The sequence below is a fragment of the Rissa tridactyla genome, chromosome 2, assembly GCF_028500815.1.
Source record: "Rissa tridactyla isolate bRisTri1 chromosome 2, bRisTri1.patW.cur.20221130, whole genome shotgun sequence".
NCBI lineage: Eukaryota > Metazoa > Chordata > Aves > Charadriiformes > Laridae > Rissa > Rissa tridactyla.
Genome location: NC_071467.1, coordinates 33,659,961 through 33,732,049, shown reverse-complemented (window position 1 = coordinate 33,732,049; position 72,089 = coordinate 33,659,961). Strand labels below are relative to the sequence as shown.

General features: G+C 38.0%; 1 protein-coding gene across 7 annotated transcripts; it reads right to left on the bottom strand.

Moving 5' to 3' along the window:
* Positions 1 to 28,244: 28,244 nt before the first annotated feature.
* PEX2 (peroxisomal biogenesis factor 2) lies at positions 28,245 to 53,016 on the bottom strand. Of its 7 annotated transcripts, XM_054191176.1 has the most exons (4): positions 52,668 to 53,016; positions 52,283 to 52,361; positions 42,707 to 42,867; positions 28,245 to 33,083 (listed from the first exon to the last, which is right to left on the bottom strand). In XM_054191176.1, the coding sequence occupies exons 3-4, from the start codon at positions 42,734 to 42,736 to the stop codon at positions 32,154 to 32,156; spliced, it is 960 nt and encodes a 319-aa protein (XP_054047151.1). In that variant the 5' UTR covers positions 42,737 to 42,867; positions 52,283 to 52,361; positions 52,668 to 53,016; the 3' UTR covers positions 28,245 to 32,153. The 7 variants fall into 7 exon arrangements, with proteins under 7 accessions (XP_054047151.1, XP_054047150.1, XP_054047156.1 ...); XM_054191175.1 differs by lacking the exon at positions 52,283 to 52,361; XM_054191181.1 differs by lacking the exon at positions 42,707 to 42,867 and having other exon boundaries at positions 28,245 to 33,087; positions 52,668 to 53,013.
* Between the last annotated feature and the right edge of the window lie 19,073 nt (positions 53,017 to 72,089).

Sequence of the window (72,089 nt, the reverse complement as noted above, 5' to 3'; positions counted from 1 at the left end):
TTCATGAATAACACCTTGTGCATATGCATTATGAGACAGTGCTTAATTGAATGATTGCATAATATGTTGTTGCACAGAATAAAATATGAAATATTCATTAGGCCAGAGAGAGCGTTAGAATGCCTGGTGGTTAAATCACCCACCGGGGAAATCCGGCTTCTACTCCTTTCTCCAAGTGAATATGTAAGTAGTTTATACAAAAAGGCTTTAAAAGCAACTAGGAATTTTACTCCGAAATATACTATACCCTCATGGCTAGTGTACTATCCCAACTGGCAGGAGTATGCTCTGAGTGGGGCATGGAGAGACACAGTTAAACGTAGATCACCTACATCCTTTCATGTAGTTAAAGTAGTCAGATGCTTTAACTGCTAGGCAGCTGGGTTTAATGGAACCAAAAACTCCCTACAGATTTTGTTTTTCAGGAAATGATTGACTTGGTATAGGTGCCTCATTCAGGAAAGGGTTTCCAGATGTGACTCTAGAATAGAAGGAAGCACTTTATTGCAGTCTAAATTCACACTCAGTTAAGTCCCTGTGAGGGACACGGTGTAGGCAATATGCATTTATCCTTAGCTTAGAGTGGAGGGCTCTCCACTCGCTTTTAGCTGCTTTAAGTCAACTGCTAAGAAACAAACTCACCTCATGCCTCGCATCAGGAAACTGAGGATGGTGGTAGGATACCAAAAATATTGCAATAGCTTGTATTTCAGAACCTAAATTCTGTTGCAGATTTAGCCTTTGCCAATCTGTGACGTGGAAAGATCTTCAGAAAACATATTTAGGTAAAGTAATACCTAAAATAATACCCTCAAATAAATTAAATTGACCTCATAATAGCTGCATCTGTTGGAATAATGAGAAAACTTATTGAAACAACAGTGGGACAGAACCTTGAAATCGATAAAATTAGGAGGAAATGGATACTTTTAAATTAAAATTAATTAAAAAAATAATTTTCATCTCGGAGAACAGTTGGCTCAATCAAAAGGCATGTATGTATTTTATGAATTTCTGGTAAATAACAATAAAAACATGCCTTTGGATTTTGTGCAGGGTATCACAAAGACACATTCTCCTGGCATATTTATTTTTGCGTTTATTCAGAAAAAAAAAAGAGAGTGAGATTGGGGAAATAACACACTCAGGGGAGACAGAATCAGTCAGAATAAATAAATATGCCCAAAACAATAACAGAAGCAAATGTGGCACCAAATATCACTGATAGACAAAGAATACATTAATTCAGTATTGCAAATTACTTTTGCTTAAGGCAGATGTACTTGGTATACCCTCTTAATTATTGCTCTTCTCATCAGTTTGCAACTCAAAGCACATTCTCTCAGTAGCAATTAGGGAATGATATCATTATACAAAGCTCTAGGAACAAAAGAAAGCTTCTGAACTAAGAAAAAGCTAGAATTTTTTGTTTTTTTTTTTAAAGTTAGCATTGCAACAACTGCCTTGTGCACCGTCCATCCCGAGAACCCATTCCACATCTTCACAGGCTAGGGAAACAGTCCGGGCCAACAGAGACTTTGGCTTTCATACATCATGTCTATTCAACCTACCTTCTCTTTGGCCACTCAGCCTCTTCTCGAGTGCGGAGAAGACAGGAGGAGGGTGCTGTAGCTGGCTGGTGAAGCAGAGGGTTCAGCTTCTTGGCTCCTCTTCATCCAGTGAGTGGTTTCCCTTGAGGACATTCTACATATATATACATATGCATCTATATCTCTATAGAAGATCTCTCTTTCAGTACCTGATTGGTGCTAGAAGAAAAAGCTGCTGTAAGAAGGCAAGGAGCAGAAAGACTTGTCATGTGTTTATCTGCTTTTGTGTGTCCAGCGGATTAGAGTTGGGCTAACATCTGTCAGTCATGTCAGCAGGACTTTGAGAGCCTGTGAAGCGATGTCTCACCTCATGTACCAGGGGCCAGGAGTCTAACACACTCTTTTTTATTTTTTTCTGCACTGTACTTCATACACCGATGAGCTAGAACCTTATCAAGTAGATTTCTGTCTAATTCCACCTTTTAGTGAAAAGCCCTGGTTGTTTTGGCAGATCAAACCGAAAGATACGCAGGTTGTAAAAATGCAGTGTAGGATGATATGGATCAATATATGTGGACTGTCCAAAGTTTAAGGTCATATGAAAGTAGCCACCATAGTGAACTTCTCTTCAGCGCAACAGTTCATAAGAGGACAAAAGTTTTCTGTCTCCTTATTCTTTTGGTCAGTAAGTTTGGGATACTGCCAACAAAAAAACCCTAGGGAATTTTCCTCTCTATTCAGTTCTACATTTAGTTAGTTCAGCTGGAGACTAGATTAAATGGCCACTAAAGCTGTTAGTATTGTGAAAATCATTAAGATGACTGCAATATTAAAAAAGATTAACTACAAATACAGTATCTTTAATATTCTGGGGAGTTACTTTGAAATTGATACTTTCCCATCAGCTTCATTTTAAGTAAGGACAAGACACAATTTCTTCTTAAAGGCAAAACAAGGAATGGGGTACCTAGTTTTGAAGAGGTTCCGATTTTTTTATATTTTTTATTTTTTAACTTTAAATGGAAGAGTAGGGCTACAGTCAGCCATAACAGCCATTTAACATAGACTGATAAATTATGGGGCAAGTGTCCCATTTACATAAATGGTACTAATCTGATTTTTAGGGAATCGTGAAAAATAGCATCAATATTTTTGAAATCAAAGAGAGAAAGAGATAGACATTGTGAGAATTTGCTGGGGGTCAGCAAGGAGCCTATTCATGTACTGTTGGCCTCTGGTATCTTGATTTCTGTTAGGAATTTTTCCGACATGCAAAACATCTAGAAATGTGTAAGTATAAATAATTTTTTTCACCTTCCCTAAATGGAAAAAGATAATCTGTCCTAAAATATTAGAAATTTCTATTTTCTATCTTTATTTGTTAGGGCTACAATGCAATCTGTTATTAATCTTTTGCATTAGTATTGGTCATCGTTATTTTAGGAATGTATCAGCTTAAGGGAAATTTTGTATTAGATGTAAATAGGTCTGAGGGTGGGATAGTTGTAGAGTTTCTCAAGAACTGGCAAAATACAATTCTAGTAGAGCCTTGTCTTAGGTATCTACAAATCAGGCTTTTGAAAAATGAAGAAAAGCTGCCTTTGTGTCTTAGAATTCCTCTGCTTCTGAGAATATTGTTTTAAAAAATAAGGATGGTGAAGTAAATTTCTGTATTTCAATAATGTAAAATTTTCTCAATCAAACTATTCAGACGTGACAAGGATACAGGTCAAGTGATGCCATGCCACTGTTGCTTTCCATGGAAGGCAGCTAATTCATAAATATATAACTTCATGTTGATGTCAAAGAATATGTACTACAGACATTAGCGTCATAAACTGGGTTCTTCTTCATTCCAAATAAAAATGATAGTATCTAAAGCAGACATGGCAATAGGAACCCAAATGGCTGTGTTGTGACTGATAATATCTGAGAAGACTCATGAGTATGGAGGGGACAGTTTCAGTAGTATCAATGTTCAGCCTGTTTTTCAGAATGATGTGTCAGACTGTAAATACATTGTCTGGCTAATAATGTGCATTTGGCTTGCATCAGGAAGCTAGTTTTTCTGGAAGTTGATCTGTTAGCTTTCACGTAGGCTTTAGCCCAGCTGAAGAGGCATAGCAGGGGGTCAGAAGATAGCGCTGATTCATTCAGGACAAGGGAGAGGCCATATAAATGGATCAAGGTAAATGATGGTAAAACCAATGGAGGGAAAAAATAATGGCAGAATTGAGATTAGGATAAGAGGTCATAAGTACAAGCCAGATCATATTACAGCAAAATGACTATGATTTTGGGACACCAGACCAGAAAGTTTAGGTGAACACAGGAGTAATTTGCCTAATTTATAAATTAGCTGAAAAGAAAAATCAGATAACTATTTATTTGGTGTGTGCGTTCAATTCAATTCTATGTTCTGTTCAATTTCTGAGTTGAAAGGGAATATGATGCTGGCTTCTCTAATGGAAGCAATTATTGACAATGTGAGAGTCTGCCTGGGGTAGAAAAGTTGTTGCCCTACTGTAGCAAATGTCCAGTGAAGGTAATTATTGACTAAGGAGTCCGCTTTATGATAAACTGTAATCAACCAGAAGTGAGAAGGGAACAGAAGACTGCAAAGGTTGGGGCAATGTTTGAGTTGAGATACAGCCTCCTTTTTCTATTTTCAGTCCTCTTCAGGGGGAAGGGGGCCCATGGATCCCAGGAGTGATGCTAAGGCCATGTTAGCAGGGTGGAGGGCTGATGGCAGTTTGCCACCACGTGGTATGGATTACAAAGGAAGTATGACCTGCACTGGACGAGTCATTGCCAGATGGTTCCCAGATGTGTTATTTATGAAGTCACGGCCTACTTAAACCACATTCCTGGTGTCTTGTCTTCTTTTCCTGCAATGTCCAAGACATTAATGAAGGAATGTATGAGAACTAAATAGCAGACCAGTTGTCAAAAACCAAATGGCAACAGAAATCTTTTCCTGTCTCTGGATATATGTAAATACATATTAGATTAACAAAACCAGCTTTTAACAGCTGATCCCTGAAGAGTCATAGAATTGGCTTCTGTAGTGCATATTAAGGACAGTACTTATCTTGGCCTCATCAGTCCTTTGTGAATCTCAACCGTAAAACTTACCGCACTATACTTGATGATTTTGTTCTTATATCTTCTTCCTTCAAAAGGACTCTCTGTCCCCTAACTTCCTCAATGCAGAGAAAAAATTCTTATAAAAAACATCTAGGTTATTCCTTAAAATACATATACCAAGCTAATCTCGATGAATGCTGTAGTGTTTGAGATGATCTGACAATGTCAAATAGAGTTTGTGGGTTGATTGGTTGGTTGGTTTGTTTGCTTAAATTAGTCAAGTTTGGCAACAAGCTGACATGACGGAGTGATCATGCAAGTTTCTTACCAGAAGGTAATTTATTTGGTTTGCATAATGTATCTGAGGCAATGCAGTAACAGCTGGTGCAGTAGAGCAGGATTTTCTATTGCTTTTGTTGGTCTGTTTTTGTCTTCTGTTAGAAATGGATAGAATATGATTTGGTTTTTTTCCCGTTGCTATAGCTATGAGAAATAATTCCTGAGTCAGTGCTAAGAAGGTAGAAAAGAACACCGCGAACAAGCCAGCACTTTGTAACATCTTAGAGACAGAGCTGTAGCAATATGACTTGACATGCAGAATAACATCAGTTGGCACAAGTTTTATTGATTACAACCTATCATGTGATGGGCCCTCAGGTTTTAATAAATAAGCTGGAATTTTACTGGTATAAGAAATAATGGAACCAAGTTTAAAACAATTCAGAAATATTTATTTTGAATACAGAAAACTCATGACAGATTACTTTGTATATGACATTTTTATGCAGAGATTCAAAATAGATAGCAACCTGTTTCCTTTCTATTGCCGGAAAGTATGGGATACATATTAACATTGAATTTCATTACGGTGGTCTAGGTTTCTTTCTCAATTTATTCCCTTGGTGAGCAACTTCCCCAGGTGGAGGCCAGTGTAAATGAAATCAGAATATGTCCATAATATGAAATAGTGTTACAAATATATTCAGGGTCAATGGGATTTTTCTGTTTATGTAGTATACTACTTCAATGGAGATACCAAGAAAAATGAAACTGCTATAACCTATTTCAGGGAAATACGATAACTCAAACAGTACAAAAGGAAGTGTGTGGCACTTTGTATAGGTGCAAACACTTCACGGATAAAGGGACTGGTCATATTCATTCAGACAAAATATTTTGAATCACTCATCTGACTGCTAACTATGTTAGAAGGAAAGAAAAAAAAGTATGGTTATCGTTAAAGAAAAGCCCTGGAATCTGTTAGTTTCTTGTTATAAAGATTAAGCTTTGTAAGTTAATACTATATGAAGTAGGGAAGGGAACTGCAACATACAGATACTCATGTTTAGGATGAACATATGTGGCATTTTATGCACATATTAGAAGACAGAGAGCTCATATATCAAGAGCCAATAGTTTCACAAAGTAGTCAGGGAGTAATTTATTGAAACAAAACCAAATAAATTGTCTTTTACCATTGTTCAAAATACAACCTTCTTGCACAGATAAGTAAGACAGGTTAAAATAATTTAAGAACAATAACGACCGGCAGGAAATATCAGGTCAGCTCTATCAATATTCCCACAAGTGGAAGTTAATTGAACAATGCATTAATGCAGACTTATTATTCCAGATATTTTTAGGCACCCAACTCTTACAAAATTTACATTTCAAAACATCATACCAAAATAGTTTATACCTGCATGATGTTATATTTCCTGATTTCCAGTTAAAACTTGATTCCAGACAAACAATGCGAATAAGTCATTGTTGCAACTGTACAGTAATTGCAACAGATTTGAACAGTCTTGGATTCATCCCAATATATTTTCATGAGGAGAGTAAATATTTCATAATTTTTTTCATATTAAACCTATGTTCTACTAGGAGTGGTTCACAGGGGAACTTATTTGTAACGCAGCATCCATTTGAGTGGCTTAAGAGCTTCATTAATACAAGGAACACAGTTCTAACCCCAACTTTTAGTTTTTAAGCCCCCGATACCTGATGATGAAATGTCTCTACCGTTCTTTGCACCTTACTTAGGGACATCAACAAGGATAGTGCAGTTTGGAGTAATATGTGGGAATACGTATGAGACAACAGCAGTTAAAGAACTGGCTACTAACTTAGTCTTTCCATTATCATTCTCCGCCATTGCAGTATGACTTAGACTGAATTTGCTATTCACTTAAGATTTTCTGTTGCTCCTTACACAGTTTAGAGCTCACTGATTTCTGAGTATTCATAACAGCCAGCATGCCTAAATAATTTCCTGTTGTTGGAAGCACAAAATAGCTAGTAAAATACCGAGACAGTAAGAGAAAGATGGTTGGAGACAATGAAAGAAGAGAACTCAGAACATTTCATCATTAACATCTTCATTAATCATCTGGATGGTGGGGCAGTGTGTACCCTCAGCAACTTTACTGATGACACAAAACAGCGAGGTGTGGCTGATACACCAGAAGGTCATGCTACTGTCCAGAGGGACACCAACAGGCGGGAGTAATGGGCTGACAGAAACATCACGAAGTTCAAGAAGGGGAAGCACAAAGTCCTGGGCAGGAACAGCCCCAGGCACTGGTATATGCTGAAGGCCACACAGATGGAAAGCAGCTTGGCAGAAAAGGACCTGAGATTCCTATCTGAGCCAGCAATGTGCCTTGGCAGCAAAGAAGCTAATGGTATCCTAGGCTGCATTAGGAGCAGTGTTGTTAGCAGGTCAAGAGAGAAGATCCTTCCCTTCTGCTCAGCACTGGTGAGGCCCCACCTGGAGTGCTGGGTCCAGCTCTGGGCTCCCCAGTACAGGAGAGACATGGGCATATTGGAGAGAGTCCAATAAAGGGCCACAAGGATGACTGAGAGACTGAAGCACCGCTCCTGTGAGGAAAGGCTGAGAGAGCTGGAACTCTTCAGCCTGGAGAAGAGAAGGCTCAGTGTGATCTTATCAACGCCTATAAATACCTGAAGGGAGGGTGCAAAAAGGGCAGAGTCGGGCTTTTTTCAGTGGTGCCCAGTGACAGGACCAGAGGCAATGGGCAAAATCTGAAACACAGGAGGTTCTGACTGAACATCAGGAAATACTTTTTCACTGGAAGGATGACTGAGCACCGGCACAGGTTGCCCACACTGTGGAGTCTCCATCCTTGGAGATTTTCAAAAGCCATCTGGACATGGTCCTGGGCAACTGGCTTTAGGTGGCCCTGCTTGAGCGGGGGGTTGGACCAGATGGCCTCCAGAGGTCCCTTCCATCCTCAATTACTTTGTGATTCTGTGACTTTGAGTGAAAGAAATTCAATTGAATGAAAGTGCATTTCTCAGACTATGAACTATACTATTGTACATGGGATCAAAGAGAATTAGACTAGATCAAAATTTGTCCAATTTTTCAAGGTTCTTCACACTCTGTCTTTATAAATAAAATTTCTCACTTCATATGGAAAACAAAATACTTCGCCATGAAAAACCTAGTATCAACCTCCCACTCTCTTCATTAACTTTCAAAACTTCATTTCGTTATCATTTTATTAGCACTTTTTCAAACCTAGCAAAAATTCTAAAATTACAAAATAACAACATTTACCATGTCAAAAGATTTTTAAAAATCCCAAACTTAAACAGAGTTCTAATTTAGATGCTTTTATCAGCCTTGGCTTTTTAAATGTTGGGCTGCATTATTGACAAGACAATTTTCAGAGCATTACTCATGCCATTTAGCTTGAGTCCTTACTGTTTCTTATTTCCTTTTGGAAGTTTTTAAAATAGAGATGATTACCCAAAGAATAAGTCAGATCCTTTATCACAGCGAAAATTGCCAGTAATAGATTAAATGTATAGATATTAGGAAAACATTATTTTAAAGGTATACATACAAGAGTGCTTGTTGCTTTACATGGTGGTTTTCAAGGGTTTTATATAAGTTCTGTTAATAATGTATGTTGTTACATATTGTGCCATTTGACTGAGGAATGGAAAGAAAGGTTGAAATCTGAGACAACATTAAAATCCTTTAGAAACTTTAAAGCATTATAATAGTTATTTCAATAAAACTACTTCAAATATTTCTTCAAGAAGGAAACAATTTGGAGTTCAAGTTCAGCGGCATAATAACTGAAAACGTATAACAGTACTCTTATTCCCATCACTAAACTATAGATTAGGGTCTTTTTCAGTTGTTGCCATTATAAATCCCTGTTCCCAGGGGTACCAAGCTATCATAAAAATTTGCTTTGGGCAATGCTTTGAGATAAGTTCTTCAAATAATGCATAGGGGATTGGCTTGCAACTCCCACTTGTGTTAATAGGAGATATCAAGGCAAATCTCTCATGGATTCATGGGAGAAAAAGCTCCAGAGTATAGAAAGTTTCGGCCTGAGGATTATTTGTTTTTGATATATATCCTGATAAAAACATGCTCTAAAATAAAACCCTTCAAGCTAGTGAGCTCAGTTATTTGCTGGGACTGTTAACACTCAGTAGATTGTGTTAAACTGAAATTCCACTGATGAAGCCTGCAACATAAATTATTTCCTAAACTTTTGTGGAAGACGGAATGATAGCTTGTCTGAAGAAATATTCATTTTCAAGACAATAATGTATTATTTTATCTAATTAATGACATAGAAAATTTTTATAATAAAAATTTGTTATTCACTAATACAAAATGCTGGTTGAGCTTCACTCGGGTGCACCCCCTGTTCTTTAGAAGGTGGGGATATTGGTTGGTGTGGTTGATCTGAATGTAAGTGGCTCTTAACCTCTACGTGCAGCTTCACATTTTCCACTTTGATGTAGGTTAGAGTGGTAGAACAGACCATCTTCCTTCTTTTTCTGGGAGAAATTCCATTCCCCTGATTCCAACAGCTCACATTTCATACCGTCTATCCATGAATCAGGTCAAGGGTTTACTAGAAATGAGTGTGCTGATAAAACAACTCGAGACACTTCATCTTCTAAAAAATCTGGCTATGGCTGTGTCTCCGGTCCCTGCATTCCCCAAGTAGTTAGGCAGTAAAATATACTTGAAACTTCCACTGAGAACCATAATTTTCAGTTCTCCTAGGTTCTCCTAGTCATTTACATTAACCATACAATTGTCTGAATACTGCAGAAGAAAAACCACTCCATAGCCACATCAACATCATCAACTTCAGTCAATTTGGAGTAGCAGCTTAATTTTACGTGTTTTGAATCATGCCTTGAGCAACTTTTTTTTCACAGACAATTGCAAGGCTGCAGGGAAAAGAAAGATTAACCTTCCAAACTAAAGACCACCTTTGTGAGCACCATGTTTTCTGCCTACACATTCTACATTCTTTTTCTTAAGTAAGGTTTTCTAAAACAACAGACATGTCAGAGGTAGAATATATTAGCTCAAACAAAGCATTTCTCTAACACAGTTACAAGACCTTAAGATCAGTACATGGGCTAAAGAAAGCGAGCTATTCTGCATATAACGGGTGTAGCTAAACCTAGTCTTCATCTTCTGTAGGCAGATACTTCAAGTTCACTTCTTTATGCTTCTTTTTATTTCTGTATATCTTTCTGGTAAACAGATGGAAGAAACTTTAAATAGTACTTCAGGTGAAATCTCACCGATGCCTTTTACAATACTAATACTGCTTTCCTTTCTCTACTGCAAACACCTTACTTGCCATAACCACAGATCATATTGTTATTGAGGAAATAGCCTCAAGTTGCACGAGGGGAGGTTTAGGTTGGATATTAGGAAAAATTTCTTCACCAAAAGGGTTGTCAAGCATTGGAACAGGCTGCCCAGGGGAGTGGTTGGGTCATCATCCTTGGAGATATTCAAAAGACTGGTAGACGTTGTGCTGAGGGATGTAGTTTAGTGGTAACTTGGCAGTGCTAGGTTAATGGTTGGACTTGATGATCTTAAAGGTCTATTCCAACCATAATGATTCTATGATTCTATATTTGTGATTTTGATCGCCTCTTCACATTGGTGGTTCACATATTTTATGTGACTGATTAATAGTACCAAGCTTTATATTCTTCCTCTATTATTTCCACTCCGTAAGCACCAAAGTCTTGCTATTATTCCTGAACCTCACACTTCCTACTGTTGCATGTCATCCCACCTCTTTTACTCCAAAGTTCAGTTCTCCACTTTGCTCTGTCTGACAGTCTGGGCCTCTTCTGTGCTAATCACAATTTAGTATCATTGTAAACTATTTTACTTTTCATACTAACAATTTCACCTAACAGTATCACTTGCACTCTTTTCCTACCCACATTACAATTCTTGTGCTAGTCTGTCTTCATTGACTTAATAAATAATTTCCTACGGGAATGACTTTGTAGTAAATCTGATGTCCGTATATATTTTAGCCACTACATTTTCTTTGTCTGGAGAAACTATCAATTTAGCCAAGAAGGGTACAGCATCACCCTGGCATGATCTGCCTTTGCTGAACCTACCTAGAATTTTATTTTACTCCTGATGTATATAGTTAATTATACTTTGACCCAGATTTGTTCTACAATCTTCATGAGGTAAGATTACTATGCCTGTAATTCTCCAGATCATGTATCTGCCTTCCTTAAATATATGCGTTTGTTTTCCTACACCAAACACAATATGACCGATGCAATGCAGTCTGATGGACTCCTTAAAAATACTTGCTAGCAGATTACTTTTGTGTGAGGAAATACTGAGTTCAAGTATTAGAACAAAACTTAAATGACATTTTTTGTGGTCATGTGGAAAATATATTTCAATAATATGTGGAAAATGTATTTCAATAATCAGTGGAAAATTATGAAATTGCATTTTGCTGACCTCTTTGGTTTGCAATGGGTAGCATTTAACAAAATTAATAAATAAATAATTCATGAATATTTATAACCCATCTGCTTTGAATATAGTCTATCAAATTTAAATGAGACAAAGGATTAAAGCTACAATTTAAAAGCTTAAAACTAGAAGGGCTTATTTTTAACCTTAGGACAGCCCAATATTTAAATAAGACCAATTGGAACTGGGAATGGATATAAACTCTTAATTTTATTAATCTCCTTATACTGTTGTGCATTGTTCTGAATCCGCAAAATATGCATAGCTTCTGAATAGCCTGACACTTTGCTTTGCATTCCGTGTTATATTTTAAGAAATACATATCATGTATCACTTGCTAATGGTTTCTGTGGGAGGAGATGAGTAATTAAGGACTTGTGAAATTGGGGCAGCGTACGTTTTTATAACTGATAACATAAACTCACAGGATGGCTGCAGTTCAACAAAGGGCTTAGCTTGCACTGTTTTATAAATAAGCACAGGAAATTAGATTAAAATTTTAAAATTAGATTGCCAAGATTTTCAATAGTGACCATAAGATCCATGTGTCTTGCTTTGGGTCTGCCGCTATGAAGGACTTTTTGGAATCCTGATGTTTGACACCTTTTGAAAATATTTCAGTTTTAGAAAGTCTTTTGTTTGTCCAATGTAAAAATCTATACTACATTTTTGAGAAGGATTTAGCTAGACTTGAAAATAAACAAACATAACAAGCAGGACTACTCTTTCAATTGCATTTTTGGTTAGACATGTTACATGTAACTAATTATGGGATGTAAATTTTCTTTAAAAATGTCACTCTTTAAATAGTCACTCAAGTCCTTCTATGTTTTTTTTTTAGTGTAAAGCATGTATTTGTAATACTGATAGGCACAAACTGAGCCTTACAGATCCTCCCTCTTCACTATTGCTTCGCAGTTTCATTTAGAAATTTAATGAATGTTTAAGTTTCATTGGTTTTCTTTCCTAAACGTTGGTAGAATATGAGACAATGCCACTTACAGTCCTGGAGAATTTATCTGGCATTTGTGAACAAACCAGTCCTGTTGATTGGGGCTTAGATGCTGAGTTTCAGGCAGAAGATGAAGGAATGGAGACATTTTTTCTCCTCCAGTGCTGAAAAAGATGTCTGGTACCTGATAGCATCACACAATCCACTCAATGCAGCTGAGACACTAAGGCAGGCTTGTAACTATAGCTTATGACTGTGTTTTGAGATTCAGGGGTACTTCCCAAATTCCTTTGAAAGCTCAAATCATGTTTTGATTTGGTGTTGGAATAGAACCTGAGCACTCCATCTTACCACTGTTTCGTTTCCAACAGAAGCAAATCAAAGTGGGAGGGTGAGGACACTGGTGTGGATGATGGGGGCAACAGCGAAATTTTCAAAATACGTTTTACCTTAACAACTACACCATGTTTACAATGATAGATCTGATTTTAAGGAAAGCCTGGAAAATTCTCTGTACACAATTTTCTCTTTTGTAGAATGAGAGAATTGGAAAGATCCTGAGTGTGTATCTCTGTTGCATTTTTGAAGCAGGATGAAAAAAATAAAAATCAAGAGAATGAAACTTCATTCCCCTTTTCTTAATTTCTGAAGTCTGTTTTCACTCAATACTATTTAATTGGTTTAGTTGTTCATGAAAGAAAAGAGTAAAAAACAGTCTTGAAGACAGAAAATGTCCTAGTACGTGTTACACATGAACTTGACCATAATTAAATGTTTGTAACATAGTAGCAGGCAATAGTAAGAACAAGAAAAATAGTTGAATGTAAGGCTCAGTTTTTCTTCTGCTGCTGTTTGAACCTTTCCTATCATCTTCACTACTTCAAAAGCAGATCCTTCCAGAACTTCTGTACAACATCTAAAAGCTTATCTAATACCTGCATTTGACCATTGTACAGGGAAAACAGCAACATGGACAAAATGTTTCATGAAAAACGAATTTTGAAATTCTTCTTATCAAGAATATTGTCAACTGCATGAAAATGGAGATTAAATATGCCAGTCTTTCTATTCTCCAGTCCTGCTCAACTTCCTTGAATTACTAGCCTGTGTAAGAGGATTTGGGACATTGGAGCAAAAAAATAAATGGATGATTATTGCAGTTGTTATTGGAAACAGTTTAGATGAGCTATCAGGTGAGTATGTTTTTTGCTGTTCTGGTGGTATAGATGGCAGGAAGAAAGAAAATTCTTGTCCAAAAACATTTGCTTAATGTATGCTACATCTACTTTGAAATTGCTGTCACTTCTATCTCAACAGGTGAAATCAGTCCCAGGGAAACTGTGAAGGAAGTTTGTCACTAAGAATAAACTGTGGTCTGAATTGGCAATCCTTGTTAGATTCCTTCCTTTTCTTTCTCTCTTCTGTCCCCAATACATAGATATACATTTACAAATGGCAGTACCAAAATTAAATATCCAGACAGGACTTGTACTGTGTAACCAATCTTCCATGGCTATGGATGGTCTATGTAAAACTATGTTGATGGCACTGTACACTGGGTAAGGCCACTCAGTTGCTCCTTCTGCCAGTCCTTCCATGTCTCACAGCCATCAATTTATACATGTTAGTTTTATGCATTAAATTCATGTAGTGTTTGGAGGGTAAAATTAAATGCTATTTAAGATAACAGTCAAACACTATCAACAGCTTTGAAGGTGGGAGGGAAATAGCAGACAAAGCCACATTTACTTCGATTATACTGTCTCACTGCTCATCTGAAATGAAGGAAATGCAGCTCCCAATGCTGTTCAGAGGGAATCTGAATGCATTTGTGGGTATTGTGATGCAAGTGGAAATAGACTTGAAGTAAATTCTCTGTGTGGAGGAGGAATCGTACAACAGCAAATCTTTGTCCTCTGCTATTGAACCTTAAAGCCAAAGTTCCTGTGTGTGTATTTGTACACCATAACTAATTTAACAGCATACAGACTGTATGTTAGGTACATATACAGAAGATTTCAGTATGAAAAGTATTCTAAATGCTTCACGTAAAACCTATTTTTTGCTACCTGATTGTCTGTACTGCAGTTCCAATCTATGAGGCAATTAAGTAAGAAAAATGATGTCTTTAAGTTGCTAAACCAGGTGTTATGTAAAATAGAAGATTTTGGTTTTCAAGAATAGTAGACGACTGTTTTCTTAGACAGTATATTAAGGTCTACATTCTCAAAGAGTTTTCTGGACTCAGGCCCAGAAAGTGAGTAAAGTGTTGTACTGTAAGTTAAAATGGAAGTATTTTTCCTGTAACTAAAAAAGATAACATGAAGTACTTTGTCTTGTCACCTCTCAGAATTGAACGTAAGGGCACAAGAATTTCTAATCTTCATTAACACACAGTCTGTAGTGAAGCTCTCACGGAAAAAAAAATCATTTGGAAATGATGCAACTGAATATAATTTAGGTCCACTAGATAAAGATGAAGAAGAAAAAAAGACTAATGCAGAACTTTTTATGTTCAATGATGCATTGAATGCCATCAGCTCTTATTGTTGAAAGACTCAGTTGCCATCAACATATATGAAAGTTGATCTTTAATATCTCCCAAGTACTGAACTCCAAGAAGAGATACAGAATTAGCAATCAACGGAGGTAAGAAGAGATATTAATTGACAAAATATTTCTGCCAACATAGTACTTTCTTAACTTTTCAGTTGAAAATAAGGGATAACTTCCTCCCAGTGGAAAGCACAGTGATGAACCCAGCACAGAAAATAAAGATTATTAAAAAGACACATCTAGATGCTATAAATGCTTACATATTTGACTGCTGCTGCCCCTGCAGCTTAATCTAGAGCTGGTGTTAGCTACTCACAGGCATGTATGAGTTGAACTTCCAGGGGGTCGAAATCACAGAAATCAAATCTCTCACTTCTCCCCATTGTTATACTAAAAAATATGGATATAGGCAGGTGCACCTCTCACTACCTCTTTCTGCGTTTTATGTATGACCCATGGTTGGGAATGCGTGTTTGGAGACCCTGGTGCATGAATGCTGAAACAGGTGTTCCAGGAGACACAGGTAGAAGGATAGCTGCTTTACAAATCTCAAATTGTTTTAGGCACAATTTGGGCATCTCTCAAAAGAGCTGTACTTTGGGGCATGCATAGCACCAGAGTAATACAGGTCTAAGAAATTCACTGTGGCAGACTAATACAGGTCTAAGATGTTCGAAACTACCGGTAGAAAGCAAGGTGTTTAAATATTTTGTGAGAGTTGAGGATCATGCCTTTGGACTTAGGTACTGAAATACTTTCTTGAATGTGTTCTTAGAGCCTGATCGTTTCTGTTTAAGAACTAATCCCATTTATTTTATTTACTATTCAGTCTTCTGTGTGCGTGTATGCAGTTTAAAAAAGTTCTCCCTCAAATGTTCCTAGGAAACTACAAATTTCTACATATCTGCTTTTTGCCCCATATAATAGCTATGAAATTCAACTGGAAACTGCTTTCACAAGATTCCTAAGAAAAGCAAACTGTGCTACGTATTTCAGTAAATAACTCACCTAAGGTGCAGGAAGAAAAAGAGTGGACTTATTTATACAGAGCATTACATTGCTTTTTCCTTTACACAACAGAAATGAATTAATTTCGCTGATTATTGGCTGATTACTCATGTTGTATTTCTGGTGAGTTTGGAGGGTTCATTAACTAATATAAGGATTCAAGACCTAATGTTAAATTAAATTAGAATATAGATGAAATAAGCAATCCCAGAATAATATCATACTATATAAAGATCACTAAATAATGATGCTATCAAAGTTCAAACAAATATATTTTGTCAAAGGTTGTAATTCCTATCAAGAAATAATGAACGGTAATCTTTTTTTATTCACTTTTCATTTTGGTAGGTGATAAAGGCACCATTCAAGAGAGGAATCTGTAGTGCCAGTCCTTTCCGATTTGCCAAGGAAGCGTTCTTCAGATCAAAAGTAAAAACGTTGTTGGAACTGTTAATGGAAGTAACTATAAACCTTGGAAGTACAAACCATTTCCAAATTAGTGCTACCTCAGTCTTTTTGTTACACACAAGGCAAAATTGCTGTTCTCAATAGTAAGTTACAAATATATTATTTTCCTAATGTCATTATTTTACTGGATAGTGGAAAGCTATCAGTTTTGCACTGTGCTTCTTTTTTTCAAAGAGGTTTTTCGAATTTGAGCCAACTATTAAAATAACATTAATATATTTTGCTTTTAAGTGAAGCATTATTTCAGGTTATGCTTTCTCTGTGTAAGTAGCTGTCATTTCAGCTAACATCACCAACAATGTAGTTTTCCTGCATTGTAATTGCTTTAGGCATGACTGTTTTCTCATTGCATGCAACTACATTTTCTTATTAGAAATAATATGTGCTATATGTAGAAATAAACCTATACATATAATACTTTATTAGAAATATTTAAGTTAGAATTAGCTAAGTGATGGCTTGGTAAAAAGAAATGTCTAGATTTATTATTTCTCAAGTAAAACCTCCATAGACATATATTATGCTTTCATGGATCCACACTGAAAATGGAATTATCAGTTTATTTCAAACTACCGTTATTTCAAGAGCATTTTGTGATTCCTGTTTTCTTAGTACAGAAGTTTTTTTCCTAGAAGACTCAGCAAGATTTGTATCTACAATGAGCTTTTGTTGTTACAAGTAGGAGGAGTACGAGCCAGACACTGGACCAATATCTCATTTCTTGCCTTCTGCGGGTGTCTATTAGCATATAGGAAGCCATTTGTTCATAGCCTTAAAATTATTTTACTTGGTTTGGAGGGACGGTCTTGTTGACTTGTTTCCTTATCAAGGCACTGACATGAATCAACAAGAACACAATCCATGCTATGCACATGAAGCCAAGGTGGTCATCATAGTGAACTGTGTATTATACGTCACCACTTACATCTAAATGTGAGAAACGTGAGTCATATCTTGCAGTTTCACATTCCTAGCTATGTAACATTCTTGGACTCCAGGTTCCCAAAACATAAGGATCATAAATCTTGCACGCAAAATATCATGCTAGTATTTCCAGGGCATAATACCTGTTTAAATTGTCATGACACAAATTAAGTCAACGTGGCTATTGCAGTAGACACTGTTGGAGGATTTGGTGTAACAAATCTTAGGACCCTTCTGTTCAGGCTTTAATAAGTTAACTGTTCATTTAGGCTGAAGTTTCTTTACCATCAATTTAATTTATTGTTAAGTTTTCTCTAATTTTAATGTGCTATATACAAAGCATCTTCTCCAGTATCTCACCTTTAAATCAATTCTTTGCTTCCAAAGCAATTGGCTCATCTTACCTTAGTTTCAACAACATGCCTACATGAGATTCTAATAGCTAAATAATTTCCTTTTTTTGTTCTTTTAGACTTATTGGACTTGCACACTGGAAACTTTTTCTTTTGCTTCTCAGTATCTGGGGGCTTCTAATCAAGTACTTCTGAAACCATTGTGTCCTTCAGTTTTAACTGCATGTTTTGGTTGGCTTTACCTTGAAGACTTTAAATTCTCATTGGCTTTTCAAAATATAAATTAAATGTTTCACCTGGAATTTTATAGAACATAGATGCTTTCAATACCTTTACTCATTATCTGTTAAGTATGTTCATTAATCAACATTTCCTATTTAAAATAAAAATGTATTATTCTGACACTTGTGATTATGGTCTCCTAGCAACTTTCTCAATCTGGCCCTTTTCATTTCAATGGGTCTAAGACCAGAAAAGAATGAAGCTAGCCTTAATTCTGTATGTGGTTTAATCCTTTTCTCCATGTGGCATAACTTTAATTTATTAAAGGAGTTGATATCTGTAATTTGATTGGACTAATGATAAAGTACAGTATTAAGCTTCCATTCTACATGTCAGTGTAACCTATATCACAGAAAGAAAAATCTTTTCCCACATATTCACTTGGAGCCTGCAGTTAGCGGGCTGATTGTTTTCCAAACAGAAAGCTCCAGCAAGGCATCTTAAAGGAAAAACTTAATTCAATAGGATTTTTCAATACCTCAGTAAGAATCAACTTCTCTTCATTTTATGTGCAGCTCTCCTCAACTCAATGAGGCTGCATGAGGTAAATTTTCTTGTCCCCAGTTGCCAAGTACCTTCTCCTTTTTCAAGTCCTCCTTAAGCTTTTCTCTGAAATTACTTCCTCTTCTTTATATTTCTGTCCATATGTCTATAGCTTTTTTCTCCCGGACTACATTTTTATGTCTTGTCGCAGCTCATTCTTACAAAACTGTGTAAAGTCTTCTCCTTAAGCGTCTGATCTTACAACCTCTGGCACCTGGGGGACAGCTGCACTGCTTTCAGAAGAACAGGAAAGTTTATAATGCTACAACAGTAGATCCTAAAAATAATAGTTAATACACCACCATATATATATTTTTTATATATATATTTATACATGTATATACTTACATATGAAGAAATCCACTCTCCCTTACTATCAAGGCGCAATTTCTCATTCTTCACACTTCGGATTCACACTTGAATTTAGGACTGAACAGATCTCTTTTTTTGTGTTAGTTGGCACATACTCCATAGCTCCATCTTTATGGATACACAAGGAAAGCAGGACTAATGACAACATCAGTGTTCATCCTTTCTATGTATACCAAAGCTACCAATTTAAGTACCTGAGCCTGTTCTTGACTTTAGATTTGTTAGTCATCCATATTGTTTACAACACAGTTAAATACAGACATACAGGACAAATTCCATAGCGCTCTGGACGGATAAGAGACTGGACGTGCTCAAAGCTTTAGCATGGGCTCATGTTTTTGTTTTTATAACCTGCAAAGGACAAATACAGGTAGCTCGAGCACACTGTCCTCTAGGAGGTATGCCAAATTCAGCTTTTCTTTGTTGACACACAGTGAACTTCCTGGTCCTATGTGGTTTGGAGACAGAAATAAGGTTGGAAAGAAAAAGCTTAGGAGATAGTCATGCTTAAACCCAGCCTAGGCTTTGTCCTAGTGTCCTCTCATGGCAAGAACTTGAATGGGCATCGGGAGATGACTTCTGTAGCACTGTTCTTAGCAAATTATATGGATTTTATCTTGGAAACAGAGACACCAGCAGTCTGAGCTCTGTTGTTTATTCTAGCAGTCACAGTAGGGAAACCATGCAGGGATTCTGCCCTGGAAAGAAGTGAACTGGAGAAGCAATAAAGAGGCAGAGAGCACTCTGGGAGGACTCACAGACCCTTCTGCAGAATCAGTGATGTCAAAGTTTGAGCTGATGCTCCTTTTACGGCTCCCTAACTTCTACTGATGTCCATTTGCTGTGGAGGTTAGTACAAGTAGGTAGCGTGCATCCTCGGTCTGTTTTTATCTATTATTGAGATCAGTTACTTGCACAATCTGTGAGCATAGTTGCAACACATGGGAAGCTTATCACATGAAATATATTTGAAATTACTTAGAAATTAAGTCTCTGTGGTTGTTTCTACGTATACATATAAATATACTCAGCTGAGCCCAAGCATTCAAAGTTTTCTTTTTCTGATGGATAGTGAGTTTACTAACACAGATGGGGACTGTGCCGTGTAGACAGGCCATAGTAACAAAAGACACAGGCCCCAACAGTTTTGGTTATCTAGTATAGGCATAGCATAGCTGTTAGATCTGGTGAAATTCTGAATCTTACCAGGTCAACAAAACTCAGCTGGATCCGGATTTTGCTGTTTTCTCAGTCTTTGAACAAAGGTTTCTCCTTTAGGACTTTCACCAATTTTTTCAGCATCAAATTATATACTGTTTTTGTGGATACAGATACAAGATTGCATCTTGCTCTTAGTTCAGTGATTCACACACATTTGGAGATGTGTTCTCTCATTATGCTATGTTAAGAATAGTAGTGATGGAGTAAACAAAATGGGAAATAGACAACTTACAGCAAGACTTAAAAGCAGTACAAGCTAACATTTACTAGCTGAGTTAATCTGTGCATTTTGCTACTATCAGCTGCTTGTCTAAGGGCTAAATTCGACCCCATCTTGGAGTTATCGATGAAATTCATTCTCGCTACTGCAAAATAATTCTTTCTGGTTCCTGCTGCTTGGCAGCTATGGTTCTGGTTTCTCTGCTTCAAACTTTCTCCATTCCTTTTCATTTTCACCTGAATATATTCTTTTCTTTGTCTCCTTTCCCTCCTTCAGCTATCAGAATTGAATTTGGTATCTACATAACTTAATGTAATGGAAATATAGTAGGGTGGCTTCTATATGCTATATGGAATAGAATGAAACAAAATTGCATACACTTGCAAAAGTAGCTTTTAGGCCCATCCTTTATTTCTGACTCGTTGGGATAAAACAGAATTGAATTAATAGTTAATTACTAGTTCTTATAAATGTAAACCCTAATTTAAAAAAAATTTAAAAAGGCCAAAAAAAAAAAGGCAAGTCTGTTAGACAATGGAAATTAGCAGCTGATAACTATGGGAAATTTCTATATTTTCAAGTATTAAGAAAGAAGGCAAGAAGAGAAGGAAGGAATGAAGAAGGGAGAGAGGAAAGAAGAGAAGAAAGGAAAAAGAAATGAAAGAATGAAGGAAGGAAAGAAAGAAAGACAACTGTGTAAACCAGTTACATTTTGTTTAACCTCAAAGGAAGATTTTTCTCCCCTGCACGTTATTCACTTATGCACTTGCTATGGAATCAGCATTGTGGGTAAGTTGATAGCCTGTACAGGAAAGGAAAGAATGGCAAGCTGATTACTTTATGGTTATTTCACAAAACTGATGAGACAGCAAATGATATTCAATCCTATTAAAAAGACTAAGCACAGCCTTTTTTCCCCCCTTTTCAAAAAAAATCCTACATTCCTTGCGCTGGGATTGGATGATATGATTCTACAATTCAGGGAGTCTGGAAATTACAGAACATCTGCAATGAAATTGGTTTTCTGTGGAAAACTGATGAATCACTTACTGCCAATGACTGGAAGGAAAAGTACTTGTTTATGCCCTTATGTAATGAATTTTTATGAGGTGAAGTTTGCTGTTTATAAAAAATATACTTTCAGTTGCTGTAGACGTAAAATAATAGAATTCAGAATTTAGACCAACGCATTACTGAAAAGACAGTCACTAGCAGAATATCATCTGCTTACAAAATGACAAAAAAGGGCTTTTACTTCTATAATGGAATTAAAATTTCCATCCGTCCTCTAAGGTCTTACAAGAGAAAAGAATAACAGGGACAATATTAACACTGTTACCTTAGTTAACAAATCTTGAACTAAAATGAATGCTTTAATCAAAAAATATGTATTCTGCTTCAAAAAGCAGATCTGAGACATGGTATAGAAGAAAATCATGCTTCGGAGAAGTTCTTCAAAAAGCAAGCAATGTCTCTCTGTAATCACGGACAACTAAGTACCTGCTCTTCCTTGCATGCCCCTTCACTAACAATCTCTATTAAGCAAGAGTTAAACTGATAGCTCGGGGGCAAGAACTGACCATTTGAAAGTGAAAAATAACTTTTCACACTCAAATGTGTCTTAAGACAGTTGTCTGTCTGCAAATTAATTAGTGGAGCTAGTTTTGAGACTTTAACTAAAATTATGTTTTTATATTCTGACATTGGGGGGTGGGAACAAGAGTTGAGTGTGATTGCTATGATCTTTTAATTTCTTTCAGTATCTTGAGGTATTTCAGTAAAAGATGTTGCTGTTTGAATGTGATTTCTTTTTTGGATCCTGCCAAATATTTCCAGGAATAACTGTAGGTCATTGGAAATGTGCAGATATATATTTTTAATGACTAATGCATTTTGCATTTGTATAGCAAAAGCTGTTCTGCTGTGTATGTGAAAAAGTGCTGTTTTTTTCATACTTCTTATCTTCTTGTCCTGACATCTATATTGGTTCTGCAAGTACTGCTAATGTGCCAGTCTTTCTTGGATCAATTTATATTTGTACGAAGATGAGTTTTTGGGGCAGTAAGAACGCTGCAATGAGCAACCTGCATTCCTTTGTGCCTTGCCACACATCTACCACCTTTGAAATTGTTACATGGTGCCTGTTATTGCTGCTACCAGTCACCTGGATTGTGAAAAGGCCGCAACTGAGAAGGTCCATCTACAACTTCTGCAATGGCCAGGTTTGCTTAAACCTGGAGACAGCTGGCCAAGCACAGCTTGTTATCTTATTTTCCACAATGCATGTAATAGAAGCTGTGCCACTTCATTAATTGCCCATCTCATGATTGCATTTGCACCATGCTCTGGCCATTCAAGCATTGCTTTTGGAGAAGAAATACTTCTTATCACATGGGACCATTTTATCTTCTGTATAGGGAATGAACAGCAGTGAGTGCAAAGCTTTTGCATGGAAAAAGCCCTCTTCAAAATCCTCTAGAGCTCTGATTTCTGTGTCCAACACCACTCACTAGCATCCAACACGCCTCTAGTCTGGCCCTATTCTTATCGTTTGTGTAAATATGGAACAAATCAGGGATGGGTCGTTACTACTAATAGTGTAGCAGTCACAGAGATGTTAGAGTCTGTTGTGAAAACTATACTGAAGTGATGGTAAGTATTTGCTCTCTGAATCTGTCTTTCAACCATGATTTGAACTATGTGACTTGATTATGTGGGGCAATTCATGGGATCCACAGTCTTTGGAACGAGCTTACATTGATGTAAGTGCATTAGCTGGAGTAGACTTAGGAGTTACCAATAAATACTGTGCTCGTGTCAAACAGGATTTTGCTAATTACAGAGACTGTTTTGTGGATATTATAACCAGCTATGGTAATCACTCATATGACAAACTTACCTACTTACAAGGCGAAGTGCCGGGTCCTGCTCTTGGGTCACAACACCCCCATGCAGCGCAACAGGATTGGGGCAGAGTGGCTCGAAAGCAGCCCAGCAGAAAAGGACCTGGGGGTGTTGGTGGACAGCCGGCTGAATATGAGCCAGCAGTGTGCCCAGGTGGCCAAGAAGGCCAACAGCATCCTAGCCTGTATCAGGAATAGTGTGGTGAGCCGGACTAGGGAAGTGATCATCCCCCTGTACTCAGCACTGGTGAGGCCCCACCTCAAGTACTGCGTTCAGTTTTGGGCCCCTCGCTACAAGAGGGACATTGAGGTGTTGGAGCGTGTCCAGAGAAGGGCTACAAAGCTGGTGAGGGCTCTGGAGGACAAACCTTATGAAGAACGACTGAGGGAGCTGGGGTTGTTTAGTTTGGAGAAGAGGAGGCTGAGGGGAGACCTTATCACCCTCTACAACTACCTGAAAGGAGGTTGTAGAGAGATGGGGGCTGACCTCTTCTCCCCGGTGACAAGTGATAGGACGAGAGGAAACGGGTTCAAGTTACGTCAGGGGAGGTTTAGATTGGATATTAGGAAACATTTTTTCACTGAAAGGGTTATTAAACATTGGAATAGGCTGCCCAGGGAGGTGGGGGATTCACCATCCCTGGAGGTGTTTAAAAGAAGGGTAGATGGGGCACTTAGGGACATGGTTTAGAAGTGGTTTTTGTCAGGGTAGGTTAATGGTTGGACTTGATGATCTTAAAGGTCCCTTCCAACCTCAGCAATTCTATGATTCTATGATTCTACTTAAGTACAAATGGACTGAAACCTTCTTTTCATCAATGCAAAAGTATTTTCAGAAAAGTTTAATTACCCTCTGGGTCTGCATTGTGAACACTGCTTCTTACACCTTGTTATGAGCCATGAATCTCCACCCGGATAACTGGGTCTCACATAGGTATGTTCAGTCAGATGTTCAGTTCCTGCTGTGGTTTAATGCATCTGAAAGTAAGATGGAGATCACCAGTGACAAACTGGGTATCAACATCCAGAATACCAAGCCCATTGTTGTACCTTACTGCACCGTGCACAACCATGACTAAAATAACCTTACATCAAGACTGGGTATAATAGGGGAGGATTCCTTCAGAGTAATCACTTAACAGGTGGTTGACCTGATTTATGGCAGAGCAAGTTTCAAAACTCTTTGTATGTCTTTAGTACTAATACTGATTCCAATGTAAGAGTCATTACTGCCACAAACGTTATTTACTGTCTTTGCCTGTTGCAGTAGCCACCCTTCTAGTCACCTAGCCCCAGTGATTGCCCTGCCTCTTGGTGGAGAAACCTGATCCTTTCTGCACCCTGTCATTAGGCCCCAAACAACATGAGAACTAACTACAGAGAGCAAGGTGGCAATCTTAGAATCATAGAATCATAGAATTGCTGAGGTTGGAAGGGACCTTTAAGATCATCAAGTCCAACCTTTAGCCTACCCTGACAAGAGCCACTTCTAAACCATGTCCCTAAGTGCCCCATCTACCCTTTTTTTAAACACCTCCAGGGATGGTGAATCCCCCACCTCCCTGGGCAGCCTATTCCAATGTTTAATAACCTTTCAGTGAAAAAATGTTTCCTAATATCCAATCTAAACCTCCCCTGACATAACTTGAACCCATTTCCTCTCGTCCTATCACTTGTCACCAGGGAGAAGAGGTCAGCCCCCATCTCTCTACAACCTCCTTTCAGGTAGTTGTAGAGGGTGATAAGGTCTCCCCTCAGCCTCCTCTTCTCCAGGCTAAACAACCCCAGCTCCCTCAGTCGTTCTTCATAAGGTTTGTCCTCCAGAGCCCTCACCAGCTTTGTAGCCCTTCTCTGGACACGCTCCAACACCTCAATGTCCCTCTTGTAGCGAGGGGCCCAAAACTGAACGCAGTACTCGAGGTGGGGCCTCACCAGTGCTGAGTACAGGGGGATGATCACTTCCCTAGTCCGGCTCACCACACTATTCCTGATACAGGCTAGGATGCTGTTGGCCTTCTTGGCCACCTGGGCACACTGCTGGCTCATATTCAGCTGGCTATCAACCAACACCCCCAGGTCCTTTTCTGCTGGGCTGCTTTCGAGCCACTCTGCCCCAATCCTGTTGCGCTGCATGGGGTTGTTGTGACCCAAGCACTTGGCCTTGTTGAACCTCATACCATTGGCCTCAGCCCATCGGTCCAGCCTGTCCAGATCCCTCTGCAGAGCCAACCTACCCTCAAGCACATCAACACGCCCGCCCAGTTTAGTGTCATCTGCGAACTTACTGAGGGTGCATTCGATCCCTTCATCCAGATCATTGATAAAGATATTAAAGAGAACCGGCCCCAGCACCGAGCCCTGGGGGACACCACTTGTGACCGGACACCAACTGGATTTAACTCCATTTACCACCACTCTCTGGGCACGGCCATCCAGCCAGTTTTTTACCCAGCGAAGAGTACACCTGTCCAGGCCATAAGCAGCCAGTTTCTCCAGGAGAATGCTGTGGGAAACAGTGTCAAAAGCTTTGCAAAAATCCAAGTAGATAACATCCACAGCTTTTCCCTCATCCACTAAGTGGGTCACCTTATCGTAGAAGGATATCAGGTTTGATAGGCATGACCTGCCCTTCACAAACCCATGCTGACTGGGCCTGATCACCCTGTTCTCCTGCATGTGCCGTGTAATGGCACTGAGGAGGATCTGTTCCATGACCTCCCCAGGCACCGAGGTCAGACTGACTGGCCTGTAGTTCCCCGGATCCTCCTTCCGGCCCTTCTTGTGGATGGGTGTCACATTTGCTAACCTCCAGTCAGCTGGGACCTCCCCGGTTGTCCAGGACTGCTCATAAATGATGCAAAGTGGCCTGGCGAGCACTTCTGCCTGTGGCCTGGCGAGCACTTGTAGAGAATCAGGTAAATTTACCTGAAGATTTCTACTGAACCTATAAGCCATGACTGTTTTTTTTTCCATTAAGATAACATATCTCTGAGGAAGATCCTTGACGCAGTCATTGCAGCAGAGGTACCCTTCCCAAACGTACAAGCAATTCGGAGATGGAAGGTTAGGCTACTTCCTTGGCAGACTGTGCCCTGAAAGACCAGTTAGGTAAGATCACCAAACAAGATGGCACACCAGCTACCAGCAAGTGTCCAAGAGCTTGGGAACATGACAGGACACATCGGTCAGTTTAATCAAACTTAGCAGTTCTGCAGTCAGAGGTTAGACAGACAGAGGGTTGTAATGAATATGGAAAATGTCAGGAGAGAAGAGTCATTCTCTCCCCTTCTCCTGGGCTACTGAAACATAGAATTGAATCATAGAATTGTTAGGGTTGGAAGGGACCTTAAAGATCATCTTGTTCCAACCCCCCTGCCATGGGCAGGGACACCTCCCACTAGATCAGGTTGCTCAAATCCCCATTCAGCCTGGCCTTAAAAACTTCCAGGGATGGGGCTTCCATCACCTCTCTAGGCAACCTGTTCCAGTGCCTCACCACCCTCATGGTGAAGAACTTCTTCCTAACGTCCAGTCTGAATCGACCCATCTCTAGTTTTAATCCATTCCTTCTAGTCCTACCATTACCCAACATCCTAAAAAGTCCCTCACCAGCTTTCTTGTAGGCCCCCTTAAGATACTGGTAGGCCACTACAAGGTCTCCTCGGAGCCTTCTTTTCTCCAGACTGAACAACCCCAACTCTCTCAGGCTGTCCTCATAGGAGAGGTTCTCCAGCCCTCTGATCATTCTTGTGGCCCTTCTCTGGACATGTTCCAGCACGTCCATATCTTTCCAACATGCTGTGATCAGTCCTCAGCTACAGCTCTTCCAATATAGCATAATGCAGAGCAGTTAACAGACTGATAACCTTTTGTTCCCTGAAACGTCCTTGAAATATCTTCCTGAAAGTACACCGACTCCTTTGAGATGAATGGTAGCGCACTGGCCAACTTCACCATACTTTGCATCACTCTGTTCTCTAAGTAGACTCAGGATCAGAGAGATACGTAACTAGGGCTTTTTTACTTACTAAAAACTGCCTGCAAGATCTAAACCCACCTGTACTTGCTGTTGCACAACATATTTGCCCATAGCTCCTACCTGAAATGGGTCTGCATTCTGTGTACAGAGAAGAGACAGTTTAAGCAGAGGTATAAAACCCCAGGTGTGCCCCAGAGAGCTGAAAAGATCTCTTCTTGGCCTTAACAGATGCCCTACAACTATCTCTGGTCATGTTTGTGTAGTCATCTGGTTCCAGTGTTCCAGCCTGAGAGGGCTGTCTTTTGCTTGAAGGCGATCTATTTGATCACGTTGCCAGGCTTGCGTCAGATCCTGCCTTGGAATTGGGCTCCCCTGGAATGGTGGAAACTTAAGATTGCAATAACAATTTAGGTGGATGTTTTGATGGTGACAACATGGAAAACTCTCTTGGGAAGGCGAAGGCAGGCAGCTGTAATCTACTTGACCAATTTTACTAGAGTTTTTCCTGGAAATGCACAAGGTGTTGACATTCAAAAGCACCACTTTAAACCGCTCCCTGGTGTTTTGGTTGCATGCACTGTGACTTGCAGTAGCCCAGGTTACGATATTTTTGTTATTAGAAGTAAATGACCGTCAGCTTTAATACCTACCGTGGCAGTAACCACATGACCCTATCCTCTGTGTCCAGTCCTGCCACAATATTCTCTTCTTAGTACAAGCCAAGACAGCTTCCAAGCAAACACGCAGCAAAGTTTAACAGTTGACAATTTATTGCTATGACTAGTCCGCTCAAAAGGAGAATTATTAAAATGATAATTTGCTTTGGAACCTAAAATTGAAGAAAATTTTTAAGTGAACTGTAACTATAAACCAGTTTCCCACTTTGCATTTTAGTCTCATGAATACTGAAGTATGAAACCACCTGACAGCCAAACCATTGAATAGGCATGAAAACTAGCCTTCCAAAGAAAAATTAAATAAATAAATTCTCACAAACTTCAGAAACTCCTGTTAAGAAGCATCTTTTATTTGCCAACTTGGTTTTCATAAGAATAATACATCCCAGATAACAATTGCAGTAATATTCTCAAATAAGGACATTCATCAGTTTGGGTTGCATTTAGGAAATATATTTCTTTCATCTTTCTTAACATTTTCTCTTCACCACTTTGTACAGATCATCCTGGCTAGTAACAGCTCAGACTTATGGAAAAATAAAGAAAAAATTCCAGGTAATGCAGGAATCAAACACTATCCCTGTAATTTCTTTTACAGAATATTGAAACTCCTGCCTTTAAGTCTTCCATAACACTACTTAAATGAGACCTCTTTTAAAGCTACTCCATAGAGTAGCTGGAGTGGAGGTGGTTTGTGGAAGCAAGGAATCGGTATTCCCTGACTCCTTTCATCTAAATGCCTCCAAAACCACACCTTATGACAATTGGTAATTCTCATTCAAATGAAGGTATATTAATAAATATATTAAAAAAACTGTTTATAATTAGTCTGTTTCAGTTATGGCTTCATTTTTTGATTTCTGGCACAATGAAAACATTCACGTAGCACACAAAGACGCACAGCAGAGCACAAATAAAACTGTTCATACAGGGCTGTAACTCCTATCCAAGACTGAATAAGAGTTCTGGTCCTTTAAGCTTTCTTGAATTCTAGGCATTTATCCTTTTCACTGCTGCACATATGACTGCTCAGAAGTACATTCTCATGGTAGCTGAACACTTAAAACCTTTTGTTTAGAGAAAATGACTGAAGAGATTAACATTCCAAAATAAATTTTATTCCCTCTACTGCAGGAAGCATCACCAGATGTATCTTAGTCCTTTGTTACAGCAGAGTTTTAACCTGAAAATATGCTTATGATGACAAATTATCCATGCAATTAGTAGGTAAAATTAGATTATCCTTTGATTAGTCTACAAATTATCTATTTTTTCTCTGTAACATCTTCAAGTAAGACTTTTCTGCAGTTTACGTATCACAAGCCACCACAAAACAGAAATACAACATTAAAAAGGTATATTTTTAATTTTACAGTGCCACAATGAAGCTGCTGAGTATTGATTTTGGAGTCCTAAAAAGCTAACCTGGTAGCAAGCAGCTTTTCAAAACACAAGTTGAAGTTTTGGTCTCACGAATCTGACTTTTGACTACAATCGAGCAAAGGTTTCACCACATTAGATGAAAAAAAAATAATAGTTCAGTATCTGACAAAAGGAAGCACTCTCTTCCCAAATCTTTTATTTCTGTGAGATGCATGGCACCTGCTACTTGCATGGAAAATAAAAGAATTAAAGCCACACCTTAGGATCTAGGATCTTAGGTTAACGCAAACTGTTTATTTATGCCATAAGACACAGACTTCACAAATTGGTCAATGCCACAGGCTACAAACCTAACACACTGATGATGAGGTACTACAGTAGTAGGCCAATGGTTTGGTATAATAAGCCATCATAAGTTAAGTATGAAAAGTTCAACTCCAGAAGAAAAACAGGGAAGCCAACTGCAATATAGCACAGCCAGCAGAAAAGAGCTGTACAACAGAGGTACAAAACTTCTGGAAACAGGTTTTGTACTGATACTGTAACAGGGATGAAAAACATTTTACTAGGATTTCACCTGCGTGAAGCTGCAAGAAGCAAAACAAACCTCAGGAAATTCATACAGCTTAGGTAAATCAAACAGCAGGACACAGAAAGATGGAATAAAAAAGGAAGATAACATTCTTTAAATATTCAGGAAAAAGAAACATTTCTAAATAGAAAAGAAATTAACTCCTACATAAGAAGAACATGACACCTAACAGAGTCCAGTATAGAAAATCCATGCCTTTTTGACACAATACTGCACCGTGACTTCAGAAAGAATAAAGCGTCCACAGGAAACAAAGGTCTGCTATGATTGTAAACTACGAACACTGGATTTTGCACATGTAAAGGATAGTTAAAGAGAGAGGTGATGATCCTCACCCGAAAGTCAGGGATGCTAATACATTTCCTCGGGAAGAGCTATTAAGTGATGTGCGGAGACAGTTCATAGGGACTCACTTCGGGACCAGCAAGTGACTCCAGGATATTCTCCAAGAGACTTGCCAGTTTTGATACTTCTAATAAAGACAGATTTGTACCTGCTGGTTCAAGAGGCAACTGCAAATAACAGAAATTTGGCAGGCTGCTGATAAACACATTTGATGTCAAATAATATATTGCGGCGCAGTATCTGCAAGCAGTTGCTCTGAAGTCTGTTGACTCACAGAACAGTAGCAGAATTAATGAAGTTTTGGGCTGCCCAAAGATACTTACGAGCCCGCTAACTATATTTAATTGCATCAGATGAAAGCGTTGTGTGTCACTCTAAAGATCAAAACCTAGAATTTAAGATCTTCAAACAAATAGGCTGGTGGGTTGTTTTAATCAGACACTGAAGAATGTAATAAACCATTTCATAAAAGTAGATCAAAGATGTTGGATCAGTTGTTACCATACTATTTTTGGGACTGACTATTGATGATAGTGAATCAAGAACACAGCCACCATAAAGCGATTTACTCAATTTAACTGTGTAAGTTTTTGAGAATTTTATTTAAGAGCCAAAAACGGATGCACTGTATTTTTGGGTTAATGAGACACTTCTGGGTAAGACTTTCTGTTAAAAAAGGACTGCAATTTTGAAAAAAATAATAAATCTTATAAAACCAGGTCAGAGAATAAGTGGATGAAGTGTTAAAACAGGGAATAATAAAAACACTGATACATTGGAAAACCAACAGAGAAAGCAAATAGTAAAAACCAGGAAGAGTTACCTATTTTTTTTAATATGTCTACATGCACATAGATGCGTTTGATCTTTTTTCTATGTGGTCTTGAGTCGTTAGCGAGGTTTGGCAGTCACCTTGACCACACCAAACAAAAAAAGAGTGGCAAGTCCCAAAGACAGCATCTTGTGAGTAAACAGTTTTCTCCAGTGCCTCTGACTCAGAAGAATGTGGATTACCTTGGGCAGCTGCCACATCCCAATGGATGATGAGTGGACTGCATCCCTCAGCTTTATAGGGAAGAAGTGGGAGGTGGTCATATGTACATCATTGAAGATCACAGACATATAGTTGAGTGAGAAAATAAGTCTGGACATCTCATGAAGGTCTAGAAGGTGCACCGTATTTGCACAGGAAGTGCTTATATCTCCTGTAGGCACATGGTAACTATGGAGTATCTGTCTGTCCAGCAGATAGATCACTTAAAGCTTATGGTCTATCAGTAAGAGAGCAATTCTGAATTAGAGAAAGAGTATGTCCTGTTATGGTGGCTGAATACGACGAGAACTATTAATAATCTTCTGAGATGACAATTCATCTTACGCCTTTCCTTTTCACAGTGGAACATCTGACTGGGAAATCAAATTTAAAAATATACAAATTTAAAATGACTCTTCAGGCACGACAAGGATAGCTTTCCCACTAAATCCATCTCCTAGCTAAGTTAATAATGGCAGAAGCTTTTAAAACAAGGTTGAGAAAATCCACAAAATGGATAAAAGGTTACTGGGCTTCTTTGCTATCTTTGAGGGAAGTATATAGCATGCAGTTAGGAAGTGGCAGGCTGAAAGACTCGGGATCTAAGGACGGACTTGACAACACAGGGGTACCAAACTAGGATCAAGTAGCCTGAGAAAGTAGAAGAGTTGGTGAAATCCTTTCTTTTCTTTCCTTCAGAGGCAAGCTGGCACTGTTACTCAGTAAAAAAAATAAAAATAATACCAGTAAAGACATATGTTACAACAAATTACAGAGTCTCCAAAAGCATCTTTAAGTTGTCCGTTTACAATAGTTTCTGAATTTTTCCATTAATCTCTGCAACATAATATTTCATGTACAGTACAAAACCAAATCAACTCCCTATCAGGCATGCAATTCTGTCATTTCAATTTTATATCTCAGTGGCTGAAGACTGTGTACCTCTGAGCCACATTTAGGACATGTAAAATACATATCAAATAAGTAGTTACTTTTAATACAGTAGTAACAAAAAATATGTGAACAGCCTATGGTATGAGGCATGGTAGGCCATTCCCCACATAGTGAACATTCCTTGCCGTGAGCTGCTAATGTGTTTTCACTATTGGAAAGACCTGCAATAGGCGAACACCAAGAAGAAATTTTAAGTTTTAGTTTCTGTACATTAATAAGTGGTAGCAGATAGATCAGAAATTCAGCAAAGCCATGCCATAAGAGCTCCCTATTCATGTATTCAAATCCTACCTGACGAACACTTTGCGGCTTGCAAAAAACTGACCTAATTCCTAGAATGCGTTCTGTAAGCGTTGCAAATGTTCCTTTCTGAAGAAAAATCAGAAAATTTAGAAGTCCGCAAAGTTTAAGAAGTCCAGATCCAAAGTTAATATAAGGCTTAATTTTGCAGAAAGACTGCAGTTGACGATTGCTAAATAAATCATAACATCTTTCTTCCAGCCATCTTCCACCAACAGTCAAAATAAGATACCATAACTTCTGGTGCTTGCTCAGAGGCTGGTATTTCTCTGTCTGAGATAAGTTATTCTTGTACTGAATATTCAGAATAGCCTGTCCCACGGTTGCATTCTTGGAATAGATTGTGAATCTCCATAATATAAGCCATAAAAATGCTTTTACTTCTGGTTCAAAGTGAGCTAACACCCCTGGTTTAAATCCATGAAAACAGCTGGTAAACTGGGACCACACTAGTTGTTCCAGGGCTTTGTTTAGTTCAAGAGCATCAAGTTGGCTTATTCTGAGCACAGGATTCACACTCCTTTCCTTTCCAGTGCTGGAAGCCATCTCTTCACAAAAACACTGTCTAGGAATAAACACAAATAGATTTCAGTATAATAGAGCATTTCCTACTTTTATTTTTATTAAAGATAACAAAGTTGCAGTATAACAGCAATAAACAAGAAATAACAAAACAGCTTCTTCAGAATGCTGTATTAATATGCTACAAGTCCTTATAAGAAGCTTGACGTTAACAGTAAAAAACTTCATCTCAAAAGAAGTTATATTGGACTATATCTCACAAACAGTAACATTTGTATTTTGTTATAGACAAGTGTTTAACCCCTCCCAAATATTTAGAAAACTACACAGATTTAGCATTTGACTGTGTAAATAAAAAAAAAAATTACTGGACATAACTGTAATATTTAATTGGAACTTAAAATAGAAGACCAGAAACAAGAACTGTAAAACTATATGGTGTTTTACAGAGAAATAGGGAAAATGAACATAACTAAAATCTAGAAGAGAACAGTGGGTTGGACAGAAAATATTGCTATATGAATACTTCAGCAGCTGCGGCTGAAAGTAAAATCTTAGAAATACTAACACGAATTTAAGTATTACATACAGAAAGATATGGCTGTAAATTAAGGTGGGAATGATAAAACTTGCTGAATAAAGGTAGTGATTAGTTTAGAGAAGAATCATTATATGAGATTAAAGAAATATTCAGCATTCAGACATAAATTATCGTACAGTACATCCCTGAAGCCTGCATATATTTTCTAGAGTCTTTTGACAGGTGCAGGATTGTGCTACTTGTCATATAACAAATTTCCTGGCAAGATGATTAATGTATACCAGCAACTTCAACAAATGCATACTCTTCTTCTTCAAGCATTACAGAGAAAAATAAAAATATTGTTAAAAATTGCTTGGTTTAATTGTTATTGTAGCTGGAATTCTGTGACTAGGAAAATAAATGTAATAAATTGCAAGAGCAAAATATGGTAACATCTCATTAATGCAAAATTGTGGGGTAATTGAGTTTTTGTTCCTTTTGTCCACATAAAAACCCCAAAGTGTTTTAGGAGAAGTGGTATATTACAGGTAGTATGCACCATATTTCACTTTCTAAACCAGATGCTTTACATAACAGACAAGCAAGGGTCAACAGCCTCCTGGAGAGAGTACTGAAAAAGGTACTTCAAATCCTTATTTATAAGGGGAAAATCTGCTACAACACAAGACTGCTTTGAATAAAAGATGCCATATAGGATCCTATACAGGAGTGGTTGCTAATGAAGATAAGAATACTAAAAAAAATTAATTTCTCCAAACCAATAACTCTTTGCTGAAACAAAGAGCGCCAAAAGTTTTAAAATCCATTACAAAGCATTATTTGTAGCATTCCTACTGTTTTCTGTACCTATAGTTGGTCATGGCTGTAAGGAAAATACCATGCAAAGCTAACGCGAAAGACAATTTTGTTCCTAATGTATGTTGTATAACAGTAGTCTCCAATTTACTAAGACTGGCTATATGGGTAGAGCATACAATAGCTCCACTATGTTTCTTTAAACTCCTCCTTCCCCATTACCAAGCAAAATATGGCTGAAGGCAGTACAAGGCCGCCTCCGGGCAAACAGCTATGGTGTTCATTGCATCAACCTGCACTGGCCTGACAAGCCCATACACAAGGGTATACAAAGGCAGTATACCCAAGCCTGGCTCACTCATGCTTCTGCCTTTTCAAGAGTAAGCAGAGGCACAGCAATGTGGCTGGAAAGCTTTATCCACTATCATCCCAATACCTTACCTCCTCCACTTTGAGATCAAAGGATCAATTCAATCCCTATTGGATCTTGCTGTATCACTTCAACAATTCCAGCTGAAATGACTATCTACCTTCCTACCCCTCATCTTCTCATCCCACTACCCTTTTAGGAACCACAGCCACTGATAATCATCTGCTCTGGAACTTGTCACTCCGGTTTGGCACTATTCACTCATAATCCCTACAAGTCTATTGTCTTCTTCCCTTCTCCTAACACCTCAGTCCTTTCTACTCATTTCACTCCATTCTATTCATTTCAGTTACACTCCTACTAGTGTACTATGCAATTCCCAATACACAAAATCTCCTTCCAAAATTCTAGTTATTTGAAAGGGACATCTTAACAAACTGCTTCCTTGATCCATCTACTAAGACAATTTTCCAACATCAGTTCTACCATCTTTTCCAGCTGTCTTCCATTACCCCAGGTGCTATGAGAAATTGCTGTTATAGATTTCTCATAAAGTAGGCTAAATCTGTGCATATTTCCCCCCCCCAGTATAGTCAGATTATCTAAAGAAACCTCAGCAAGTGAGGAATGTGTTATCAGAAACCTTCTGAAGTTCAAGGAAAATGTGTCAAATACACAGGATTATGATGGATCGTAAGATCCACAAGAAAACCCATGGATCACTATAGGCTGGGAGTTGACTGAATGCATAGCTGCTTTGTGAAAAAGGACTTGGGGATTCTGGTAGGCAGCAAGCTGAACACAAGTCACCAATGCAACCTTGTGCTACTAACGCCTACCGGAGTGCGTTAGCATGCCCGTAGCTAGCAGACTGAAGGACGTGCTTAATCTCCTCTACTTGGCATTGCTAAATCTACACCTGGGATGCTATGTACTGTTTTGCCTCTTTTCTATCTATAGTAAAAACCAAGTGTCAACAAACTGAAAAGAATCCAGCCACTAATATCATCAGGGAGCCCCTACACCTGATATATGAGGAGAGCTTGAAGGAACTCAGATTGTCCAACTTGAAGATAAGGCAGCTAAGAAGTGATCTAATAGTAATCTTCCAATACCTAAGGGTTACAGAGAAGATTAAGTCAAACCTTTCTGTGAGGTGCAATGAAAGAAAGAAGGCAACTGGTTGTAAGTTGCTACATGAGAAATTTCAATTGGACATAAGAGAACCGGAACAGTTTGTCTAGAAGGGCTGTGAAATCTGCATCCCTGGAGATTCTTAAAACTTGACCAAACAATGTCCTAGGGTACTTCTTCTAGCACTGAATTTATCCCCAATTTTCACAGGAGGATGGACTAGATGTGGTAAAGATTTTCCCCAGAACTTGGAGCTTGACCTTCCCAAAAATCTGTGCATGCCTCATTGTCTAACAAATTAATTGATTTGTGACAATACATGTTCATGATCCTTTGCAGAACCCTGTCTGAAGGAAGTAACCTCAGTGAACCTGTCAGTGGGGGTTGGAACTTTGTACACAGAAAATGGAAACCACTTTTGAACAAACAAGTCCAACCACTGTTTGTTAACCTTTGAAATTTTTCAAAATCCAACAAGTGTCATTTTTTTAAAAAAACAGAATCAACACCATATATACTGTTTAAGTCACATACGTCTCTTACTGAATTATGAACTAGCAGATTGATTCAACTTTGAAATCACTTTTATACAAACTATATGGAAAAGGAATATCAGATAAAAACATAAGCAACTACTAATAAAGATGTACTCCTTCAAAATCCTTTAAATTATGCTTATAATATACCTATGGAAGCAAAGCTTTCTTTTTGATGAACAATTAGGTAAGCACTCTCAACCTAAGCAATAAAACTGGGCATTTTTTCTGAAGCTCTTTGTGGCTAAGGAACACTGGAAGTTTGCCATAGGCCGTGGTGTTAACTGGACCCTGCAAGTTACTAAAGATTATATCCATATAGCTTTGATTTTAACGTGTAAGCACATTTCAGTGTGCTCACTGTTACATACAGGCTGACATGTTTTGCTGTACACTATGCTTACTTCTGAACTGACAAGGTTTTACTGCACTTATAGGGTAGATACTTACTTCCCACAGAGAAACGTTAAAAGGGAAAGTTTGAAATCTGTATGAAAAATACTGGCAATTGTCCTAATGATGTGGAAAACAGCACCTGTTTCTTTGAGAGAAGAGGCCTAAATTCTCTCTCTATTTTGTGATAGTAAGGAATTGTCATTATATTCTTTATCTATGGTGTCCATTTTTTCAGGTGATAATAAAAAAAAATAATATAATAAGTTCACTTATTTATTTCTTTCTCTATACATAAGTCCATTCAGTTCATACTGTTTTCACAAATAGTGGTCCTGGAGTTGGAATAATTGAGACTCTGGTTTAAAACTAGATAATAAGCACACCCTGTAAATGTCAAGACATTTAACTTGTACTTTTTAATGTTATTTTTGCATTCCATATTCTGCTGAGCTACACAGACTATAAAGAAAATGTTGTTTTCCCCTCCATGTTCCTGCACTGAATTCTATTTGTCATGTCCTTACTGTTTTAACTCTCTTATTCGGTCTACTTTAAATTTTTTAAAACTCAAGAACTCAGAATTGTAGACCCAGTAATGGAAGAAACAAGTATCAACACTCAGGTAAGGATGCCATCAGGCTTACCTTGTATGATCAGTATTGAACAGTCAAGAATCAGGCGAAAATACATAATAAATCCTATGTGTGATTAACTTGTTACATAAATAAACTTTAAGACAAAACACTAAAGACTACTACTTGAATGGTTCTCCCTTGATTTTACACCATCACAGATATTGCAGAGAAAAAAAATAAAAAACTGCCTCACAGAAAAAAACCCCACACAGAACATTTCTTTCTTTAATAACCTATAGTTTGTCTGTTGGGTTTTTTTTAAACAAAACAAATGAACAATCCCACTTGTATAGTACACTGTGCAACAAAAAAAAAATAATTATTGTATATCACCAGGGAAAGAGGAATTTCTTCTGGTATATGTTAGTGCTGTTATCGAGCATTGTACAAATTATGAATGAATATATTTTATTTGGAAACATGTTATTGACAGAAATCTATCAATAGTAATGTGAGTATTGTCAACAGCTTGTCAATATTAATGTAATTATGATTAAGGGGATAACATGGATTTTAGCTATAATACCAAGTAACATCTCCTGCATTGCTGCTATCAATATAAGCATTATTATTGACCTGTTCTGGGACTATCAGTACAAGATGTATTACCATCAGGCATATTTGTCAATGCATTCTGCCCACAAAAATTCTACATTTAAATTTACAGGTCTGTAAACTTTGCCTGCAGAAATATACAAATCCAAGTAACCTCTAGGGTGTCATTTTTTCCACAGGGCTATTCCACTGTGGATGAGTAATCAAGGGGTTTCTAACTATCTCAGTGTTACTGCAATCACATTCCCTGCTTTTCTAGCACAGTCATTAGAAGACAGACAGACATATACTATATGCAGAAGCTTCAAAATATTTTTAAGTTTTGTCAAAACACTTTTTGGGAAGCCAAATAAAAATATACTTTATTAAACCAAAAATAAACTTTGTTCCTTACTGCTCTAACTTAAAATTGCATTTAGAATGAAAGAAGTAGCACACCCATTCACTTCACTGAGTTCAGACTATCTAATCCTAACTCAGCATGAATGCAGGCTCAAGAATATCTTGACAGATGTTTAACTACCAAGAAAGCCTATTCCACACTTTCTCTAGGTAGTCTATTCCAGTGTTTTACGGCCCTAATAATTACAAAGAATTTTTTTCTCATATTCAATCTAAAGCATCTTTATTAGACATAAAGATGGTTTTCATTTCACAGGAGAAAACAATAACAACAATGGAGAAGAATTTCCAGTTTATCTGCATCTTCTCAAGAGGAAAAAGCAGTGACGCATGGGAGGGGACCAACTACATACTGAAGATTTGCCAAACTAGACAACGTCCTCTTTCCTACAACATGCCTAGTATGGTCCCCCAGAAAAAAGAAACCAACCACCTTTACTTTTTTCCAGCAGAATAGTTAGCATTTACCCTGAGGTCCACTGTATCTTTAGATCTTCTTCTATCTCCTGTTTTTATCTCCTATCTTTTTCTGTTTCCTGTTTTATATTCATGTATTTGTGTTCTTCCTCTTAAATGCAGTGCTTCACACTTGCCTGCATTGTTTTTCATCTTGTTCATTTCCGAGACTCTCTCCAAATTCATCACTGTTTTGGATTCAGATCTCACGTTCAAAACAAAGGGAAAAAAAAAACCACAATAACCCCAAACTTTCTACCCCTCTCCAGCTTAGTATCATCAGTAACTTCTGTAAGTGTGCATTCTCTTCAATCATCTCACTCATTTAATGCCTTTTCATCTAGACAGGCTACTATAGGTAATTACTCTGTAAAGACAATTTTTCAACTTGATGCTGATAATATCAGTATCTAATGCAGATAGTATCTATATTATGTTTCCTTAGCTTGCTTATGTAGGGAAAAAGACTTTATTAAAATCAAGCTATACTGTACCTAAAGTTTTCCTCTTACTTACTAAGCTTCTTCTCTAAGAGGAGAAAATAGATCAAGGTTTCTTATGAACAGGTCATGTCAAACCATACCAGCTGTTTTATAATTGCTCTTCTGCACATTTTTACATACAAATTAATTGCTAAACTGCTACTGAATCTTTGGTATCAAAACCGACAGCTTCAATAATTCCCTTAACAGAAGAATAAAGAGACACAAAACCACACACACAAACCCATTTCACTGGCTATTTTCACCCTCTGGGACATTAAATAAATAAATATATAAAATCAGTGGTGCCTAATTCCTCAATCATTCTAGGATGAATTTTATTAGGATTTGCCACTTGAGCACATCTATATTAAGATTCCTTAGGCTATTCTTTCTGTGCTTTGGTTCCACTCTTATTTCCTGTCTCAGATTAATTTTATGAAAGCAGCAGGTCACAATATATCTCTTTTATAAAGTATGAAGTAAAGAATCAGTCTTTGAAAATCTGTTACTTGTTCTCCTTTCTTATTTAATAACTGATCTAGGTAATGGACCTATCCCTTTGTGACTCCTCTTACTTAGATTTTCAGAACCTTTCATTGATTCTTTTCTTGTGCTTTGTAAATTGAAACTTATTTTATTCTTTAGAGTCACTGATTTTATTCTTACATTCCTATGCTATTCCTTTACATTCATTGCTAACCATGTTGCATTATTTTTGCCTTTTGATTTCCAGGCCAGTGAAGAATTCTTGATATATAAAGTCTCCTTGACATTAATTATTATTATTTTAGTTTAGTATTATAAACTGTCTCATCTCAAAGAAAAAAGTACATTAAAGATAACCATTTTTTAGTCTTTTCAACAGACTAGATTCTGCCAAGTCCCAGCATTCAGATCTATGGCCCAGGCAGGGGGAAGCAGTATGTGGTGGGCATGCTAGGGATCACACTCTCTGCAGACAACATTACCAACACACAGTTCCTCTTTTCTTCAGGAGCTACAACACATTTGGTATTGTGCCTTCAGTGTTGCCATACTTGGTGTGTCTAAGAGAGAGAGAAAGCCATACCCTTGGTCTCCTACCCCTCCTTTTATGTTCACAAGGTTAAGATATCAATAGATAGCAATGAATACCATCTTTCGACCAACCACAAGAATGCTGAGATTTTTTTTTTTAACCGGGAGATGGAGATTTTTTGAGTTGTTTTTGTGCGTGTTTTTTTGGAGAAAATGTATTCCATTTAACTGTTCTTTTCAGTTACTCTCAACAGCAGAGGATATTTTAGATGTCAATTTGAAATCAATAAACTTTAAAGATGAAAAATCAAAGTATATGTACCCAGTTAATTTTAAAATCTTCCTTTACATCAACTCTCATAATAAAACACAGAACCCGGACACCAGCTGCTCAAAGCCTCATGTCTTACCATTAATTCTCATCTCTTTCTTGCTCATCAAGTGTAGAGAGAAATATCCTCAGATCAAAGTCTAACTGGGAGCCCCAACTGTGTTGTCTCTTAATCACTGTAAAATTAACTTATCACTATATCATTACCTCAAATAACCTTACAAAAGATTGATTTTGTATTACTGTCTGGATTTCTATATACTTCAACTAAATACCTATCATTTTGTAAAGAACATAAAACGATTCTTTAACCATTTCGAATAGCTACTAACAGTAACTGAAAAACCAGTAACACACTGCAATCACAGAAAATACTAATTTCTTACATTCCTGGGAGGCAGGACTAGTTCTCAAAATAGACAAAGTAAAGGAAAACACTGAATGACTGACTGTGTGACAAATCAATCCCATAGAAAATTAAGATTTTCTCTATGGAGTTCAGTGTGCAACTAGTAACAAATGCCAGAATCCTAAATGTTACAGTTACATTTAATGTTGAAAACCAAGTACAAAACAAAGATACACTCAGATCACAGGTTGCTTTTCCAACTTTAACTCAGTAAACTTAGATTTCATAAAATGGGATACAAGAGATTAGCCACTGATGAATGCCTGAAGACAACAAGAAAACCTAACAATAGCTCATTGATTTATCTTCCATAAGCTACCTGCCAGAGTCAAAATATTAGGGCTTCAAGTTACAAAATCAAAACCAGCTCAGAAGAGCCAGAATTGATACAACAGTAATGAAGAGCAGTAGGAAAGTGCTGCACTGTTAGTAGCTGTACATCAGTCATTTCTGTCACTATTTGATGGAAACTGAAAATCCCGTGTCAGTATAATACATTCTCTCGATGAACACTAGCAACCAAGACTATTATTGGCCACAGTTAAAGATACTCTGAATGCTAAGAGTGCTCACTGACTTCAGAAAAAATTGTGATCAGTCAGCACTCTTAAAAGACACTATTAGATGCAAACAACTAGATGTGTAGACTAATTACTGCATAACACATTTAAAATACTATCTTTTAAAATTTTTGATGTTAAATTTAAGGCTACAAAAGCTCAAACTATATTTGTATTCCCTGTAGCATAAAAGCCATAGATAGCATCATCCGACCAACTTTTTGGATATGGCCCTAATTTTCATTTATTAGAATAAACAGGAAGCATGTAACAAGTCATATGTTCAATCACTATTCTTCTTTACCCCATTCTTCTTCTTTCCCCATCTTATTTCCTCTTTTTTGTCATCCCTCTCCTTAGTATGTCAAATTGCAAACTCATCTCTAAAGGGATGTGTCAATTCTGCATCGTAACTTGAGGCTTTCCAAAAAAACACGGTTAAAAAAAATCCCTTCAACACTAAAATGAGGAGCCAAAATACAAGTCCAATGCGCAATATTGACTCTTTTTCTTTGGAACCATGTAATGGGAATTCTCTGGAGAAGTGCCTTACATCTACTGCTGCTGAATCAAAACGACGGAGGATTTGGCTGGAGTAGTTTACCAGAGCTGTGACTGTGATGTGACTTGCCCTTGCAGGGAAGGGGCAATCTCTCTGAGCCAGTATCAAGAAATGTAAGAGCATGGGAAAGATAAGGGTCCCTTGTGCTACAAATGTAGGTCTCAACTACTGACCACATCAGCAAATGACAGGGAGACCCTTACGTTTGAAGTGATTTTCATTATGACGAGGATATCAAGTTCTGGTATAAGAATGGATAACAAAGTTATATCGCATTGCATGTGTAAAAGTGAAAAGGATGTAAAGCTTGGAAGATGTGCCATCCTTTGTGTAAAGCAGGTGAAACATCATAGAGTTGCAGAGGTATGCAGCTCTGTTTCAGAACGGTTCAAAGACAGAACATGAATGCATGGTTGTGGGCACACTGTGGGCAGTCATAGCCATAACTATTCATTTGCTGGTTATTGTTACTTACCTGAAAAGCTGGCCTTATGCCTCGTGACATATGTAGTATCTGCTTTTCACTGTTGTAAGGGCACTGTATCTCACATAGCTTTATTTGTCAAGTGCAGTCTCAATTCCAATTTTATGCATCTTTTCCATGCCCCTCCTTACCTTTCTTCCATTCGAAACTACCTAAAAAAAAAAAGTCACCTAACTTAAATTCCCATTTCACAGGTCTGTGTTTCTGTTCTGCTCCTACCTGTCTGATCCACGTGAATGGATCATCAGATAGGTACGGAGATGCCAGGATGAAGACTGAGAAGATATGACGTAAAAGGGATTCAGAAGCAATAACTGTTCTATATGCTCTGATACAATTTACCACAGATGACAGAACCCTGAAATTTTGCATTGAACACCTTAGACTCATAATTTATGAAACACAGTCATTGCCCAGATTTTATTCCAACTTTCTTCCTTTTTACATACATATGCATACCAACTGCAGAGTCATGAATATTCAGTGATATGCAAGTGTAACAATGCTGATCCAAGTACTACATTGCAGGAACATAATGCCCTTTAACCTTTTATTAGCAATACTTAATAGACGAGAAAGGTAAAATCTGTCCTAAATGCATAGCTAACTCATAATTAACCTCTGTCCACATCTGTACCAAAACGAGGACTGTAGGTAAAAATAATGTCGTTACAGACTGTATATATTTATGACATGTTAGAGCCAAGAAGGCCCCTGCATCAATGAAATGACAAGCCTGTTCACTGTCAGTTTTAAGTTCTGGCCTTGTATTGTATGGCATAACTTAGGAATAATTGGATCTAATTATCATCAAGAACCCTCAACTGGCAGAAGGATAAAGAACAGTACTTTACCTGACACATGTCTCATTTTTTAGGCTTGTGTTCCACAGCAACATAAGCTGATGTAATTTCTGACAGTTACAGTCACTGTCTCCCATCCTCCTTCAACTGTGTATTGCCACCTTTTCTTACAGACTAGTGCCAACACTCTTTTGACCCTCTACTGAACTGTTCTTGCATATTAAACTGGCAGAAATCAAAGCTGTTTAAATTTATTTTTCTGCAGATTTAGTACACAAACAGGTCAGCACAGCATTAGGTAAGACACATGCAGTAGCAGTAAGAAGGGCATCAGGGCCAGGAAAAACAAGTAGTTATGAAAACTGGCTGCCTTTGAATCTCAGCATCACGCTCTCACACCCACTACCAGTCAATCGCAAGATAAAAACCCAAGTCTTTCATTTGACTAGAAGAACTGTTCTTATGGTCTTCAAACCTGACATGTTGAATGTGCAAGGATAACACCTGTTATTAACACTGTAAATAGGAATAAAAAGGAGAAAAGAAGAATGATTTGTACAAGTCCGCTGTAGGACTCATGCAGACTTGGAAGCGAGAGGCTACTCCGTTTAAAATAAGTAACACTACCCGATTCCTCCCCACTCACCTTTTTGATATGATTGTACTTTGAAATGTTTGGCATACAACAGTGACTAATAGGGATGCTGGGAAAATTAGATGTGCTCAGTGTCCCCAAATCTTGACAGTTTTATTACTTGGTAATTATGGTAACTTTAAGCACAAGACGGAAGACTGATATGCTTTCACCACACTCTCTTCAATCCTGTAACTTCATTAGCATTTTAAAATCCACTGGCACAGTTGCACACACATATTACAAGTAACAGTTTAGAAGCGGGATAGGCAGCCTGAGCTGTACACTGCCACAGCTTCCACAATCCCTCTGCAATTCCAACGTGAATTCCCCTTCATGATTTAGTTATACCCCACAGAGTCATGGCCCTAAATTAATTCCCTTTTCAGGAAAAGTTCCTTTCTCCCTGCCAGCCCACTCCAGTGATATCTTCTGTCAGCTCCTCTGCTTACAGAATTAATAATGTTATTTTAGAATGTATTTTTCAGGTTTTTTTAGAATTTAAATTTGGACTGTTTCCTTTCTTTTCCAACCCCACTGCCAACATTACCAAAAACAGAGACAGTGGAGATAAGCAGTGGCAGAGACGGCATTTTTAGAGAGGTTGTTCCCAGACAGCTACTGATACAAACACAATGAGTATAAGAAGTGATTCAACTTACTTCTAAAGGACAAAAACCTCCACAGGTTCTCTCTTGCAGGGAAGGGAGGAAGTGCCCAAACCCAGTCAGAGTCAACCTTGATTTAAGAGTTGCACCACTGCCATAATTCCTCTCTCTCCAATATTATGTATTTGTCCTTGTTTTCCTCCATCTCAAAGCTTTTTATTTATCTTAATTTTTATTCTTTCTTCCTCTGAAAAATCTGCATTTAGCTTCCTTTTGAAAACGGTCTGAAGTAATCTCAGACTTTCAAATTTCTTGCATTCCACCTCCAAATCAAAAAAACCCTACCACCACCTCCGAGAAAGGGATGTTGCAAAGAGATAGCATCCTTTCTGTTCTCCTGGTCCTGAAGATTTTTGTAAAGTTTAGATGTGAACTGACAATGCTTGTAGATGTAGGTCAGGCGCATGGCTGCAGGAACCATTTAGCTCATCTGAGAAGCTGGAAGACAGACAGCCTGCTATCTTCTCTGTTCATGTACAGCACAATCTGACTCATGAGCCTGCAGCTTTACAGCAGAACATGCTCTTTTTTTAACCTTTTTTTTTTATTTGCTGTTTTTAACTTTACTACTCGAAGAGTGCAGGGAGTGCTGTGGAGTAGGTTGTGTTGAGAGCATCCTAATTAGTTAAAATGAGAGTTGTAGCATCACACCCTTTCTCTTCCTGCCTTCACTGGTCTATATGAAAAAGTACATATTCTATTAGGTCTCAAAAGGAAAAAAAGCCAAACCTATCCACCCCCACGCCCCACCCCCCCGAAAAAAATCAACAAAAAACCCACAAAACAACATAAGCAGCCTTCTTGAAAACACATAATGTTGAAAACACCATACCCTAATGATGACCATTAACTGCAGCAGTGAGTTTGAGCCTATTCCCATTTTTAGTCATACGCAACTTACCATCATTTAAGTTGAAAATTTAAATTCGCTCTCTGCATGCTCTAAACAACTGTGTGAATTCAGATGTTTTTCCTGGAAAGTCAACATCTGGAAACCAGACCTTGCTAGGGAGAAATTTACATTAGGGTATTCTAGGGAAAGACTGATTTTAATGGATGAAATGATCATCTTCTAACTACACACATTACATGCAAGTGCAAATACATCATTTTCATATTTTGCATCGTATGAGTTGCTCAGCTTAGTATATACTAAACATATGTATAAGGCTAATACATTTGTAGAGAGTTAAGTGTACTTATGATGTGAAGTACCAATAGACACTTTACAGTATTTACAGAATGAAGTTGGTAGTGATTTAAAGAAAAATATGCCTCTCTTGAAGCTTGCTGGCAAAGAGGTTTTTTTCTGCAGTCATTCTAAAGTAGTATGAAGTGGCTTCCCACTCTGAATTTCCTAAAATATACGTGTGAAAGCCCACTGATGGTTGCCAAATACTGCTAGTGTATTTACTGCAACCTAAGGAAAAGAAAAAGAAAACTTCAGAGTTGACTGCTACCCCCTCCCTTTTCATTTTTTATATAAATGTCATAACATGGGCCAGTAGAAAGGGATCAGTGTATTTATGATGTTCAGTCCCCATCTGTTCAAGAAGGGCCACCTGGAGCCAGTTGCCCACAACCATGTCCAGACAGCTTTTTAGCATCTTGACAGTCTCTCTGAGCAACTGCTTTGTCACCTTCACAGTGAAAAAATGTTTTCTTATGTTCAGACAAAGCTTTCTGCGTTTCAGTGTGTGCCCATTGCCTCTGGTCCTGTCACTGTGCACCACTGAAAAGAGCCTAGCTCCATCTTCTTTGCATGCTCCTTTCAGGTATTTATATACATTAACAAGATCCACCCTGAGCCTTCTCTTCTCCAGGCTGAACAGTCTCAGTTCTCTCAGCCTTTCTTCACAGGAGTCATCTCCAGTTCCTTAATCAACTTTGTGGCCCTTTGTTGAACTCTCCAGTACGTCCAGACCTCACCTATACTGGGGAACGCACAACTGGACATGGTACTTCAGATGCAGTCTCACCATTGCTGAGGACAGTGAGAGGATCCTCAACCATCTCCCTTGGTCTGCTGGCAACACTCCTAATGCAGCCCCGGATACCATTAACCTTCTTTGCCACAAGGGCACATTGCTGGCCAATTCTGAACTTTGTGTCCACCAGGACCCCCAGGTCCTTTCTTCCAAAGTTGCTTTCCAGATCGTTGCCACCCTGCAGATACCAGGGCGTAGGGCTGATCCCGCCCCCAGGTGCAGGACTCTGCACTTTCCCTTCTTGAACTTCATGATGTTTCTGTCAGCCTGTTTCTTCAGCCTGTTGAGGTCCCTCTCAATGGCAGCATGATCCTCTGACCTATCAGCCACTCCACCTAGTTTTGTGTCAGCAAACTTGCTGAGGTTGCACTCTGCCCCATCATTCAGATAATTAATGAAGATGTTAAACGGGACTGGAGTCAGTATTGACCCTTGGGGTACACCACTAGTTACTAGCCTCCGATTAGACTTTGCACCATTGATCGCTACGCCCCGTTCAGCAAGTTTTATATTGACCTTACTGTCTGCTCACCCAGTCCATACTTCATCAGCTTCTCTATGAGGACATAATGGGAGACAGTGTTGAAAGCCTTACTGAAACAGTATATACTGCCTCTCATCTACCAAGCCAGTCATTGCCCTCTCCTCGTCTACAAAGCCAGTCATTTCATCGTAGAAAGTTATCAGGTTGGTGAATCCCTGCTGGCTACTCCTGATCACTTTCTTGCCTTTAATGTGCCTGGAAATGGTTTCCACGATTAGCTGCTCCACCACCTTTCACCCTTCTTAGGGATCAAGGTGAGGCTGATCAAACCGGAGCTCCCCAGGTACTCCCCTCTTGTCCTTTTGAAGACAGGAGTGACACTGGCTTTCCTCCAGTCTTCAGGCACTTCTCCCAGTCTCCATGATCAGTCAAATATTATCAAGAGCCTTGTCACAGTAATATCAGACAGCTCCCTCAGCACTCATCAGTGCATCCCATCAGTGCCCAGAGCCTTATATATGTCTGGGTTACTTAAGTATTCTCTGACCTAAACTTCTTCCACCAAATGTAAGTCTTCACTGCTCCAGACTTTCCCCTGGGTTCTACAATTCTTGAAGATCTTTGCTATTAGAGGGAGGTGAAGAAGGCCTTCAGTACCTCAGTCTTTTCCATATCCTGTATCACCAGAGCCCCTGTCCCATTCAGCAGTGAACCCACATTTTCCGTAGTCATCCTTCTGCTACTGACGTACTTCTTGTTGCCTTTGACATCCCTAGCCAGATTCAACTCTGGACGGGCTGTGACTTTCCTAATCACATCTCTGCATGTTCAGACACTGCCTCTATATTTCTCCCGGGTTACTTGTCCCTGCTTCTGCATACTTCCTTTTTATGTTAGAGATTTTTTTATGAGCTCCTTGTTCATGCATACAGGGCTGCTGGCATTTTTGTCTGACTTCCTACTTGGATGGACAGCTCTTGAGCTCTGAGGAGGTGATCCTTGAATATCAACCAGCTTTCCTGCACCCCTCCAGGGCCTTTGACTCTTCCAAGCAGATCCCTGAAGAGGCGAGAGTCTGCTCTCCTGAAGTCCAGGGCAATGATCTTTCTTTCTAACACTTAAACCAGGCTCTCAAAGAAAGCTGGCACTAATATCAGTAACAGACTGAATAAGAAATAAATTACACTAGTTTCTGCCAGGGACCATATAGCTTAAAGGAGACACAAGCTAAACTGGAACATACAAACATGTTGAACTTTTTTTATTACAAAAGTATTATCTTGATAGTCTTCAAAAAAACTCTCTGCCCAAAAATCATAAAATATCTAAAAAATTATAGAATTCTAGATATTGAAATTAATGTAATATATTAAATCTTATTCTTCAGTTAGACTGACATTAATCTAGAACGAGCTTATTGGCAATATATGAAGAACACTTCTTAATAAATATGGCACTATCTTTCAATTCAAACACTTATTCATGTTTGTTTCTTATTATTAGCTTACTAGCTAATTTAATGAAGTTGTATTTATACCTAAAATTTATCAGTTAGCATTAGCTGGATACATTTTTTTTTTTTAGATCTTCTTGATTCTTGTTCTCGGTGAATAAACATAGACATTCCAAGTGCAACAGTCCTGGGGGATTTTTTTTTACGAGTAGGTCATTATAACCAATATGGAAATAAAGCACATTGGTAATAAGGTACTTGCATTATAACCTCAAATTGTTGATTGGTCTACTGTTTAATTTACTACTAACTAGTTTTCCTTCAGATTTCTGTTCATCTCCTCCCTCCTTTCCTTCCCCCTACTCTCTCTGAACCTCACAGCTTTGAAATTACTTTCATATGTTTAAAAAAATGGAAAAGGAAAGACATTCCCACTCTCTCCCATTTTGAAGACATAATTAAATGTTTGGGTTTTTTTCCTGACAGATCATGCGCTTCATTACTATGTCCAGATATATGTTAATACTGGATTCAGACATCATTCCCTACCCCTTGATTATTTACATCTTGAAAATATATTTTACAATATATTTTTTGGTATTGATAGTATATAGCCATGAACTTGTTTCCTTCCCTCCTTCCCAAATACTCTCTGGGTAGAAGCTTTTATCAGTTCTCAGAATTGCCACTTTAAAAGTCTATAAAAGATTAAACACAGGAGAAGATCAAATGTCTGTCTTGACTTGCATCACCACAGCATTTGATGTCAAAGAACAAATGGAGGTCTTTGGATTAGTAACAATATCAAAAACTACCAGAGTATAGAAATTACCTTTCCCATTCTGTTCTATGAAGGGTCTAACGAAGTCTTTATATACACCTTTGCAAACACCTGTTTACAAGTTTTAATTGAGTGTTATTTAGTCCATCACAAGAAAACTTGCTTCCCACGTGTCCTGAATCACAGTAAGTATCAAAACCTTTCTATGAGTCACTACCTTCTCTAATAAAAGAAATTATAGCTACTGTCTCGGGGTCGGGGCATAATAACAGAATCTAAAAGGAGACAAACACACAGAGGTCTCAAGCACACAAAAAATTCTCTACCAAAACTAAACATCCTCCTTGCACAAAACAGACATTCCATGTATCTTGTATAATCCTTAATAATCCACCACCATGAAGGGGGGCACACCATCCCAGCTGCCTTTTAGTAGGTAGTTCTTTAATCTAGCCTTTTAGATTAGGGCTAGACAGCCTTTTAATCAGTGGTGGATTCATAATGCATCTGAAGGCCTACTACCTAAGAAATTAAACTTTTTAAAAATAAATTCAGAGGATGGTATTTTATATGCTTGTACTGCTGTACTAAGAGTTCTAAGGGCAACTATGAGGGACTTAAGCACAAGCTGATTCAGATATACTTAAGTTCCCCACTACTACTTCACAGTTTTCAACACTTCTAACAAAAGTAAAGGATACTTTGCCACTCATGCAGAGAGTTGTCTAATTTTAATTATTTAATTGTATCAACATTAGAAGTTTCATTAAAGCTTTAATGGGAACTGATTTTCTTCATTTGGTGAAAATGATGATCTCAACACAAAAAAACCCACAAGTCTGAATCAAGGCAGGCCTAGAAGTTAAAAGGACTTACAACTAGAGGCAAAACTCTAAGCAAAGAGTTATTTCAGCTGCTGTGGCCCCAGATTAATGCAATTTCATTATGCTCTGTAGTCAGTAAACACACTTAATTCTTACTTTGAAAACTGCAAATATATATATGTAACATTTTTTAAAAATATATACATACATATACAAATTGTCACTTATAAAAAAAATACCAAACATGCCACCTCTGTCAGCCTCCCACAATACAACCCAGATTGGTAGGCAAGAAAGAGGATGTAAACATAAGGTCCTTGCAAAACCTTCATAGACAATAGCTTTAGATGTATTCCACTTTCCAATACACTGACTCTATCAAATACTTAACATTACGGAGAACACTACAAGTATCATGGCAATTACAGCGTAAGTCCATAAGCTATTAAAATATTAAGACCTTTTTAAAATAAAAAAAGAATGCTGCTTTCTGAAGAGTATGTTTGCACAGGCAGATACGAACTTCTCACAACTTTTGGCAATAAAAGTCATACCTGACTTATCCAAAAGAAGACAAATTATTCCCCAAACTTTACTGCAGTGTATAGCATAGCAAAATATTGGAAGGATTTTTTTTTTCCCCCAGAAAACTGGAATGAGTTTGAACTAGCCTATTCATGGTGTAATCCCTCATGCACAGCACTATCTTTTCTCCACATACATCACTACAGATACAAGTGGTGAGCTCTCCAAAGAGAGGGTTTGTGGAAAATATAACTTTTTAACTCCAAAAAATATTTTTACTCTTAACTTGTGCTAGAGCACTAGCAACCACAGTAGGTGTTCCAAAACTGACACAATCATCTATTTCCATAGTAAATTCCAGAAGAATTAAAAGTGTCAAATCCCTCCAATACTCTTGATTATGTGCCCTACTGGTCTACTCCCTTTCTATGGAAAAAAATGGAAAAAGCCTGTTTAATGAGTTCATTTATATATCTTATAGGTGTGAAGCTATCCCTCTAACTCCAGAGCAAGTAACTGAAATTGATGACTTCATACACTATGAATAAGCTTAAAAAAATAATTCAGAGGAGTGAACTGTTATCCCTTTAGTAGTTTATTTGCTACTCTAATTCATGTCCCAACAATGACACTTTCAGCTGTTTTCCTACTAATCACTTCATTAGATAAACTAGTGATGATGGACATCCAGGAGGTGAAAAACAAACTGCCGATGAGTAGAAACTGAAGTACAGAGGAAAGAGTTTGGAGAAGAAAACACTGATAAAACAGATCTTCATAAAGAATAAAAATAGTATCAGTCTTAAAGTGAAAAACTTAATCACCAACTGTTGCTGAACTGCATATTAATAACAGCTCCAAAGAAATTAGATAAGAATTCAGTAACTTCCAGTAAAATCAAACAAATGGCTAAATATTTTGGAATCAGATTTTACTACAAACTGGCCATACTTCATCTCTGACCTTGGTGAACACTTTCTTCCCACTGACAGGTGAAAGATGATACAAGAAATAGACTTAGGGATTGAAAGTATTACACAGTGCTGTGGTTTTCAGTATGGTCTATATCATAAGTGGAATTCAGCCTCCTGCCAAAATGCATTGACAATTCAGCCTAAATCTCTATTAATTTTGTGGCAAACTAACAGTTTATTACTTACACTTACAGGATGGACAAAACTGGATTAACAGAAAGTGGAAAGGAGCCACTGTCCACTTTAGCAGTCAGTGCCTATAGGAAACCTTGTCACCTATAGCAGGCAGTCACAGGAAAGACTTTTGGAGGTCTGTAAATGATTCTCTCTCAATTGAGATCAGAATACCAATTCAGAGTAAAATATCCCTCTGCCAGAATATTATGCCCTTTCCTCTCTACAGAGCACATTACCATGCTCTGCTCCTTCTTACCTTACACCCCGGGCCTAGCTGCAAAACTTGCAGTCTCTTTGCGTGCTGAGGAGACAGAACGTCAGTGGGCCTCATGAAACTGCCCAAACAGAGCGTGAGGAATTTTATAAAAACACAAGTTTTTACGAAGAGGGAGAGCCTGGAAGAGCGCCCGGGGCCGACCCAGCAAGGCTGTCCCACAGAGGCTGTCCCACCGGCCTTGCAGGCCCGCCGCCGCCACCCGGCCAGCCGCCCCGAGCCTGCCGGGCCGCGGGAGCTGCCAGGCCGGGCTCAGTCGAGGGCGGCGGCCCCGGCAGCAGCCCCCCCACGGCACCGGCGCCGCCCGCCGCAGCCCCGCTCACCAGGGAGGCCGGCGGCACCCCGGCCTCCTGCCGCCCCGACTGACCTGCGCCGCCGCCGGGCCCAGGCCGCGGGGACTCGACAGGGCTACGGATACGACGGGCTCGGCCTCGAGCCTCCTAGTGAAGGCCTGCGTGGACGGAGCCTCCACGGGCCGCCCCGAGGGCTCTCCCCTCGACCGCCCGGCTACGGCCCCCGGCCCGCCGGCACGGGCCCGCCAGCAGGCCCCTCCGAGTCATAGAGCCAGCTCCCGCCGCCTAGAGTGGCTGCGGCACGGACTATAGATACGGCAGGTAACCGCCTAGAGTGGCTTTGCAGGAAGTACTCTGGGAGATCGAGCTGACGTGCTAGAAGGGCTCCCGGGATGGTAGCCATGCCAGGGTGAACGGCGGGGAGGTTTGACTGACAGGCCGCAGAGCAAATCAGTGGCTCGGGCTGAGGATGAGGAGCCAATAGGAGAGGCAAGAGGAGGGGCGGCTTCAGAGCCGAGTGTGAGCTAGCGGGCTGAGGTAGGGTGGCGGCCGCCGGGCGCCTCACAGGCCTTGTGAGCGGTCAAGTGTCCCGCTGAAAGCGGAGCTGAGGTTTCGTCGTCTTTAACTCGCCAGCAGCAGCCTCCGGGCGCTCGTGTCGTGGTGGAGGGACTCCCTGCTTAGGGTGGGGTGGAGGCGAGGCCAAGCAAGTTGGAGTCGAGGGCAACCTGGGGCGCAGTTGCGGCCTGCGGGGGGCGAAGGGCTTATGTAGCATTTACTGACAGAATTCACAGGGTTGTGAGAAGAGAAACAGAGCAGGCTAGGGAGGAAATGTGTCAAGAGCCTGTAAGTAGTGCAGGCAGGTATTTCTCCAGCAGCTTTTGCACGGGCGCTGCTTGATGTGTGGTTGACCAGTTGGTCACTGGCATTAGTGACAGCCAGGTCCTCCCTCATGGGTCCCAAAGTATTCTACACAACTCAGAAGGTATTATTTGAATGTATTACATGGTTAGTTGAGGAAAACTGCGTTGGAAAGTTGTCCATTATGATTCTAGAAAGCAAATTAAGGGGAATGCTCCAAAATGTGACTGTATGAACAGGTTGAGAGGAATCTACATTATTTATTAAACATAAAAGATACTCAATGATTTACTTAGTTCCAAACAGTAACTATATTTAGTTTTGGCATATTCATGAATAGAGATTCACAGGTGACATTAAGGGTCGCAGTTCTTCAGATACCTTGCTGAGGTTATCTGTGCTAAGGAGGCTGTTGGGGGACTCCATGGGCACATATTGTAGGATTCTAAACCATCTTTTTCTAACAGATAAGAAATTATATAACACTCCGGATTACTTGTGTCACAAAACAGGATACAGCCCTTTATGAATATTATGATATTGACAGAACAGTTTCATTGAATATTTACATGCCATTTTTTCACAATGGCATATTCAAAACGTGCCTAACTTAAAAATTAGTAATTCATCTTTTAGAAGAATTCTTTTTGAAGTGAATAAGGCTAATTCATGTGGCTGATTTCACAAAACGGGAATTAGACCTTTTTATATGAAAACTGCATTTTAAGCAAAATCAGGTAACTTTTTCTTTTGAGCTAGGAAGCTCTTTTGTTTTACAGAAAGATATCATAGTGGAAAGCTTATGACCACTGATAAAGGAAAAACAATTGGTCCCAAATGTTCAGATAGTCTACCTATGCACCAAGGTGTTTGAGGTGATTTTTGCTTTGTTTTTGAATAAAAAGATGCAATCATTTATTTCTGCTGAGGAGTAATTAATTTAATTGAATCATGGGATTAGTCTTCTATTTAATATCGTTTATTTATCATTACATATTTGAACTAGAAGCAAAGAAAAACGCTTCCTTGTGCAGGGCACTATAAAGAGCTCTATCAGTGTTTAAAAATCTTGTGGAATGAGACCCTGTGCGACATGGGCATACCAGATAAAGGCAACAGAGGACCTGGAACTCAAGACTGAAGCAATGTGTGATTTCTTGGTGGGGCTAATATTGTTGTGACAGTCTCTGGGACCCATGCTTTCTAGGTGAGAGGTTGTTTTCCAGCTTCTTACCCGTATTTTGACCTGACACTCCAGATGCAGCTTATCAGCCATGTCTGTCACGTGAGGTCTCTGAACAAAAGCTTGCAATGCTAAGTTGTCAGTGCTTGGAATACTTTCAGACCCCGTAACAGGAAGTTTAATTGGTGAGTGCTGAACAAGTCTCACATGCAAAGTAAGAGTTTTGATACAAGTTCTGGAAGATGGGTTTCGGAATAGTTCATGAGTAACTTTTGGTGAAGCCACCTTTTCTCATTCACTCCAGTTCCTGAAAGAAACAGTAAACAAATAGGGGTAGTTAATGTCTGAAGTTTGTCCTTATTTCTGTACTCATCTGACACTTGCTGTTCCTTCTGCTCTGTCCATATGGAGATCATCTGGCCCCCATGCTGCTGAGAAAACTCCGTCTCCTCCAGAACTCAATGTGGACAAAGATGGCAAATTCATAGCTGATCAGATTGGTTTTACAGACTGGATAACCTTAGCTTTTTCTAAGTTGGAAAAGAGCATGCTTGCTTAAACTATACTACAGTGGTGAAAAGGAGAATTTTCAGATATGCAGAATGAGATGGGCAGCACACTAAGGTTACCTTTCTCTTTGAAAAACTTTCAACACCCCTTGCTCCCTGCAAGCAATGCTTGAATTGTTGTGGTTTGCTGGTGATTCAGTAATCAAAATCTTATTTGTAGTGTCTTTGTAGCAGACTGCACAGATTAGGAATTTAGTCACTGCAGTTAATGTTCTTCCTGAAGCGGAAAACCACAACTAAGGGACTGAAATATGAAGAGAGAGTGGGGGATGGAAGAAACATTAAAAGCTAGAGCATACCTTTGTCCAAGGTTTTCATTCGTGTCTAACCTGCCCTGTCATTTCCGTCCTTCTAATTCTTTCAGGAGATGATAGAAAAATGTCCTCTCTGACTACAGAAAAGCACTCGCACGTTTCTGTGCCACTGCTTGAAATGTGGTGATGCTTTAAAAGCAGACATTTTCCATGGCCTTAGCTGCTTACAGGTCTGTCCTAAACCCAAAGTAGCCACTGTGCATACCTAGTAAGTACTGTTCATAAACATTTTTATAATGTTTGACCTTAAGAGTGACCTGAAGATTAATGGATATGTTGTATCAGTTTTAATGGGTCTCTTCTCCCTTGGATGCACACATGTGACTCCCATTAGCCTTAATGGGAGTTATATGTGTGCCTAGAGGTTAGACAAGATCTCTAAAGGTGCTGTTATGCACTGTTGTATTAACGATCTCATAATTGCTGAGGTGCTGCACCTTTGCATTGAAAGCAAACTAATTAAATCAGTGTAGTGTAAGTTGGTATACTAGCATACCCGGCACGTATGTGTGTTTTCCTGTGAGTCCCTCAGTACGCAGAGGTAGAGGCTAAATCAAATGTGGAATTTAAATTTTAACTGTGACTTGGGTTTCTTTTGAATTTTTTTTTAATCCAAAATGATTTAATGAATTTGATTCCTAAAAGATGATTGTTCATGCCAATACAGAGGAAGAAGCTGTATGTGGTGTTTTATTTTATCATTAAAGCGTGTATTGTGAAAAGGAACCAATTCTTATTTCTGATGTTCCAAATCATGCACTTTGAAAAAGGCAGTTAGGTCTAGAGGATTAACATGAAGCTTGATGTTGAATTTTAATTATGGCTTTGTTACTCATTTGTTCTAAGTGCCTTTAGACAAAGCACTTCACCTTTCTTTGATTTCCCGGTATGTAAAATACCTGCTTGCTTCTTAGTATTGTAGACATAAATTAATATCTGTTCTGTGCTTTGAAATTTTAAGATTGGTACATCCAACTGTATTCTGCTGGCATAATCATGACAGCACAGGAGGACGAAAAAAATCATAGTATCTACCTGATACAGCCAACAGAAGCCCTGGTGAAGGTGCAGATGCATTGAGAGAACTGATTCTGTTCCATAGTTTATGATGTGTAAGGCAATGCACTGGTATCTTTGGTGTGATTTTGGTGGAAGAGATTGTACATTAAGCAAATTTATATTGTATAGACATTAGACATTTTTATCAATCAAAATAATGATTAGAATTTGACTGTCACTGTGAAATTTGTGTGCTGTATTCCATGACTATTTCCATACGTTTGAAAATCAACCATGATGTCTTCTTTCTGTCTTCTTTGAAGATAGAAATTTGGGGAAAGAATGAATCTTACATTCTGGAAGAAAAGAAAGGTTTATGTGGTAACCTCCGCATTTAAAGTTTGTTAGTTGCTTTTGTTTTTTTTTCTTTTGTCGGAAGAAAACTAGTGCAATAGTTTTGCTATTTGTGAAGTAACAGAAGGATCTTGCATCTTTTCTGGGTTTGTTTGTTTGTTTTTAAATAATTATTTTATTTTGCCCTTATGTGGTTTTTAGTTCAGCAAATTTCCACTGAGACTGTGATGGTAACGTCTTTGGCACTGTAATTTAAAATACCTGCTAAAATCTTGTGAATGGTTTTGTAAATATACTTCCTTACATTTGACTCCAGGGTATAAAATATATGGTATAGTTCGATCAAAATTTTCTTCCTCAGGTGATTTTCAAATATTAATTTCCTTGGGTTTTTAGTAATTTGTGATTATTTCTCCATTACTCTTTCCTTCTAAAGAAGGAATAGTTATTCTTATCAGTGTTTTATTAAGGCTATGTAGAACATGGTTAAAGAAAGCTGACAAAAACAAAATTTAGCTCATTTCAGTTTTTATATGTATATTTACCCATAGAAAAGAAGGAACAGGTTTATTTTGTAGCTCTGGCAAACTGCATACCTTTAATTTCCAAGTTTTTAGATGTGTTTCTATGTACTTGAGGTTCTTTGTCTGAAATTTTGCTTTGATGGCATACTGTAAAATCCCAGAGACAGGGATTGTGTCCTATGTATTTTTACAGTGTCAAGCACCTGCCCTTTCATGAAGGAAGCTTATACTGGGGAAAACAAAATAATCTAATTTTCCTATTATTTATAGACCAGTTTTGTAAGCAGAATAAGCAACATCTTCAAAAGAATTTAGATTTTTTTTTTCTTTTTCCAGCATAACTATGCTTATATTATATTTGGCAGTATTATATTTGACTGAGAGTGAGCAATTTATTCTATCCCCCCATATTATAAGGGCAATTGAATACAGGAGCAGATTGCCCAGATGAGTTGTGGAGTCTCCATCCCCGGACATAGTAAAAACGCAAATGGACACAGCTCTTAACAACCTGCTTTGAGTGGGGGGTTGAATGGGAAGACCCCCAGAGTTCCATTCCAACCTCAACCATTCTGTGATTATGTAATTTAGGTAGTTACCTTGTCAAGACTTTTTTCATTGTAGACCAGCTTTCAAATACCAGTTCAAGTATTTAAAATGGTAATTGAGATTGAGTAGTTTTTATCACTATGTTAAATTAAAAAGCACATAAACAGAAGCAGTTAGCATAACATGGTTGGCCACGTGGAATGTTATAAGGTTGAACAATTGAAAATATACAATGCACTGTGCTGAGTAAATTACAGTTTTCTTAGAATGGAAAGACTGTACACAGTACCAATATGCAAGCTGCCTATGCTTTAACCTCATTTGACATACTCCCTAAGTAATTATTGCAATAAATATTAATTACGTTAATTACCTATGTTTGATTTTTATGTGTAAACTCTTGATTGTCTTACAAATTGCTTTTATATTAAGTATTCATAGTTTTAATATGAATAAACTAGTTAGGCCTTATAAGAGGTTTTTTTGAGTTATAATAGTTAAATTTGAACTGAGTCACAGAAATATTAGATGGTTCACTGGGAAGTTAAGGTGTTGAAGCTGAGAGCAAAAGCAAGGTATTGGATTTTTTTTGAGTTATACCCTGATTTTGAAAATTACTGTTGAGTAGTTCTGTACATAACTTAGTTCTGATTCTGATGTACTGAGGTTACTGTAGCCCTGTTTACCTCAGTTCTGTAAAAAGGTGGCTGGGTTGGTAAACTAAAACACAAGCTTGCATTTTAGCCTCTCTGTTTCATAGTCCTGTGCCTTTGCTAACGATTGTAAGCTTTAGTGATCTGAAAAATGGGATGATTTAGGCATTGATTGACTTTTGACTGTAGGTATTACTGAAACAGTACAAGTGGAAAACAGATTGGTGATACCATCTCAGTAGCAATTCGTTTGAACTTGCCCCAAGTGGAAAAGAGATTGGCAATATCATCTCAGTAGCAATTTGTTTAAACTTGCCCCCAGAGCTCTTGAGGATTTGGGAATCTTGTCATTCATTAGGTAATATTCCATAAAGTTGTTGTGTATGCCAAGTATATTAAAAGTCACTGATTATATCCATTAAGAAGGTCTGCTACATTGCATGTGCCCAAATAGTTGTAAGGATGCTAATAAATCACTCTAGATTAATGATTTCTCTATGAAATTAATAAAGAAAAAATAAAAAATATGACATGAAACCTAATGTTGCATTTGGTAACCTGTACTTTTCATTACCTCTACTTGCACACTTCAAAAATAGAAGAAAATGGGTGGTTAAATTTGTTAGTGGTCTATGGAGAGACTGATTTGATATGCATTCTCTAGCTTGTGTTGAACGCAGGTACAAAAATTAGTAAGTTAGTACAAAAATTGCAGATGTCAAAGTGTGCATGGAAATAAGCTAAAAAGGGCCAAAGCTTGTCTTGACTTTTTCTTTTCTATTTATTTTTATAATAAAATCTAAATTTTGTTTGTCTTTTTTTATTTGTGTTCAGTTTTGCAGTTTTCAGTTTCAGTTTTTGGGACAAGAAACCTCATCCAACTCTGCGTTCTTTTATAAGTGAATAGTTTGTCCCATTCGGTTCATTCTGCAGCTAATGTCACAGAAAAATACTGTAGGAATTCAGTGCTCTTTAACTCAATTTCCATAAGCTACAGTTGCTCATAGCTGGGATAAAGGGACTGATCTGATTCTGAATGAAGGTACGTGACAGATAAACAGGAGTATTTGTTGCGGTTTGTAGGGTACATATTAATGATGATTTCATCACCCTGATACAGACTTTTCAAATTATGCTTTATTTCAAATTGGAGGAGATTATCACCAAACATGTTCTTTGCCATGAAATTTCATTTCACTGTTCATGTACTTACATATGCAAAATCATCTACATTACGCAGATGCCTAAAAGCAGGAGGAGAACTGGATTTGAGGAGAAACCTGTATTGTATTCTGATATCAACAGCAACTTAGATCACATTGGGATCACATTGGTATCACATCAGAATAATGTTTTACAGCCTCTGCCAATTTAAAAATCAAATTGATGTTAGATTTGTATAGAACAACACATTTGACTGACAGAAAAGGCTGTTATAGATGGATGTGATGTTCTATCCTTGTATAACAAGGGTTTTGACTGACAGTTTAACAATACAACACTTTCTATCCCATATATTCTAAATGATTATTATTACAGTACAAAACATTTTTGCACTTGCTGTATATAGATAACATGTACACTTTTTGTGTAATAACATTCAAGAAGAGAGGGTTTCTTTTATGTCTTAAAGATGATGACAATTAATGAAGGCTCTGTCTGACACTTATAACCAATGTCAAGGATTGCTATTGTGGTGCATGGTAATGTAAAAACTATTGGGTATTTAGCTCCCAGTGAAGGATCAGCATAACTCTTGACACATGCTATATGGTGGATGAAATAAATCTCCTTGGAGAGCAATAGAAATATTTCTTAAACTGAAGAGTACCCTTTCTGTTTTATAATCCCTCTTTTCAGCTTTGCAGTTCTTTGCATCACTGTAAAATGCAGTTTTAATCTGAAAAGGAACTGTTTAAAATGGTACCTATTAATGCAACAAATTTGCTTTCTGTTCTTTGCAGTCAACATTTGTCCGATACGAGATCTAAGACTCTTCTTCATAATAATAGAGATAAAAAAGGTATTTTTTTTCTTATTTGGGTGTCTCCCTCATTTTCTTTTGGGAGGACCATCTTTTAGTAGTATCCTTCTCAATTTGAGATTTACACTTTAAATTCGCAGCATCCTTTGTCCCTTCAGATCTTTGCAGCACTGTGTACACTAGCTTGATTTTCAAAGCACAGATATCCCTTTGTGTAGGTTTTTATGAGAGTAGGGGCACTACAGAGTGTCTACCTTATATTTGATGATGATACAAAGATCAATATTAAAATCTAAACTCTGTAAACTTCAGTTTAGTGTTGCACGCAACTAAGTAAGAAGGCATGCTCTTTTATGACCCACCCAATGAAAAATAATATTAAAAAAATTTGAGTGAAAAAACCAGAGCCACATTCATCGAAACAGGTCTACCTTTTGTCTTTCTGATTATCTAGACTAGGAAAATATGATAAATACAAAGATTGCTTTTACGATATTTTTTTTTCAATTAGTTTACTGTGAAGTCTTAAATGATTGTATTTGGTAAGGGAATTAAATAGATTAATTTTTTCACCTTGTTATGTATGATCAGAGGGATCATGGTATCTCAGTTTTATTCAGTAAGATTTTATTTTTCTGTGGAAGGACAAATTTAGTGAATGTTTTATCCGACAACAAGATTATTTATTAGTTTGGGGCAGTCATGGTGATATTTCTGCAAAGCACTAAAAAGATCTTTAAAAAATATTTACCCTGTTACTGCTGGTGCCGGCTCAACTCTTTGTCAGTTTTAGATATAATACCAGTGCTTCTCCAGCAGTGATTTATGACATGAAGGAAGGGATAAAAGTAATTTGGGAAATAATATTATCCAGTTAGAAAGCAATCACTCTGAAAAAATTGTAGTTTTATCAATATAAACTGCTAAGTTTTTAAGTGAGGCAAACTGAAAAAGAAATTCCATTATCTGGAATTATATTGATCTTCACATAGTTCATTGTGATAATGCAAACATCTGCTACTTAATTTGAGAGAGTACTAATGATAACCATCTGTATATGGGCCAACTTCTAGAGTTTTGCTTTGCTGACCACTGAGAACTGTTGAGACTGTAAACTCAGATCGTTCTAGTTTCTGAGCAGGATATATTATATAGGTACAGAATTGCACTCTACCCCCTCTCAGCTGACCACATATCTCTGTGTCCCTCTTGTTTTACACAGCTTTTCCTTTCCTCGCATCTTTCCTTATCTTGCTTAACGTGTATCCTCACCTTACTTTCTCTGTCCTGAGTTTGCTCATTGTCCTTCATGAGCAAATACAGGTCTAAAACTGTCTCATTTTAGTTACTCCCCCTTCTGCTGTTTTTTTTTTTGCTTGACCTTTTGTATCATTGTTCCAGTAGCAGTTGTCTGTCTAATCTACCTAATTGTCTTTGGTCTTGCTTCTCTCTTTTACGCTTCTCTCATCTGTGAACTCTCAGTGCTCAATTAGTGAAGGAACAAAAGGCACAGAAGGAAATGTTCCCTTGCTGTCTATTCTTGTCTTTGGCATTGTAACAGCCTGGAACAGAGGCAACTACAAAAGGCTGGATTAGCTCCTTCATCTCCAGTTTGGAGAATACTCAGTAGGGATTTTTTTTTTCTTTTTAACAGACTTTTGCTTTTGGAATGAACTTTATGCTGAGCATATGCAAAATACAATTTGCAGAGATTCACAACTTGGCCAAAGGTGTGAGAATTTCTGCAGGGTTCATGAAAGCATGTATTGAGATTGTTCATCCCATATGCCTTATTTCAAAACTTTGTGCTGAATTGTGATGAGGTTTATGCTTTTAAGTGAAACATTTCCTCACTTCTAATAAGGACAAAGGATTTCCTACGTACTTCATTTTTTGAAGTGGACGCAACATTTTTCTTGACATCCATATGTGTAATTCTTTCCCTGGTTTAAGAAAAAGGAAGAGTGCAGTGTGGGACAAATGTAAAAGCATGCCAGCCAAAAAGTAAGGATTTGTCACTTGGGGAGCTGAAATACTGGGTTTTAGAACTGTGTGAAGTCTGATATCTGTAAACATTTGCAGTACAATGAACACCACTTATAAATATGTGTGAGGGAAACATATACACTTTCGTAAAGTTACCTTATTTTTTTAATTTAAAAAAAATTAATCTCCTTAGCAGAGACATTTCCTCTCAGAATAAAGACCTGATTCTAGAGTCTCATAGATAATATTTAATTTTCAATATAGTGTAATGAAAATATGTTAATAGCTTTTTCAATGAGTTAATAGCTTTCAAGTTCATACTAATTAGTTTGTTAAAATATTCTATTGGTAAAATACCTCTTTTTTTTTTTTTTTTTTTTTCCCCCAGTAAAAGTTAAAAATGTAGCACAGTCTTATAAGGACCATCTTGGCAATAGTAAGGGCAGAATGAGAAGCAGTATCAAAATTGTTAGAAAAGAATAATTAGCAAGTGAATGATGAAGGAAGCTGCCGTAATTGGCATCAAAGATAACTTTCTGTCATTTTACAGCGAAACCTGTAAGAGCCTAGGAGTGGATCTTGCAGAGAAAGTAAATATTCTTGGGAACGAAGGTGTGAAGACAAACCTCTCATGGTGACATACCTGGTCCCAGATGTCTTACATTCCTGACTACAGCAGCAGCTGCAGGAAGGGTGAGTGGTAGCCCATTTTCTGACCATCCTTGGTGGTTATAGCGCCATGGAATGTCGAATCATAGAATTGCCTAGGTTGGAAGGGACCTTTCAGATCATCTAGTCCAACCATCAACCTGACTCTGACAAAAGCCATCACTAAACCATATCTCTAAGCACTATGTCTACCCATCTGCACATTGAGAAGGTAGCCTGTATCTCGTATTTTCCATGTTAATGCTGTACTGTGCAATACTTTGTTCAGTGAGAAGTAACTGTGTTTTCTTTGAAAATTTTTTTTTTTGTATCATATGTACCCTACATCCTGCCACTGCAAAATCCAGCTTTTTGCTACCTCCCTCTTTCTTTGGCATCTTTTAATACTACCTCTGGACCTCCCTGGGGCTTTCTAAAGCAGCACCCCTTACAGAATCATAGAATTGTTTTATTTGGAAGGGACCTTTAAGATCATCAAGTCCAACTGTTAACTTAGCACTGCCAAGTTACCACTAAAACATGTCCCTAAGCACTATGTCTACCCATCTTTTAAATACCTCCAGGAATGGCTACTCAACCACTTCCCTGGGCAGCTGTTCCAATGCTTCACAGCCCTTTCAGTGAAGAAATTTTTCCTAATATCCAATGTAAACTTCCCCTGGAGCAACTTGAGGCCATTTTCTCTTGTCTTATCGCCTGTTACTTGGGACAAGAGACCAACCCCCACCTTGCTATGACCTCCTTTCAGGTAGCTGTAGAGAGAGAGAAGGTCTCCCCTTTCTCCAGGTTGAACAACCCCAGTTCCCTCAGCCACTCCTCACAAGACTTGTGCAATAGACCCTTCACCAGCTTTGTTGCCCTTCTCTGGACAATGCTCCAGCACCTCGGTGTCTTTCTTGGGAGGGGCGCAAAACTGAACGCAGTATTTGAGGTGCAGCTGCATCAGTGCTGAGTACAGGGGGACAATCACCTCCCTAGTCCTGCTGGCCACACTGTTTCTAATACAAGCCAGGATGCTGTTGGCCTTCTTGGCCACCTGGACCCACTGCTGCCTTATATTCAGCTGACAATCGACCAACACCCTCAGGTCCTTTTCTGCCAGGCAGCTTTTCAGCTACTCTTCTCCAAGCCTGTAGCGCTGCATGGTGGTGTTGTGGCCCAAGAGCAGGACCTGGCAATGTATACCCTTATACATTCAATCCTCTGATATCCTTTGAATCCCATTACAGTTTTTCAAATTTCTTTCTCATGTCCTTTTGAAAACATATGCTTGTAGTACCTTCAGCTTCCTTTCACTTCTGGTAGCTGGGCAAAAGGCATCATGTGCTCTGGCTTGTTCCAAACAAAGCCTGTGCTAGGTGCAAAGAATGCATGTGCTGAATGTCCTGCTGTCTGTTGTCAAAGTGAATAACATATAAAGTCTCCCTTTTCTACCATCAGTCAAGGAATTCATAGAGATTATTCCCACCTTTGTATTCCTTGGCCCTCCCCATTTGCTGAGTACCACAACACTGGGAATTCAATCGTTCCCAAATTTGGTAGAACTAGGTCCCTGGATTAAAATTTAAAGTAATGTAGTCAACGATAAAATCTAGAGTTGGGGAATTTTACTTGAGATAATTTATTGCAAACCAACAGGAATCTCTGATCGCTGTTTTGAGTGTTGAGGAAAAGAAAATGACAAGCAGTTTGACACACATCTATGTAAATATCTGTTTCCCCCCGACCCAGTCCAACTGCACTTATTTTGCCATAAGTTTTGCCATGCTCAGTCCATGCAAACACCTCTGGTATGGTGATGGGCAGCCAAGAGGTTGAGGTGGCCTGTGTGATTGTTTCTGTCTGCTAATCTGTATCAATGGTTCCTGTGTGGATCATGCGTAAGCCACAGTCCCTTAGGGGTGTCCCTGTCCTGCTCTGGTTTGCCCACAATTGCAGTCCCTCGGGGGTGTCCCTGCTGCCTTTTGGCTTGGAGTGCTCTATCTTCATGAAGTGTGTCTCCAGCCCTTCACACCTGCCTCTGTCTGCAGTATGTCTAAGCAGGAATGCTGTGGGCTCCTCTAGTAGACTGATTTTTTTCCACCATTTTTATCTCATTTGGGACAGGCTGGAACCAATTTTGACTGGCACATGTCGGTTGATGACCTCCTCCCATATAGGTCACCACTGCAGCTCCTGCTACTTCAAGCCTATAAAATACGCTCATTTACAGCTAAGTAAAACAAGGTGAATTAATAGACAGACAACATAATGTGTACCTCATTTCATACAAAACTATGGAGAAAAAGGGAGGGCACTGATTTTTCCTATGCTTTTTTTTTGGTAGAAGGCAAGTTATTTGCATTATCATTCATGGCATGAATGAGATGGTTACTATGAAGGAAGAATTTTTTCAGTGAATTTTAGTCATATAGGCATCTAATAGGAATGTTCCTTCTGGAGCGGTATTAGATAGGAAAGACGAGCAGAGAAATTGCATTTTAGGTCCTGTCTTATATTTTTAATTAGTGGTTCTTCTTTCTTACAGTACAGCTGTTATAATTCCTAATTAAGCAATTAACTGTACTCGTTGGGTAAAAAAAATTAAAAAATTAATTTTGAGACTTACATTTGGTTCATAGTCCCTAGGAATATCAGGATCTGGTCAACACGTGAATTTTCTTGTTAAAATTCCAGCTTTCTGTTCGTTCAGACTTCTCTCAAATGGCCTACTTTATTCTGACTAATGTAACACTTCAGAAAATGTCCTTGCTCTCTCTGAACAGAGTGTCTCTTTTTTACATGGGTTACAATTGGTCAGGTCACTTTCCTTTTATATTTTTATCCTAATAGCATTTTTCTTCTTGTTCTGGAAAATAATTTCCTGGTTCCATACTTTATTGAAAGTATTTCTTTCTGTTGATTATCATAAGGTTTCAACATTTTTTCAGTGATTTAATCTTTTAGCATAACTATGTATAATTATCAGTTTAATTTGAAATCTGTTTTGGTCAAACATGAGTTAGCTCAATTGTAGAAAATTTATAGAATACAATGTTGTATAGAACCTTGATTTTTAAAATACTTTTGTAATAATTATTCATTATTTTCTTTAAACTATGTTGGTGTTTTGCAAAGGAGACAAAATCCTGCTCATGTGGGGAAAAGGATGAAGCTGTAGAAAATTATAAATATTTTCACTGTGAGTTAGAAAAATAATTTCACTTCTTCCAGTCTTTGCGGTACTTGTGAGTTTATGGAAGGAGTTGAGTGAGGCAAAGAAGTTTGTATAGCAAACAGGGAAACAGGGTTAGAATTGTACAAGGAGTTAAAATTTGTCTTGGTAAGCCTCCAAAAGCTATATCCTAAAGGAAACCGTGTTGTTAGCATGTTACAGAACCTTTAACCTGCAGTTCAGTCTAAACTTCTAATAGAAGTAAGAAAGCTTGCCCTTTTCTGCAGCAGTTCCTTGGGGCTACATTTTAAACATTTTCATTCTGTTTAGTTGTTTTTGTTTCAATACGCATTAACTTACATGGGCATGCTTATTATGACAATTAGGGGAAAAAAAGTGCGATGAAATAATGTTGAAAGATGAGGAACAAATGAGTATTTTAACTCATGGTAAATGCCAAAATTTTGAACGCAGTGATCCTTTTTTAATGTTATGGGCTTAATTTTTCTTTTATTTTCAACTGATGTGTCAATAAGACTATCAGTTCTGTATAAATGATCTAAGTGAACGAAACAGAGTTTGGCTTCAAATAGCTGAATATTCTGAAAGAATCCAATGACAAAGTTGTTTAGTCCAATGATATGTTTTTGAAAGCAGACTAGGTAGCTAATGTAAGATCATTAGTACTGACTTGCTATAAACATAAATTTATTTGTAGCAATTTTTTTTTCAGCTTTATGATTGCTTGCTATTCTATCTTTCTACTCCTATGTTCAATGTCTTTTTTTGCCCATATTTTTCTGCATAGGCTTTGGGTTTACTGATTCTCGAAAATACTTGCTAAATTGGATTAATATTATCTTTCTCAGTGCACCATGACTGAGAGAAACTAGAAAGCTGATTTAATGAAAGAAGTTTAGGAAAAGAGTTAATTAAAACTTACAGAAACCTAGAGGAGATTTCTGATAGTAGGCTTTTGCGTCTGGTAGAAGACTAAGGAGATCAATGCATGGTAGGTGAAGTTAACGCAGATTTAGATAAGATTTAATTTTATAGTGAGGGTACTTAACCAGTGGAACAAATGGTATAGGAATATGATGGGCTCTTTAGAGCCTGAAGTCTTTTAAATTGGAATTGGAGGTCATTTAATACAATAAAGTGTTGCTTTAGCAGAAGTTTATAGATTTAATTTGGAATCATATAATTCTGTTGCTTGCGTTATTTGGGAGGTCAGCATAGATGATCATAATGTTTTTCATAGCCTTAGGTTCTATAAATCTACAATTTGAGCTTTAACCTATGTGAGAAAGAGCAAAATACTGGATTGGCCAGGAAGGTAAAGGAAGAACACAGTAGACCTGAACATGAATGATACTGTGATAGAAGACCTGTCATTCATTCATTAGATACATATTCAGAATGATGTGCCATAGGTATGTTGCTCAATTAGCTAATGAAAGGAAGGTGTTCCCATTGAAAATAGGAGGTGGGAGGGGATTTGAAAAGTATACCTGCACCTTGCAATGCAAAAGTAATTAACCTATGCACAGTGTGCTACTAAGAAAGTTATTAAGTTATTAAGACTGAAGATGGTGTTTCTGTAGACTATTTTAATATGCCATGTAAATACACCGGCTGATTTAGTGCTAGTTCAGTTGTCTCTGACATTAACACTGCGTTGCATGGCCTCAGCGTGTCCTCGGAGTTGCAGTTGGCTTTCTTGGAAGGATTTTTTTTTTTGAGGAATTTCTCCTGTTTGTGCAAGGAAGAAATGTCAATGCATTTTGATTTCTTTTGGAGCAACTGCATTAATATTTTGCTAGGGAATTCTTGCTTTTAACTAGAGTTCATCAGTTTGGTTTCTTAACAGATTTTGTTCATCTACCTCATATAATAGCCTTTGTGCCTATGTTGTCTCTGACAGACAAATTCCCTGTAATTACTGCTGGTCAAGTCAATGAAAAAGAGTAACCAGCTAAAACTGAAGCAGACGACGCGAAGCTGCGTGGTGCAGTTGATGCACCTGAGGGACAGGATGCCATCCAGAGGGATGTGGACAGGCTGAAGAAGCGGGACCATGTGAACCTCATAAAGTTCAACAAGGCCAAGTGCAAGGTCCTGCATGTGGGTTGGGGCAACCCCCAGTATCAGTACAGGCTAGGGGATGAAGGGACTGAGAGCAGCCCTGCAGAGAAGGACTTGGGGGTACTGGTGGATGAAAAGTTGGACATGAGACGACAATGTGCACTCACAGCCCAGAAAGCCAACTCTATCCTGGGCTGCATCAAAAGAAGCGTGGCCAGCAGGTTGAGGGGGGTGATTCTGCCCCTCAACTCCACGCTGGTGAGACTCTACCTGGAGTACTGCATCCAGCTCTAGAGCTCTCATCACAGAAAAGACATGGACCTGTTGGAGCAGGTCCACAGGAGGGCCACAAAAATGATCAGAGGGAAGGAATACCTCTCCTATGAAGAAAGGATGAGAGAGTTGGGGTTGTTCAGCCTGGAGAAGAGAAGGTTCCAGGGAGACCTTATAGTGGCCTTTCAGTAATTAAGGGGGGCTTATAAGAAAGATGGGGACAGACTTTGTAGCAAGGCTAAGGTGACCACTTCATCATCTCTTCAGCCCCTTCAGTATGTCCTTCTCTAATAAGAAAGCAGAGTACCTGGGCTACAGATGGAAAGAAGGCACTTGCTTCATCCTTCATTTACAGGCTGAGCGTGTCTGCTTTTATTAGATCATTCATGTGGTGTAGTGAAACTTTTGCCTTGTTTCCTGTGGGTAGCAATAAAAAGTGACCACCTTACTGAAAGGTGGGAAACCTGGTCTGTCAGTTCACAGTGCAACAACAAATGCGAAGGAAGGGAAAAGAGGTTGGTGCTAATTACTGGCATCATTGAACAGTGCTTCATCTTCATCCTATGTCATCCTTCTATGCTGAGAAAGAGAGAAATGCCCCTGTCCTCCATGAGAGGTGCTTCATTCTCCTGAAATGGAAGTCAGTGGAAGTAGAGATTAGAGGCAGCTCTCTAAGCCCTTTAAGAAGAAGCAGCTGTCAGCTGCAGGAAGCAGCATCTTTTCAAATAACCACTTCCTCCTTTTGGAGGCAACAAGAGTTGATAAGAAGCCCTGCAGCTTCTTAACCATGCACATCTATGCATAAAGCAAAATGTGAATATGGGATAAAGGGTGTTTTTAGAACAGTCTTCTTAGGAAAAAACCAAAACATCTTAACATGCATTTGAATGAAGGTAGTAACGCTTACCTCTACATTTAATTGTAATGGGATTTCCTCAAATGAAACATTCAAAACCCAGAAATCTAAAAAGTAACTGAAATATCATGAATCGGCAAATTTTTCTTCATCTGAAACAAATTTTATCATGCTTATGAATTACTAGATGCTATCCAAATGCCATATCATTTGTTAAGAGTTTTCTTTAGCTCTAACTCTGTGTTGTGTAAAGTCTGGCTGAGCTATCAAGTAGCGTATCACTCTTAGGCACATCTGATGTTTCCACCCTGGGACCATTTTCTAGAGCTGTAGAAGATAGCTTTGCCAGTTGATGGGGACGGTTGAAACTCCTCTAAAGCTAATGCTCTTGCAGGTATGTGTCGATCTGGGGGAGTTTAAAGTTAGACTGTGAGATGACTCATATTTTGATGTCAAAAGTTGTTTCTTTTTTGCTTGTTCTGAATTTACCGTGTACTTAGGGATATCCAGTGCTTGCCTTTGGTGCTGCTTAATGCACAGTGACAGGATACACTTCTACTATTAGCTGTTTATGCTTTGTGCCACTGATGTGTTGTAATGTCAGGGAAGGTGTGTTGGTGATGGATTTAGTAAGATAATTCACCAGGTAAACACTTTGCCTGTTTTAACCCTGAAGTCTGGAAAAATTTAAAATGTAAAAAATGTCAAAAAAATTCCAAAATTAAAAACTTGTTTTAGGTCCCTCCATTTAAAGGACAAATTGCTTGAATACGCAAGCTTAACGTTTTAATTTAAGCTTTAAATACATGTTGAATTTACCAATTAACTTATACGTATAATAGTAACATACATATATTAATCTTTTTATATAGATACATTATTTCTGTGATTTATACTTGGAATTCAGGATATATCAATGAGACAACATCAGAGACTGTGTTTCTATGAAGCAAAATCAAGGTGGAAAATAAGGCACTATACAGCATTATATTTTTATTCTTTAGTGTCAAACCCAGATATGTAGTGTGTTTATTATAATTGCTATGTTTCAAATGGTGATATTTGTTGTTCTTCCTAATATGCTAAAAATAAGATTAACAATTTTGAATAAGTACTTCATCTTATGGATGCAGAGCCATAGACTTTCTGATACATGTTGCCATATGTTGTGAGTAGTTAAATATTTTTTTTTGGTTTTGTTTGTTTTACTCATCTTTGGTAAGCCATCATTGCCATATTTACGTGATGCATCTCAGAATGATTCCTGGAGGACATAATTAGCAGTATGCAGTAATTGGGAATATGTCCTATTATAAAACAATATAACATCCCAATTATTTTTAATCTCTTTTACCCTTCATGGGTGGTAGTATAGAAAAGAAAAATTAATTCATTTCTTTTTGGATTTTAATTTTTATTCAGTTTTATTTCATTTGGTATTTTTGTAGCAGTTTGGTTTAGTAAACTTCTTGTTTTTGTGGAGATAGTAAAAGCTTTTCTACCTGTATTGCTTTTCTTTTAGGACAATCAGAAGATTTATTTTAGGAGATCTAATGTTTCTCTTTCTCTATTTCAAACATGATCGTAGAGATAAGCTCATTGTGCACCTCTTCCATCAATTTTTTAATATTAACCTGAGATTTTGTCCTCGATTTTTTTGGTTGTCACACATCTCATATCTTTTTGATACATTTTTAAATAGTATTTTTTTAACCTTTTGAATCGAAGTAGGAAATATTTTTTATCAATTTCTCTTAGATATGAATGATATATATATAGATATGAATGATATATATATATGTAACTAAGTTGAATAATTAGGTATTTACTTAAATGTGCAATACTGTTTAGAAAAAAAAATACATATTTTGTGCTTTGCACTGTTTGAGAGGAGTATGTAGCATTAGTTTGTACTTACATTGAAAACAAAGTGTCTTGAGATGTATGGAAATATCCCTGTTTTAGAAATGTGGAATTTAGACCAAATACAATAAAGACTGTGGCTACACTGGGAAATATTATATCATGAATGTATAACTATTGCATATCTATAAGTCTATATATGGGTATTTTTATTCTGGAATAAGCAAGACTATAGACAAACTTTTGATGCTATAAATCTCTTTGTAAATTACATTATGTAAACAAGTTGGAATCATGTGTGCCATGTGCAAACTTCTGTGCACTACGCCAGGAAGGGATCTAAGTTGGCCTGTGCTAACTGGTTAATTCTCCCTCTGTGAATATAAAAGGAAGCAAAGTGGAAAACAATGTAAAAAACATGTTAACGTTACTATAACAAGTAAAAAGCATCAATTATTTTTTAAATTTTACCTGCTCTACAAAAAGACAATAAAAGTGTGACTTGATTTTATAGGACTTAATTCAATATTTTGAAATCTTTTCAAAGTAAAGCCTTTATATTCAGGAAATTGAAAGCAATCAATTCAAAATCCATGGATTTGAACTGTTATTAAATAACATGT

Excerpts from the sequence above, each read along its gene's own strand:
- PEX2 (XM_054191176.1), bottom strand. The coding sequence starts at position 42,736 with ATGTCACGAGGCATAAGGCCAGCTTTTCAG. Across the intron at positions 33,084-42,706 it reads GCATAAGGCCAGCTTTTCAG|TGTTTTTGTGAAGAGATGGC; the intron begins GTAAGTAACAAT and ends ATTCCTAGACAG.